General features: G+C 40.9%; 1 protein-coding gene across 1 annotated transcript; it reads left to right on the top strand.

The window, feature by feature from the left end:
* Positions 1 to 43,845: 43,845 nt before the first annotated feature.
* Positions 43,846 to 66,893, top strand: LOC139412396 (rho guanine nucleotide exchange factor 28-like). Its single transcript, XM_071159205.1, has 8 exons — positions 43,846 to 43,878; positions 50,739 to 50,880; positions 52,209 to 52,318; positions 58,856 to 59,042; positions 61,954 to 62,137; positions 64,280 to 64,481; positions 65,830 to 65,905; positions 66,805 to 66,893. Exons 1-8 carry the CDS (start codon positions 43,846 to 43,848, stop codon positions 66,891 to 66,893), a joined length of 1,023 nt encoding a protein of 340 aa, XP_071015306.1.
* Positions 66,894 to 68,260: the final 1,367 nt, after the last annotated feature.

Genomic DNA, 68,260 nt, shown 5'->3' with positions numbered 1-68,260 from the left:
AAAGCCAGACAAAAATATAACTGTTTGGCCATAATGACCATTGTTATGTTTGGAGGGAAAAGGGGAAGGCTTGCAAGCCGAAGACACCATCCCAACCGTGAAGCACGGGGGTGGCAGCATCATGGTGGCAAATTCACCCAACTTATTGTGGGAAGCTTGTGGAAGGCTGTTTGACCCAAGTTAAACAATTTAAAGGCAATGCTACCAAATACTAATTGAGTGTATGTAAACTTCTGATCCAATGGGAATGTGATAAAATAAATTAAAGCTGAAATAAATCATTCTCTACTATTATTCTGACAATTCACATTCTTAAATTAAAGCCTAATTGACCTAAGACAGGGAATTTTGACTAGGATGAAATGTCAGGGATTGTGGAAAAACTGAGTTTAAATCTAGTTGGCTAAGGTGTATGTAAGCGTCCGACTTCAACTGTATCATCTGTGAGTGAACTGTGAGGATTGTCAAGACAGAGAGAGAAAGAGAGGGAGAGAAAGAGATAAAGGGAGAGTTAAATGTTAATTTGTGATTGTTTATTCCACTTGCTTTGGCAATGTTAAGATGTGTTTCCCATGCCAATAAAGCCCCTTTGAATTGAATTGAGAGAGAGAATAATCACAGTTGAGCATTCAATTAGTAAAATACTGTAAAACTGTTCTAGAGTCATATTGTCTCAGCACAGTAGGGTACAGCAGGGTTAGAGAGATATGCAGACTTACAGTCATGGGGCTAGCGTTAATGCTTCTCATCAGGATGTTGTAGGAGGTGGTAGTGTATCATATAGCATTATAGCATCATGTCCACTGGATATGGCTGAGTGACTGAACTGTGTGAATGGTCCTATCTGTGTACATTCGTAAGAGAGAGAAAGAGAGAGGGGAAATCAGTAATGAAGTACACTGAACAAAAATATAAACACATAATTTAAAGAGTTTCATAAACTGAAATGAAAGATCCCAGAAATGTTCCACACGAACAAAAAGCATATTTCTCAAAATTGTTGTGCACAAATTTGCTTACATCCCTGATAGTGAGCATTTATCCTTTGCCAAAATAATCCAACCACCTGACAGGTGTGGCATATCATGAAGCTAAAATGTGCAGTTTGGTCACACAACATAATGCCATAGATTTCTCAAGTTTTGAGGGAGTGTGAAATTTGCATGCTGCCTACAGGAATGTCCACCAGAGCTGTTGCCAGATAATTGAATGTTCCTTGCTCTACCATAAGCTGCCTCCAACGTTGTTTTAGAGAATTTGGCAATACGTCCAACTGACCTCACAACCGCAGACCACGTTTGACCATTCCAGCCCAGAACCACCACATCCGGCTTCTTCACCTGCAGAATTGTCTGAGACCAGCTACAGGGACAGCTGATGAAACTTTGCACAACCGAAAAATTTCTGCACAAACTGTCAGAAACCGTCTCAGGGAAGCTCATCTGCGTGCTCGTCGTCCTAACCACCCCTAACTTGTGACAACACAACACAAATTGCCTCCACCAATCCAATGTGTTTAGATTTGTGGAAAGTACTTACCTGGTGCACACTTCAGGAGAAAGGAGATATTTTTGGGATGCACCCATACTCCACTTACACCTTGATCACGCCGACAGTGTTCTTGCGTTTTGGTACACCAGAAGTACATTAATTTCCAATTGAATGCTGCCTTTGCCTTGCTGCATTGCGTTGCAGAGGCAGTGCTTCTGTTGGATTCATCGAACGTATCTATCAAATTGTATGCGTAGGCTGCTTTACAGAAATGGTATCAGAAAGTGAATGTTGAACTTTTGTTGCACATATATCCAGATGATGCAGTTTACCATTTTGCGTGGTCGAGGCGTTGGTTGTGACATCTACAATATGGAAAGGCTCCAAACGTCCACGAGAGGTCACTAGACCCAAGTATAGACCCTAGGCTACTTAAGGTGAGAGCTCAATCAGGAGCACAGCACAAGTTCACGAACATGAAAGCTCCAAGGTAGCCACCTCACCAAAGCGTCGGACCGGTAAATGTTTATGAATTCTATTATGTTTGTACAGTCAATCTGGAATTACTGCATTGATGATTCACTGGGTACTCAATCAAAAAGTAGTCTTGCGTCACGTTATATTGCCCTCCGTGCGCTGAAGGCTTTTTGCTCACAAAGCTGCACAGCCCCCATACTTCACCGCGCAGATCAAGGAGCAGCATATAGGTCGCCTTGAACGAATGAATTGTCCTGCCTGGTAACTTTTTCTCTTAGGCAAGTACACTGGATGCATAGGATGCTTTTCCATTGTAGCTTTTTCCATTGGGACGTGCGTTCATCAGATCCAAATTTTGTGACATGCAAAATTAGGTAACGTGGTCGTTGGTTGACGTCTCACGAGCGCAATAGTTTACTGTAGTTTCTCTCTCTCGCGCGCTCTCTCTCTCTGTCATTCACACATGTATTTATAACTCTTACCTTACGAAAAAAGGTTGCAGTCAGAGTTTCTGAAACAAAGAAAAAAGCTGTTGGTGAGTAATGCTGCATCACTGTGTTACAAAGTGCAGGAAACTGCTATTCCATAGCTCATACAGCTTTTTACAGTAGTATCTTATACACACTAATAGTTTCCCCATATGGAAAACTCATGTATTATAATGTGTGTGTGTGTGTGTGTATGTATATATATATATATATATATATATATATATATATATATATATATATATATATATATATATATATATATATATATATATATATATATATATATATATATATATATATGCGGGGAATTCGACATGTGTTAACATACATTTCCAGAATGTATTCATTAAATATAGAAGTTGAGCACATAAAATATATATAGAATTGGTATATATGTGGTGCAAAAACATATTTAATTAACATGTATCATGCTGAATTGTTTAATGTTGAGTCTATTGACCTCTGGTAGCTTGGCATGAGGCTCCCAAAGTGTGGTTTGCATGCAAAAGTTTAAAGTTAATTATGCAACTATTGAGGCTACCTGCCATTTATTAAACATACTAATATTAGCTATGTTTATTTCTAAAAGAGATACATGAACCTAGAAATATATTTCTCCTGAGCTGTCAATCACAATTTGAAATGCTTCTAAGCTCTGCCCCCAGCCCACCTCCAACTAACAGAGCAGCTGTTGCAATGTTGAAAGTTCTCCAGATTGAGAAGGGCAGGTGTCAGCGCCAAAAATCAAATTTTATTTGATAATATAATCATAACATTAATTTAAAATGTGTTTTTTACCTGGCGGGTGACAGAGGAAGAATATATTTTCTTAAACAGCCTGCGAGCAAGAGTTTTCACCGAGCTAGCTAACACCTCAAAGCTTTAATATCTAGATTTCATATGTGTTAGATATAATTGTATTGCCAACGTTAGCTAGTTAATGGTAAATGTTGCTTGCAAAGCAATATGCGTCTTGCTAGATAGCTTTTTAGTGAGGGCTGGGTTTCTCTGACCGCAATATAACTAGAACTGGTTAGCTACTGTAGATCTAGCTATAAATAATCATATTTTTCCCTGCAGTGGAGCCTTCTGATATTGAGCTTAACTGCCTATGGACAGACCCCATGCAATGGAAGTTAGTATTTTGTATAATTTAGCTCGCTGATGTGTGAAATTGTTTTTCTGACTCTGTCTCTGCATTATCCACATGGGAACTGTCAACTTGTGAGCCTAAAATTAGACACTAGAGGTAAAGGAATCTGCATTGTATGTATACGTTTGATGTTCATTAACATTTGTGACTGAACAGCGCAATCCAGTCCTATGTAGCAAAATTTGAAATTGTTTTTTTACATTGGATAAAAGAGTAGAGGTTCAGAGCTAGAAAATTGTATATCATACACTGCTTTGAGGAACAATGGGAAAGTAATCCTGCTTTGAAAGTTTATGAGCTTGTAACCCCACTTTTGAGAAAATGGCCCTTGAATATTTTGGTACATCTACTGGAGAGCTCTTCTTTGTCTACACCCATTCAACATCGTTCACAACCTCTTGAAGTTCGGGGGCACTATTTTTATGTTTGGAAAAATAACGTTCCCAAAGTAAACGGCCTATTTCTCATGACCAGATGCTAGAATATGCATATCATTGACAACTGTAAAAATATTGTCTTGGGGTATAACAGAACTGATATTGCAGGCGAAAGCCTGAGGATAATCCAATCAGGAAGAGCCTCTTATTTTGAAACGTCTGTGTTCCTATGCGTGCCTGTCCTCCATTTAAAGGGATATCAACCAGATTCCTTTTTATGTGGCTTCCCTAAGGTGTCAACAGTCTTTAGACATAGTTTCAGGCTATTATTTGGAAAACTGAGCGTGAAGGATCACATTGCGTAAGTGGAGAGGTGGGGGCTCTCAGAGAGTTGATGCGCAATTGTTCCTCCCGCTGTTATGGAAAAAGCTACACACTCGGTTGATATATTATCAAATATATATTTTAAAAACTACCTGAGGAATGATTATAAAACACGTTTGACATGTTTCTGTGGACATTATGAAGACTATTTGGAATTTCCATCTGCGTTGTCATGACCGCTCTTCCCTGTGGATTTCTGAACATAACGTGACAAACGTTGGTATTTTGGGTATAAAAATTATCTTTATGGAACAAAATGAACATTTGCTGTGTAACTGGGAGTCTCGTGAGTGAAAACATCCGAAGATCATCAAAGGTAAACGGTTAATTTGATTGCTTTTGTGATTTTCGTGACCAAGCTTCCTGATGCTAAGTGTACATAATGCTATGCTAGGCTATTGATAAATTTACACAAACGCTTGTATTACTTTCGCTGTAAAGCATCATTTCATAATCTGAGACGACAGGGTGATTAACAAAAGTCTAAGCTGTGTTTCAAAATATTGCACTTGTGATTTCATGAATATGAATATTTTCTAGTAATATTATTTGACTATGCTATTCAGTGGTTGCAGACGGAAATTATCCCGCTACAGGGATTGGTAGCGTCAAGAAGTTAAGCCTTAGCCCCACCTATCTCTTTAAGGATTCACATGTGAGGCCATGTGCTAAACAGAGTGAGTATGGTGTACTCACTAAACAGAGCGAGTAAGTGTAGTTAATAACCAAATATTTCAAGACTAAAAGTGGTGAAAGTAGAAGAAAAATACACTCTCTACTCATTGGCCTATATCCTAATCTGACTTTGGTGTAGGTCATGTTCTTCACATTACCACCTCTGGTAAACACACACTATATGAAATAAAATCTGTTTATTTGTCACATGCACAGGATACAGAAGGTGTAAACGGTACAGTGAAATGGTTAGTTGCATAGTAGCAATATAGAAAGTGTCCAGATAAATATTGTATAAATATTTTATAATTATTAGATGATTTTTTCCCAAGACACACTTGTATGGTTCATGTGAAAGAAAGGCTATAACCACCGCCCAGCCACATCCAGCTAAGTGGATGGGTCACTATTGTCTAAACATGTACACATGTTCATGAAATACAATAGATGCCCGTAATCACCCCCAGACACACTGGGCTAACTTGATCGGTAATGTTATCATCTGGCAAAGTAGAGTCTTTTGTTTAGCCATGTAGCTAGCTAGCTAAACACTGATGGTGCTTTCAAAATAACTGCGAGCTTGAAAAATATGAAGTCAAATCAGGATGTCAGTGATATTCAGATCGGAAAGTCGGGGCTCCAGAAAGAGGCCCGAGATCCTGAGTTGAAATTCCGAGTTGGACGACCGTTCAAAAATATTTTTTCCATTAGGAGCTTCTTTTTATTTTTTTTAATAAAAAAATATTTTGGAGTTCCCCGTTGTCTTGAACAAACTGAAGTTGTAGATTTCCGAGTTCCCAGTTGTTTTGAACTTGGCAATAATCCCAACCCATACTGATTGTCATAGCTAGCCACCATGCATGAATCTCCAGGTAGCTAAAGCTAACCAACTAAGTTCAATGTTAGCTAGCTAGCTAACATTAGGCTATAACTAGCAATGCAAATGGCTTTCTGAGATACAAATAATATTACTACACAAATCATACATGTAACGTTAGCTAGCAAGCCCGCCAGTTGAGGACACGTTCTCATTTACAACTGCGACTTAGCCATGATAAAGCAAAGCCGTGCGGCAAAAACAACAGTTACACATGGGATAGACAAACGTACAGTCAACACAATATAAAAGTGTATATATACAGTGTGTGCAAATGTAGTAAGATTAGGGAGGTAAGGCAATAAATAAGCCATAGTGGCAAAATAATTACAATTTAGCATTAACACTGGAGGGATAGATAGAGTAAGGTACTTAATTGTTACCTAGAAATTATTTGTTTTTGAGATAAATACATCTGAATTGGATCGTTAAAGGGTACCACTACAGCGGCAAGTGTTTGTACACCTTTAGGAACAAATCTAAACCTTTTTCCTAAGTGTAATATAATAGAGCCCCACAGTGGATGTGTCATAATGCCCATAAAACCAAGCGGTCAAACAGGGAAATGGTTCCAATCATTTTTCCACCATACATTTCTCATAGGTGATTTTAGAAACACTTAAAATAAGGGCTGTGTTTCGTGTACGCTAACCCTGGCGTAACGTTTTGATAACCATATAAATCACTTCCGGACACGGTGACTTTTATCAATATATTAAGCTCCATTTACTCTCAGATTAGAAAATGATCATTAACATCAAAGTAGACATCATGCAAGTCTACAAATCCTTGCAAGCTCCTGCACGTTATCTCTAGCTGACACCTTTGCTAACAGGTATTGTGTCAATTTAAAACTTCCGAAGACAGTTCACAGATTATTACTACATTTAGCTGACAATAGATAGTTAATCCAGAGATTCTTATTTAAAAAAAAATAATATTTCACCTTTATTTAACCAGGCAGGCCAGTTGAGAACAAGTTCTCATTTACAACTGCGACCAGGCCAAGATAAAGCAGTGCGACAAAAAACAACACATACACATGGGATAGACAAACGTACAGTCAATAACATAATAGAAAAATCTATGTACAGTGTGCAAATGCAGTAAGGCAATAAATAGGCCATAGTGGTGAAATAATTACAATTTAGCATTAACACTGGAGTGATAGATGTGCAGATGATGATGTGCAAGTAGAGATACTGGGGTGCAAAAGAGCAAAAAAATAACAATATGGGGATGAGGTAGCTGGATGGGCTATTTACAGATGGGCTGTATACAGATGCAGTGATCGGTAAGCTGCTCTGACAGCTGATGCTTAAAGTTAGTGAGGGAGATAAGTCTCCAACTTCAGTGATTTTTGGCAATTCGTTCCAGTCATTGGAAGCAGAACTGGAAGGAAAGGTGGCCAAAGGAAGTGTTGGCTTTGGGGATGACCAGTGAAATATACCTGCTGGAGCACGAGCACGTGTTGCTATGGTGACAAGTGAGCTGAGATAAGGCGGAGCTTTACCTAGCAAAGACTTATAGATGACCTGGAGCCAGTGGGTTTGGTGAACGATATGTAGAGGACCATGGCACCTGACCACATGAATGAACAGTAGTCCAGGTGCGACAGAACTAAACTGTAGGACCTGCCTTGTTGATAGGCCTGTTAAGACGGTAGAGCAGTGCTTTATTATGGACAGACTTCTCATCTTAGCTACTGTTGTATCAATATGTTTTGACCATGACAGTTTACAATCCAGGGTCACTCTCAGCAGTTTAGTCACATCAACTTGCTGAATTTCCACATTATTTATTACAAGATTTAGATGGTTTAGGATTTAGTGAATGATTTGTCCCAAATGCAATGCTTTTAGTTTTTGAAATATTTAGGACTAATTTATTCCTTGCCACACATTCTGAAACTAACTGCAGCTCTTTGTTAAGTGTTTCAGTCATTTCAGTTGCTGTGCTAGCTGATATTTATATTGTTGAGTCATCCGCATACATGGACACACTGGCATTAGTAAAGATTGAAAAAGTAAGGGGCCTAGACAGCTGCCCTGGGGAATTCCTGATTCTACCTGGATTATGTTGGAGAGGCTTCCATTAAAGAACACCCTCTGTGTTCTGTTAAAGAGGTAACTCTTTATCCAGAATATAAAACCATAACATAACATATTCCTGCAGCAGACTATGATCGATAATGTCAAAAGCGGCACTGAACTCTAACAAAACATCCCCCACAATCGTTTCATCATCAATTTCTCTCAGCCAATCATCAGTAATTTGTGTATGTGCTGTGCTTGTTGAATATCCTTCTTTATAAGCGTGCTGAAAGTCTGTTTAATTTGTTTACAGTAAGATAACATTGTATGTGGTCAAACATTTTTTTCCTAATATTTACTAAGGGTTGGTAATAGGCTGACTGTTTGGCTATTTTAAGTTTTTTTTTTTTACTATTCTTAGGTTGTGGATTGACTTTTGCTTCTCTCCGTGCCTGAGGGCACACAGTTTCTAGTAGGCTTAAATTGAAGATATGGGAAATAGGAGTGACAATATCGTCCGTGATTATCCTCAGTAATATTCCATCCAAGTTGTCAGACCCCGGTGGCTTGTCATTGTTGATAGACAACAATTTTTTTCATCTCTTCCACACTGACTTAACAAAATTACAATTCTTGTCTTTCATAATTCGGTCAGATATACTGTACTTGGCTGTGTAGTGTCAGTGTTTGTTGCTGGCATATCATGCCTAAGTTTGCTAATCTTGCCAATGAAAAAAATCATTAAAGTAGTTGGCAATATCAGTCTGGTTTATAATGAATGAGCCATCTGACTCGATGAATGATGGAGCTGAGTTTGCCAATTTTCCCAAAGTGTCCTTGACGGAGTGCCAAAGTTTTTTTTACTATCATTCTTTGTCATTTATCTTTGTTTCATAGTGTAGTTCTTAATGTGTGCATGCTTATTAGTAACTGAGAAAAGTAATTTCATAACTGTGTCAAGTGCAACGTCCGTTTGCTCCTCATTCCACACCACGGATCACCAAATATTCTTTACATCAACTACATAGGAATCACTACAAAACTTATTGTATGACCTCTTATATACTCTATTAGGCCCAGGCTTTGGAATTTTGGTTTTCCTGCCGCATGGTGTTTCCTCCGACACATTGGTGCGGCTGGCTTCCGGGTTGGATGCGCGCTGTGTAAAGAAGCAGAGCGTCTTGGTTGGGTTGTGTATCGGAGGACGCATGACTTTCAACCTTCGTCTCTCCCGAGCCCGTACGGGAGTTGTAGCGATGAGACAAGATAGTAGCTACTAAAAACAATTGGATACCACGAAATTGGGGAGAAAAAGGGGTAAAAAAAGAAAAGTGCAAAAAGTGCTCTTCACTGACGAGTCGCGGTTTTGTCTCACCAGGGGTGATGGTCGTTTATCGTTGAAGGAATGAGCGTTACACCGAGGCCTGTACTCGAGCGGGATCGATTTGGAGGTGGAGGGTCCGTCATGGTCTGGGGCAGTGTGTCACAGCATCATCGGGCTGAGCTTGTTACTGCAGGCAATCTCAACGCTGTGCGTTACATGGAAGACATCCTCCTCCCTCATGTGGTATCCTTCCTGCAGGCTCATCCTGACATGACCTTCCAGCAAGACAATGCCACCAGCCATACTGCTCGTCCTGTGCGTGATTTCCTGCAAGAGAGGAATGTCAGTGTTCTGCTTTGGCCAGCGAAGAGCCCGGATCTCAATCCAATTGAACACATCTGAGACCTGTTGGATCGGAGGGTGAGGGCTAAGGCCATTACCCCCAGAAATGTCCGGGAACTTGCTGGTGCCTTGGTGGAAGAGTGGGTTAACATCTCACAGCAAGAAATTGAACATTTGGTGGAGTCCATGAGAAGGAGATGCACTGCAGTACTTAATGCAGCTGGTGGCCACACCAGATACTGACTGTTACTTTTGACCCCCTTTTGTTCAGGGACATATTACATTTCTGTTAGTCACATGTCTGTGGAACTTGTTCAGTGTATGTCTGTTGTTGAATCTTGTTATGTTCATACAAATATTTACACGTTTAGTTTGCTGAAAATAAACACAGTTCACAGTGAGAGGACAGTTCTTTTTTTGCTTTATATTGTGATGACTACATCCGATGGATGTGGATACTGCTTTCAAGCACATTTCTGCAGCATTAGTAAAGATGTGATCAATACATGTTGCTTTAATTCCTGTGCTGTTTGTAACTACTGTGGTAGGTTTATTAATAATCTGAACCAGGTTGCAGGCACTGGTTACAGTTTGAAGGTTTTTCTTGAGTGGGCAGCTTTTTGAAAGCCAGTCAATATTTAAATCACCCAGAGAATATACCTCTCTGTTATCACATGCATTTCACACGTTATCCAGATTCTGACTGTTAGCACTTGGTTCCCACAAGAATGGGTTTTAAGTGAGGCAGATGAACCTGTAGCAATATTACTTCAACAGTATTTAACATGAGATCCTCTCATCTTCACAGTGGTTCTGAATATAAACAGCAACACCTCCACCACTGACATTTATGTGAATGTTATAACAATGTATTGCTAACACTATCATAAACGGTATTGTCTAAATTAGTTTCAGAGACAGTCAGAATATGAATGTCATCTGTTAATAGCAAGTTATTAATTTCATGAACCTTGTTTGTTAAGCTACATATGTTAGCATGGGTTATTTTGAGCGCTTTTCATGTGTGCTTGCTTGTTTTCATTGCTTTACTGGGAAGCTTAGCAGAAGTAGATATTCTCATGTTATTTATGTCAGTGCAGGGTGAGCTGTGCAGGGTGAGCTGCACACAGTGGACTTCCTACTAGTTCACATCGCCTCAGTGCTAACAGCATAAATCGGGTTCATAGACCCATGATTGCTGCATATAATAGCTGTAGCATCAGCCGAGTCATTCGGGGCAGTTAGAATGAAGTTACATTGTGTTGCTGAGTCATCATAGAAACAATGGTAGGGATTAATTGAGCTGGGCTTGGGTCATTGATAAGTCATTGTCAGAACGCAGCCTTATATTGCTGTGAAAGGATCCAGGAACTCAAATTATTTGTATGGATCCCAACCTCCTTTTAAAACGTGTTTTGTTTCCAAAAGGTATTGAGATTGTCAACAAAAGTTACACCCATTGAGCTGCAATAGTTACATAGGCAGTTGTGTAGAGAAATAATCCCGCTAAAGTGTTAAATGCCACGATTCAGAGGACACAGGGCCAGATATACTGGTTATTTTATTAGTGTCTAGCAGAGAGTCTGTCAGCTCTTTGAAATCCAGTTTCAACTGTTCAGAGCTGCCCTTCATAATGTCATTAAAACCCACATGGACTACGATAGAATTGATGTCCATGTCCTGGCATAGTACATTCGAATGCAGCTTAGTAATGTAATTTACTCAAGCTCCAGGATAGGACATTGTTTCACCAGGAACAGTCACGTTTCTTACCATGGAGCTTCCCAAAATCACGGCTGGCGAGAAGGATGAGGAAATCCACACGCTCCCACGCTTCACAGCATGGTGCAGGCCTGTGTTCTGTTGTACCCCTTTTCCTACTATGTTTCTACTATGTTTGCATGCCCAATGATAATTTGGGGCCATCGGCCACCACTATTTTGTTCAATAGCTGAGGGAGTTTAGCAAACCTAATTGAGAAAAGAACATAGACAGTGCTATGCATACAAGGACTGTGTCACGCCCTGGCCTTAGTTATCTTTGTTTTCTTTATTATTTTGGTTAGGCCAGGGTGTGACATGGGTGATGTATTGTTTTTGTTTCCTCTAGGGTGTTTGTACTGTCTAGGGTTTTTTGTAGTGTTATGGAGTTGTGTTCATTCTAGGTGTTTATGTAAGTCTATGGTTGCCTAGATTGGTTCTCAATCAGAGGCAGGTGTTTATCGTTGTCTCTGATTGGGAACCATATTTAGGCAGCCATGTTCTTTGGGTATTTTGTGGGTGATTATTTCCGTGTCTGTTTCACCACACGGTACTGTTTTCGTTCGTTTCCCGTTTTATTGTTTTTGTAAGTATTTCTTATTAAAAGAACCATGGACACTTACCACGCCGCATATTGGTCCTCTGATCCTTCTCGTGACAGACTGTCCATCCGTGATATCAAATGTATACTTTTAAGCATGTTTTGCTGGGATTTTCTTTTTGTCATCAGCGGTGGCAATGCTAGGGATTAAAAAAAATGTTTTGTAGAATGACCTCTGGTGACTAAGTCATTCTACTCAAATAAAATGTTGACACCATCTGGAATAAAACTGATTTGCGCAACTGCACTGTAGGGAGATAAGGAGTAAGCGGTGGCTAGTGGCTCTCATTTGCGCCACTGCTCACTCTTTTTTTTTCTACAAATATATGTTGTAAACACTCTGAGTGATCGAGTGTGTCAATTTAGTAGGAAAATGGAAGACAGTCCTCCCCTCCTCGATAGCCTCCTTTTGGCTTGGAAGCACAAGGGTTTCCTAAAGCGAAATAGTTTTGATATCTGCCACACCCCCTTTGTATCAGCTGTTGTATTGTCAGAGGAGAAAAGCATGCACACAAATATTTTTTGCACAACTAAATTCATTTGTTTTTATCACTTTTTAAACATTTTATTTTAACATTTACATAATTTGCCTGATGCGCGAGTGGAGAAGGAGCTTCTTATTTTATACAAGCACATTTCCGTCCACGTTCACTCTCCCAGCCGTCTCTCAATTACCTTTGACCTTTTTTTAAAAGGAGGCGAAAAGAGAATTTGGACATCCCCATCTGCATATCATTTGCATCATCACACTTATTGCTCTATACTGCAGTGTTTCTCAATCCTGGTCCAGAGGACCCAAAAGGGTGCACTTTTTAGTTTTCGCTGTATCACACACACACTTAATTCAACTCATTATCAAGCCTTTGAATTTAATAAGTGCTAGAACAACAACAAAAATGTGCATCCCTTTGGGACCAGGATTGGGGAACACAGAATACTTTCAGTACAGCAATCTTGAACTTCACTGCTGGTATTCACATTTTTGGCATTGATTTCCTTACACTGTATACAATATGTACATTTGTGATTTGATAGATTTTTCCCTTTAATCAGATTTCTTGCATTGCATATGATCTGAGCATGTGATATGAATAAACTATTTATTTTATAAAGAAAACTATGATTTTGTCATCTCTTAAAGCTTGTTTGGGCAGCAGCATCTGGGACCTGTATGGAGACAGAACAAACCCAGGTTGGTCCCAGGTGGTCATCCCAATTGAAAATCACATTTACAGCCTACTTATTGCCCATATTCTGTAGGTCTCACTAGACACCCATCCTATACCCAGATGTAACCCATTTGGGTAAACACCTGGGACCCTTGTTTGCAACTTACGAAGCCCAACATTAACCCAAATAAATCCCAACATGGCAACCACGTGGAGCCAACATGGATCATGAGGACCAAACTTTGTGGGTCCTTAACTTGGGGCCCCTGTTAGGGCTGGCAGGTATACCGTATTTTATGATATACCGGTATTGAAGCAGGGACCGGTTTGAGTTTTTCCTTTTATACCGTTATTTGAGTGTTTTGTTTTGCTAAATGTGATACGGTATGTATAATGTCAATTTTTATTGTTTACTTCACTACTTGAATCATCTCCCTCTGCTCTTTCTCGCCGTGCCACTTTCCACACAGACCTAGCCATGCCCCATCACTCAAAGAGAGCATTTGATGTTCCTCAACCGCGAAACAACAATGCTGTTTTCACTTTGCTTCTTTAATATAAATCCACTAGCTTTCTATAATTACACTTAGTTTGTGTTTCTTTATATCAGCAAACAGCTAGTTTGTCTTTTTTTAGCAAGTTGCCCTAAATCTTGTGAGATGCTAATTGTTAGCCACTAATGCTAATATCTAGCTAGCTAATAAATGTACAGAGTAAGAGCAAACATATCTAGCTAATACAGCCTGATAATAACAGTGATTGTGTAGACCTAAATCAGCATGTTTGTGCAAAAGTATCTTCTAAATCAAAGAGGAATATGCAAAGCAAGAATGTTAGCTACATGACGTAGCTAAGAGAGAACATGCAATGTAGCCAATGCTTATAGGGTCCCCTAGGAAAAACGTATCAACACTTTAGTTCTTACCCTGTCACAATAACTCCTCCCTGGCATTTTGATTTGTTGTCATCTCAAACAACACCATATTCAATGTGACCACTATTATATTTGAACTATAGAATTCGAATAGTCGTTCTATTTCCATGATTCCAACAGTTTTGCTCTAATTCGCAAGTCAAATTGCAATTGTAACATTTCTTTAAAAATACATCCTAGATCATTTGCACATATCGTGCAGCCCTACGTGGCAATGTGGAAATTCTCTCAATTGAGCAGTTGTGTAAAAATACTTTCAAGTACTACTTAAGTCTGTTTTTTTTGTTGGTATCTGTACTTTAATACTTTTACTTTTACTCAACTACATTCCTAAAGAAAATACTGTACTTGTTACTCCATATATTTTCCCTTACACCTAAAAGTACTCATTACATTTTGAATGCTTAGCAGGACAGTAAAATGGTCCAATTCACACACTTGTCAAGAGAACATCCCTGGTCATCTACTGCATCTGATCTGGAGGACTCCCTAAACACACAAATGCTTTGTTTGTAAATTATGTCTGAGTGTTGGAGGGTGCCCCTGGCTATCCGTAAATAAATAAAAATTGTGCCATCTGGTTTGCTTAATTTTAATGATTTTTTTTAATATATATACTTTTACTTTTGATACTTAAGTACATTTTATCAATTACATTTACTTTTGATACTTGAGTACATTTAAAACCAAATACTTTTAGAAATGTACTCAAAGTAGTGTTTTACTGGGTGACTTTTTACATTTTCTATTAATGTATCTTTTACTCAAGTATGACAATTGGTTACTTTTTCCACCACTGAAATTGAGTGCAGGAAATGCAGAACTTATAAGTGCTGAAATTAGTTTTGTTTTATACTGTTCAATTCAACCAATCAGAATGGAGAAACATTCGTAGTGATTTCAATGAGTCTGTGTTGCCACCCTAGGATAACCTACTTTTCTTATGAGTAGTAAAACTTTTATTATTCAAAAACATACCATCATACAGTCCATTTTTGTATTTTATTTTTATTTTTTAATACTGTGGTATAATATTTTGACCATATCGCCCAGCCCTAGCCCCTGTTGGCAAGAGCACATTTGCCCCCCAAGAAGCCCAAAATGAACCCACATAAAAGCCAACATAGACAACTTTGTGGGTCCCTGTTGGGGAATACCTAGTCAGTTGTACAACTGAATGCATTCAAATGAAATGTGTATTTTACCTTTAACTCAACCCCCTGAATCAAAGCGGTGTGGGGGCTGCCTTAATCGACAGCTACATCATCAATGCCCAGGGAACAGTGGGTTAACTGCCTTGCTCAGGAGCAGAACGACAGATTTTTACCTTGTCAGCTCGGTGATTCGATCCAGCAAGCTTTCGGTTACTGGCCCAACACTCCTACCTGCCAGGCTACCTTGGGATTCCCTCATGGGCCCTGTGGAACAGCCCTTCATTAAAACATATGGACACCACATAGTGATCAATTGACAGATCTGAAACCCTACCAACTGACTCACAAATATCATGCTCCTGCCCTTACAATCCCACCCACAGTGCTTGATTGACAGGCCAAACTGTTAAGTATGTGGCCAGGATGATGCATGACAATGAGGAAATTAAATAATTGAAAATGGGAGGAATAATACTGTTTTACCCAATAAGGATTAGAATCTTGTACTTGGTGGGTAAATAAATAAATAAAATGCACAAGTTTTCAACTTCTTTTTGTCAGAAATGTAGTGCAATTACAAATGAGAACTATCTTTTAACAATGTTCTTGCCCAATATGGCAGTGCTATTTGGCAGTGCATTGAACAAGAACTGTCAACTTTTGTACAACTTAACTTAATTAAAAATTAAAAGCTGAAATGTCTTGAGTCAGTAAGTATTCAACCCCTTTGGTATGGCAAACCTAAATAAGTTCAGGTGTAAAGCTTTGCTTAACAAGTCACATAATAAGTAGCATGGACTTACTGTGTGCAGTAATAGTGTTTAACATGATTTTTGAATGACTACCTCTACTCCACTATCTGTAAGATCCCTCAGTCGAGCAGTGAATTTCAAACACAGATTTAACCACAAAGACCAGGGAGGTTTTCCAATGCCACGCAAAGAAGGGCACCTATGGATGGATGGATCATTGAATATCCCTTTGAGCTTGGTGAAGTTATTATAACTTTGGATGGTGTATCAATACACCTAATCACTACAAAGATAGTTGTCATTCCTAACTCTGTTGCCGGAGGAGAAGGAAACCGCTCAGGGATATCACCATGAGGCCAATGGTGACTTTAAAACAGAGATTAATGGCTGTGATAGGTGAACTGAGGATGGATCAAAAATATTGTAGTTTCTCCACAATACTAACTTAAAGGACAAAGTGAAAAGAAGGAAGCCTGTATAGAATAAAAATATTCCAAAACATGCATCCTGTTTGCAATAATTCACTAAAGTAAAACTACAACAAATGTGGCAAAGAAATTAACTTTGTCCTGAATACAAAGTGTTATGTTTGGGGCAAACACAACACATCACTGAGTACCACTCTTCATATTTTCAAGCGTGGTGGCAGCATCATGTTATGGGTATGCATGTCATCGGCAAGGACTAGGGTGATTTTTAGGATAAAAATAAACGCAATAGAGCTAAGGACAGTTGACATCCTAGAGGAAAACTTGGTTCGGTCTGTTTTCCAACAGAGACTGGGAGAAAAAAATATCCTTTCAGCAGGACAATGACCTAAAACACAAGGACAAATATACACTGGAGTTGCTTACCAAGACGACATTGAATGTTCGTGAGTGGCCTAGTTACAGTTTTGACTTAAATCGGTTTGAACATATATGACAAGACTTGAAAATGGCTGTCTAAGCAATGATCAGCAACCAACTTGAAGAGCTTGAAGAATGTAAAAAAAAACAAGACTTACGCAGAAAGACTCACACCTGAAATCACTGCCAAAGGTGTGCCGAATACAACCTTACAGCGAAATGCTTACTTACAAGCCCTTAACCAATAATACAGTTTTAAGAAAAATAGTTTAAATTTTTTTTTAATAGTCTGGGCAGCCATTTGATTAGATGTTCAAGAGTCTTATGGCTTTCGGGGGTAGAAGCTGTTTAGAAGCCTCTTGGACCTAGACTTGGCGCTCCGGTACCGCTTGCCGTGCGGTAGCAGAGAGAACAGTCTATGACTAGGGTGGCTGGAGTCTTTGACAATTTTTAGGGCCTTCCTCTGAAACCGCCTGGTATAGAAGTCCTGGATGGCAGGAGCTTGGCCCCAGTGATGTCTGGGCCATCCGCACTTCGCTCAGTAGTGCCTTGCGGTCGGAGGCCCGAGCAGTTGCCATACCAGGCGGTGATGCAACCCGTCAGGATTTTAACAGCGGGGCCTCCCGGGTGGCGCAGTGGTTAAGGGTGCTGTACTGCAGCGCCAGCTGTACCACCAGAGACCCTGGGTTCGTGCCCAGGCTCTGTCGTAACTGGCTGCGACCGGGAGGTCCGTGGGGCAATGCACAATTGGCCTAGCGTCGTCCGGGTTAGGGAGGGCTTGGCCGGTAGGGATATTCTTGTCTTATCATGCACCAGCTACTCCTGTGGTGGGCCGGGCGCAGTGTGCGCTAACCAAGGTTGCCAGGTGCACGGTGTTTCCTCCGACACATTGGTGAAGCTGGCTTCCGGGTTGGATGCGCGCTGTGTTAAGAAGCAGTGCGGCTTGGTTGGGTTGTGTATCGGAGGACGCATGACTTTCAACCTTTGTCTCTCCCGAGCTCGTAGTTGTAACGCTGAGACAAGATAGTAGCTACTAAAACAATTGGATACCATGAAAAAGGGGTAAAAATAAATAAAATATTTTTTAAAAGGATTTTAACAGTACCTTTTTTTATTTTTTTTATTTAAACTTTAACTAGGCAAGTCGGTTAATAACCGCTTAAGGATCAGGCCTTTTTCAATAAAATGACATACCCAAATCTAACTGCATGTAGCTCAGGACTGGAAGCAAGGATGTGCATATTATTTATAGAATTTGAAAGGAAACACTTTCACATTGTGGAAATGGGAAATTAATATCGGAGAACATAACACAATAGATCTGGTAAAAGATAAAAACAAAAAAAACATGTTTTATATTTTTATTTGTGCTGCATCATCTTTGACATAAACAAGAAAAGCCACACATTCAGATAGGATGCTGAAGGTAATATAAATGGTGTCCACAAGTGGACAACAGTATACGTGCAAAGTTTCAGACTGATAACTTCAAGAATCAGCGAGCTACATTACATTTATTATGAAGTCACCCAGGTGTCTCACACGAGTTGCCCAAATGTACCCAAGTTGCTGAATTGGTAAATTGATACATTTTCAAGAAAATAACTATATAGAACATACAAAAATGAAAAACTACAAGTTTCCAAACTCCCAGGAATGTCATAAATGATGGATCATTAGCTTCCCTAAATAAAAGGTACTCCAATCACAGAGGTGAAATATTTAAGATAAAGTTAGCAGCCCACAGTGGCTGCTAATATCAGTGCTGTGAACACACCACAAACAAAGTAAAAAAATAATTAGAATGACTGTATTTGGAAGACCCTTAGTCCTCTACACAATATCGTGCTGCTGATGCCCATAGCAGTCTCTTTCTGCTGTAAAGCGAAGGGTAACAACAAGTAGTGCAGGTGATGGGAGATTTCTTGTGACACAGAGCACATCGATGCCTCCCAGTTGTGCCCTTTTGGCCCTGAGCCACATTCATGTTTGCAGTTATGAATTTGAGTATGTGAACACCACTGGTGGCAGGAGTAGAGGGGACGGAGGTAGAAGGCACAGAAGGTGCTGCAGTGGACTTTGTGCCATAGTCAGCAAGCTTCCGGATGAGCAGCTCTGAGGGCTAGCTGTGTCATGGGGGTCTGTCCACAGCCCTTAGTCATTTCCTCCTGGAGGATGAATGCATTTACCACAGCAATGTCGATGAAGTGATGGAACAATGTCTTGAATCATTTCATTGTCTTGTGGAGGATATTGTAGTAGCCTATCATTGCTTCTGACAGATCCACACCTCCCATGCTCTTGTAATTCTTTACAGCAGCTGGAATAGAGACATTTTTAGTGGTCCATGCCCCATTAGTGTGCTTCACATGCCTGACGACGTGATCGCCACTGTAGGATCTGTGGATAGTGGTGCACATGACCACCTCTGGTATCCATCCATCTGGTATCCATCCACCTTACAAAGAGCAGCTCATCTTTACGAATCCATCGCATGGTACACCTATCAGCCCTCTTTGGCATGTCATTCACTTTTGTTTTGGGAAAACCCACTCTGTTGGGACGAATGGTGCCACAAGCCCACACATTCAGCTTCCTCAGGTCTGTAAACAGGGTAGGGCTTGTGTAAGAGTACCTCCTCCCAGCTGCCCACTGCACTGAGACTAGGAAACACTGTCACCACTGATAAATCAACGATAATCGAATTTCAAGAAGCATTCCTCTATGGCTGGCCATGCTTTCCACCTGGCTACCCCAACCCCGGCCAACAGCTCTGCACCCCCCGCAGCAACTTACCAAAGCTCCCCCCGATTCTCCTTCAACCAAATGCAAACAGCTGAGGTTCTGAAAGAGCTGCAATATCTGGATCCATACAAATCAGCTGGGCTAGACAATTCCTAAAAATATCCGTCGCCATTGTTGCAACCCCTATTACTAAAGAGAGGCTGAACAGTCTAGTATTGTCTGAGATTCCTAAAGATTGGAAAGGGGGAGACACTCTAGACAAACTATGAACAAACAGATCACAGACCATTTCGAATCCCACCGTACCTCTCCGCTAAGCAATCTTCATCAACCTGGCCACGGCTTTCGACTGTCAATTCTTCTCGGCAGACTCAACAGCCTTGGTTTCTCAAATGACTGCCTCTCCTGGTTCACTAACTACTTCTCTGATAGAGTTCAGTGTGTCAAATCAGAAGGCCTGTTGTCCGGACCTGGCAGTCTCTATGGGGGTGCCACAAGGTTCAATTCTCGGGCCAACTCTTTTCTCTGTATATATCAATTATTTTGCTCATGCTGTGTGTGATTCTTTGATCCACATCTATGCAGACAACACCATTCTGTATACATCTGGCCCCTCTGGACACTGTTAACAAATCTCAAAACGAGCTTCAATGCCATACTATACATTCCTTCTGTGGCCTCCAACTGTTATTAAATGCTTGTAAAACTAAATGCATGCTCTTCAACCGATCGCTGCCCGCACCCACCCTCCCGACTAGCATCACTACTCTGGACGATCCTGACTTAGAATATATGTGGACAACTATAAACACCTAGGCGTCTGGCTAGACTGTAAACTCTCCTTCCAGACTCACTTTAAGCATCTCCAATCCACAGTTAAATCTAGATTTGGCTTCCTATTTCACAAACAAAGCATTATTCACTCATGCTGCCAAACACACCCTCGTAAAACGGACTATCCTACCAATCCTTGACTTCGGCGATGTCATTTACAAAATAGCCTTCTACACTCTACTCAGCAAATTGGATGCAGTCTATCACAGTGCCCTCCGTTTTGTCGCCAAAGCCCCATATACTACCCTCCACTGCGACATGTATGCTCTCGTTGGCTGGTCCTTGCTACATATTTGTCGCCAAACCCACTGGCTCCAGGTCATCTATAAGTCTTTGCTAGGTAAAGGACCGCATTATCTCAGCTCACTTGTCACCATAGCAACACCCACCCGTAGCACGTGCTCCAGCAGGTATATTTCACTGGTCATCCCCAAAGCCAACACCTCCTTTGACCGCCTTTCCTTCCAGTTCTGCTTCCAATGACTGGAACGAATTGCCAAAATCACTGAAGTTGGAGACTTATCTCCCTCACTAACTTTAAGCATCAGCTGTCAGAGCAGCTTACCGATCACTGCACATGTACACAGCCCATCTGTAAATAGCCCATCCAGCTACCTCATCCCCATATTGTTATTTTTTGCTCTTTTGCACCCCAGTATCTCTACTTGCACATCATCATCTGCACATCTATCACTCCAGTGTTAATGCTAAATTGTAATTATCTTGCCACTATGGCCTATTTATTTATTTAAATTGACAATTTTGTGAACTGTCTTTGGCAAGGTTTAAATTGACACAATACCTGTTAGCAAAGGTGTCAGCTAGAGATAACGTGCAGGAGCTTGCAAGGATTTGTAGACTTGCATGATGTCTACTTTGATGTTAATGATCATTTTCTAATCTGAGAGTAAATAGAGCTTAATATATTGATAAAAGTCACCGTGTCCGGAAGTGATTTACATGGTTACCAAAACATTACGCCAGGGTTAGCGTACACGAAACACAGCCCTTATTTTAAGTGTTTCTAAAATCACCGATGAGAAAAATGTATGGTGGAAAAATGATTGGAACCATTTCCCCGTTTTGACCGCTTGGTTTTATGGGCATTATGACACATCCACTGTGGAGCTCTATTATATTACACTTTTACGAACAAGGTTTAGATTTGTTCCTAAAGGTGTACAAGGTGTAGTGGTACCCTTTAACGATCCAACTCAGTAGCTTCTTAGCAAAGCGCAATTTGTCAAGCAAGAATTTTGCGACGATTGTCTGAGTGGGGAGGGGAAAGCTGAATGGTTTGGAACTCTTTCTTATTGGTCAATTAACTTATTTCACCAGGCAGACCAACTCCATCCCACCAAAACAGGCAGACATTTCAGGTGGTCTTTTCAAACAGACTACCTCCACCATGACTCGTTGGCCAAAGCCTATGGGAAATTAAGGTTTTTCTTGTAGGAGTTTTTGGAAAATGTGGAAAATAAGGTAAAGCCTGGTTAACACAGGCTTAGGGGATCTTATATGTTTTGTTTCTTTAAGATAATCTTCATCAGCTAACGTCACTTGTGAATTTTTGAAGCATTTTTGTAAAGAAAACAAGCACACAAAACACAAAGGCTTCCTAATTCGTAAAGGTAAATTTAACTGACTGATATTATCTCATAGAACAAAACGTGTAAGATCTCAGACCTTCTGCGTTTTTCCCAAAACCCCATTCTTTCTCCATTATCTTCCCCCATAGGAATGGCTGGACGAACCAGCGGTACAGTTGAAGTCGGAAGTTTACATGCACATAGGTTGGAGTTATTAAAACTCGCTTTTCAACCACTCCACAGATTTCTTGTTTACAAACTATAGTTTTGGCAAGTCGGTTAGGACATCTACTTTGTGTATGACACAAGTAATTTTTCCAACAATTGCTTACAGACAGATTATTTCACTTACAATTCACAGTATCACAATTCCAGTGGGTCAGAAGTTTACACTAAGTTGACTGTGCCTTTTAAACAGCTTGGAAAATTCCAGAAAATGATGTCATGGCTTTAGAATTTTCTGATAGGCTAATTGACATACTTTGAGTCAATTGGAGGTGTATCTGTGGATGTATTTCAAGGCCTACCTTCAAACTCAGTGCTTCTTTGCTTGACATCATGGGAAAATCAAAAGTAATCAGCCAAGATCTCAGAAAAAAATTGTAGACCTCCACAATTCTGGTTCATCCTTGGGAGCAATTTAAAAATACCTGAAGGTACCACGTTCATCTGTACAAACAATAGTACACAAGTATCGGAGGTGTGGACTCGAGTCACATGACTTGGACTTGAGTCACACTCGAGTCACATATGATGACTTGCAACTCGACTTTGACACCAATGACTCATAACTTGACTTGGACTTGAGCCTTATGACTCAACCTAACTTGATACCCTCTCCAAGCCCAAATATTAAAAATGATGTTATTTTTAAAAAGTGTGCAGCGCATAAACTCTTCATTTAACGGATTACAGTTTGAATCGGACAGCAGCCATTCAATTTGTGCCAGCCGAGAAAAACTTGTGCGTGACAGTGCAGAGGAACGTTGGCGGATGAGTTCAGATGGAGTGCTTGGAAAGAGGATACCCCAAATTATTATTTTCGGATATAAAGACGATGCTGTATCACCAATAAACATATTGTAACTTGCAAAACATGTGGGAAGAAAATTACAGACGGAGGCACAACAATTTCCAACTTTGGTCGACATTTGGAGCTGCACAAAGAATGGTCATTGCTAATATAGCCGACAACTATATAGTTAAATCAACGAGCCTCCACACAGTCAGTCAGTGCGGGAACATGATCATTGCACCCAAGATTGAGCTACAACTTGCTAGGCAGTTGGTAGCCTAAATCCTGCCTGATGTTCCTAAAACAAGGTTGGCCGATTGTGGTTGGGTGATTGTGTACAAGTCTTTCTCATGGCTATTTCCATGGAAATGCAACGTTTATTTGGAAAGTAATACATTATATAGATATTTTTAAAAGCATTTATGATTTGCGTAAATGTAATATACAAACTATTACTCTTTGTTAAAAATATGAAATGGTATTACATTTGGTGAAGAGCACATTTATGATTTGTTTAGGACTTGAAATTCAAAGTTAGACTTGAGACTTGACTCGGACTTGCCTTGCTTGACTTGGAACTTGACTTGGGCGCTGAGTGCTAAGACTTGAGACTTACTTGTAAAACAATGACTTGGTCCCACCTCTGGCAAGTATAAACACCATAGGACCACGCAGCCATCATACCGCTCAGGAAGGAAACGCGTTCTGTCTCCTAGATGAACGTACTTTTGTGCGAAAAGTGCAAATCAATCACAGAACAACAGCAAAGGAGCTTGTGAAGATGCTGGAGGAATCAGGTACAAAAGTATCTATATCCACAATAAAACGAGTCCTATATCAACATAACCTGAAAGGCCGCTCGGCAAGGAAGAAGCCACTGCTCCAAATCCGCCATAAGAAAAGCCAGACTACAGTTTGCAACTGCACATGGGGACAAAGATCGTACTTTTTGGAGAAATGGCCTCTGGTCTGATGAAATAAAAATATAACTGTTTGGCCATAATGACCATCGTTATGTTTGGAGGAAAAAGGGGGAGGCTTGCAAGCCGATGAATACCATCCCAACCGTGAAGCACGGGGGTGGCAGCATCATGTTGTGGGGGTGCTTTGCTGCAGGAGGGACTGGTGCACTTCACAAAATAGATGGCATCATGAGGCAGGAAAATGATGTGGATATATTGAAGCAACATCTCATGACATCAGTCAGGAATTTTAAAGCTTGGTCTCAAATGGGTCTTCCAAATGGACATTGACCCCAAGCATGCTTCCAAAGTTGTGGCAAATTGGCTTAAGGACAATAAAGTCAAGGTATTGGAGTGGCCATCACAAAGCCCTGACCTCCATCCTATGGAAGATTTGTGGGCAGAATTGAAAAAGCTTGTGTGAGCAAGGAGGCCTCCAAACCTGACTCAGTTACACCAGCTCTGTCAGGAAGAATGGCCCAAAATTCACCCAACTTATTGTGGGAAGCTTGTGGAAGGCTATCCAAAACGTTTGACCCAAATTAAACAATTTAAAAAGGCAATGCTACCAAATACTAATCAAGTGTTTGTAAACGTCTGACATACTGGGAATGTGATGAAAGAAATAAAAGCTGAAATAAATCATTCTCTCTACTATTATTCTGACATTTCACGTTCTTAAAATAAAGTGGTGTTCCTAACTGACCTAAAGACAGGGAATTTTTACTCTGATTAAATGTCAGGAATTGTGAAAACTGAGTTTTTAAATGTAGTTGGCGAAGGTGTATGTAAACGTCCGACTTCAACTTTACTTATTTCTAGTTTTAGGACTACAAACTTGCGAGCACTATATAAGTGTATTTTTGTACCCTAGTTCATACCTCAGGCCACATCAGGCCTCCAAGTAAGGTTGCAAAAGTCTGACTTTCCTCACATTTTCCAAAAATCCTGGTTGTAGGATTTTGGATTTCCTGCTTCTGTTTCCAGGAATATTCCAAACAGAATTTCTGGACAATTTCCAAGATGTTGCAACCCTACCTGCAAGGGTTGTTACGTTTGATACCGGAGCTCTGAGGAATGCAGCTAACTTTGAAGCAGTGTGCCGATGCGTGCATCTCTTTATCGGAAGTACGCCAATAATGACGTCCGACGCTTCCTTTGATCATAAGCTGTGTGTTGCAAAATGTGAGATCCCACTGATTTCACCTTATTTTCAGTGCTTTCTTCGATTCCAAGCGGCTTTCAAACACCAACCTCTACTGTACACCGTACTTGCAAATATAATTAGGATTTTGTACAAAATGTTTCACCTGACTGGTATTTTAGCAGGTAGAGTAGGTAACTATGGAACATTCAGTTACGTGAGGGTATATGGTTTAATCCGTCTGAAGACGCACTTAATGTTTTGTGAAACCTCACTTTCTGCACTGTTCAAATCATTTGTTTTATTTGGTATAGTATAAGCTTCTGTCTTAAGTATCCTAAATAGTGCCATAGATGACGTTTTAGAAAAAACAGTCAACTTGAAGGCAAAAAAGAGAAGCGTGATGTAAGATGCAAACCTGGTTTTCCAACTGATTATAGGCTCCTGAAGCCAACAATTTATCGCTGCGCCATGGAGTTTTGATAAAAAGTGGGGGGAAAAGCAATATTCACGCGCTGCTATTTGTTGCTGACCAGCAGATGTCACTAATGTGCGTTGTGAAAAGATAATGAAGAACCATTCTTCGGCACAATTTGGTGAATGCACCAAAGCCTTCAGAAAGCCTTTGTTTCCCATCACTAGAACCAGACAGAAGTAGAATATCCAACAGTTGGAATTTGTATTAACCTGCAACCTACAATCAGAATGAATTCCAAGTTTAGAAACATTGTGAGGAGACTACTCAAGGCATTTAAACTGGAACAAACATTTCAGTAACGAGTGCAAAAAATCTAACTGTTTGGAATAGTTTAGAAAAATGTATGTTATTTATCTTTGTGTGGCATACGACTAATCAATTCATGTACATGCACAAACATATATTGAAACAAACAATTCTGGATTTCAACCTGCAATAGAACATGCTGGGAAATATGATAACGATGGGTGTAGTTTTCTGTTCTAGTGTCTTTGGGTCCATAGACTCAACACTTTGTTTTGTTTTTTTGGGGGGTTGCTTTACAATGGAGAATTTGCAGTTTAGTTAAAGGGATATCAAGGTTCAGTGCAGTCAGTGCATGGCTCTGGGGTAGTCTCAGTGATCCCAGTTGCTGCTTAAACCACAGGGCTGGACTTCATAGAGCAGCTCAGACTAGGAGTAATGATCTAGGATCCCCCCCCCCTCCAGGTCCATTCATTATAATCTAAAAGGCAAAAAAAAGATCAGCACTCCTCTTTATGAATATTGGCCCTGATCTCCGAAGTCAATGACTCCAAACAGAGTTGCCGTTGGAACAGCTCAATGTCTGTGGAGCCACAAGGACTGGTAGGCTGGTTCTGATCAGGTTAGTTTCTATCACTGATGTTTGCTGCATCTCAGATTCTATCGATTTTATTTTTGTATACATTTTATTTCCTCATGGCAATGCTGTAACAATAGACAATAATTTTATACATTGACCCAGAGTGGAAGGTAGTTGAGGTGAATGAAGTGGGTTATTAGAGGCATGGTGAGGCACCAGGGAGTCTGCTCTTGCTCTTTCTCTCTCTCTGATGAATATGCTGCTTGTTGTAATGGAGACAGATGCTGTGCCGATGTCTCTGTTCAGGAAGTGACCACTGATCACATCAGATCAGGAACAGGGGTCTGGATGCTCTCAGCAGAAATACATCACATAATTCGCTGTGGGCAATATATTAAACGGTCTCATTCTCTTACTGTAGACACTGGTCTCATGCACTGCAGCCATTCTAAATCTGAAAAAAACTTTATGGATATTCATGGGAATAGTCAACCTGCGCATGCCCAAATAAATAAAGTTTAATTTCGAAATTAAAACATGTTTACACTTATCCTTAAGGTCTATTTGTTGGGATCATGCTTTATTTTAAAAGTTTAAGTAGGAACTCGCATGATTTTTGTCCATTTCAGAGTAGGAGGCCAAGTCTTAAAGGCTTTTCAGCCAATCATATTTCTTGGCTCACAACTGTCCCCCTATTTGAATGATGAAGATGAGATAATAATGAAGCAATACAGACCAAATTTAAGTATTCTAGAATTGTGTTTGCATGTTCTACAGTGTTGTAAAGACTGGGACAGGCAATCTAACGTTCATAATGTTTTTTAAACGTTTTGGTAAAACAACATGCACCTCACATTGGATCATCTTGATCATCTCTGTATAGCTAACTTTCATCAAGGTTATATATGGTATTTTCATTGTCTATTCTTTTTCAGCGTTGTGAAATCAGTAAAATTGCTAACGGTTTTTGATGTGTTGGATATTGATCAATCAAATCTTAGATTCAGAAACTTGTGCATGGTGTGTGTGCTAGCTCATGTAGTATTCAGACTTTTACAGAAGCAATTGTTGATATCTTAAAAAAAACATGATAAGATTATCTTGGAAAATATATGCTGAAATGCATTTCATATAGCAGTACAGTTGTTTGTTTTTTTTTACATTGAAAGGGTATAACTTGTTGGGGGTGGGTGGGTAGATACACCTATACACTACCGTTCAAAAGTTTGGGGTCACTTAGACATGTTCTTGTTTTTGAAAGAAAATTACATTTTCTGTCCTTCAAAACAACATAAAATTGATCAGAAATGCAGAGTAGACATTGTTCATCTTGCAAAATACTATTGTAGCTGGAAATGGCAGATTCTTTATGGAATATCTACATAGGCGTACAGAGGCCCATTATCAGCAACCCTCACTCCTGTGTGCCAATGGCACATTGTGTTAGCTAATCCATATCATTTTAATAGGCTAATTGATCATTAGAAAACCCTTTTGCAATTATGTTAACGTGGCTGAAAACTGTGCTGATTAAATAAGTAATAAAACTAGCCTTTAGACTAGTTGAGTATCTGGCGCATCAGCATTTGTGGGTTCTGAAACTTGTCAGTCTATTCTTGTTCTGAGAAGTTAAGGCTATTCCATGTGAGAAATTGCCAAGAAACTGACGATCTCATACAACGCTGAGTACTACTCCCTTCACAGAACTGCGCAAACTGTCTCTAACCAGAATAGAAAGCGGAGTGGGAAATCCCGGTGTACAACTGAGCAAGTGGACAAGTACATTAGTGTCTAGTTTGAGAAACAGACGCCTCACAAGTCCTCAACAGGCAGCTTCATTAAGTAATACCTGCAAAACACCAGTCTCAACGTCAACAGTGAAAAGACAGCATCCTGGATTTGTACACATAGCTAGTTTCAGCAGTAAATAATACAGCAAGAACCCAATTCAGACTTAGAAAATGTACGCCTTTCTTATGCACTTTTTAGTAGTTAGGTTTCAGACTTACAATATGCAGGTGCGTAACGGGCTGTGCAGACATTGTTCCCTAAATTAAATTTAGCCGCTGAAAACCCTCTCCACTTGCTGGCCAACAGATGTTCTTGTGGAGTTTAAATTCAATAGGGTTTTCAGTACATTTATCTAAAGCCATCACTAAGTACCTTTTTAATTTAGATTTTCTCAACATACACTAGAACATATGGAGAGAACGTTCCAGAATATTAGGGATGAAAGCCATGTACAGTGCATTCGGTAAGTATTCAGACCCCTTCCCTTTTTCCACATTTTGTTATGTTACAGCCTTATTCTAAAATTGATTAAATATTTTTTCCCCTCATTCATCTACACACAATATCCCATAATGACAAGGTGAAAACAGGTTTTTAGCCATTTTTGCAAATGTATATAAAAATAAAAATAACTTTATTTACATAAGTATTCAGACCCTTTTGTTATGAGACTTGAAATTGAGCTCAGGTGCATCCTGTTTCCATTGATCATCCTTGATGTTTCTACAACTTGATTGGAGTCCACCTGTGGCAAATTAAATTGTTTTGACATGATTAGGAAAAGCACACACCTGTCTAAGGTCCCAGTTGACAGTGCATGTCGATGGGGTGCTGACAGACAATCGTTGATGGATCTTTATAGAGCTCTGATCAGGACGATACATGATTACGGGTGTATAGTTTATGAAACAGCGGCGAAGACTTGGCTTCAGAAGCTCGACAGAATCCAGTAAAAAGCTATAAGAATATGTATTGGTGCATTTAAATCAACATCTGTACGTGCCATACTAGTGGATGCAGGTGAGATGCCTTTGGATATATGGCATGAACAATTGTCATTAGTTTATTGGGTTAGGTTGAAACGCTGTGAGATTGAGCATCCCACAGCTACTGATCTAGATGACTGTTGGGAATATACAAGTGGCTTGCAAAAGTATTCACCCCCTTTGGCATTTTTCATATTTTGTTGTGAAACAAACAAGAAATAAGACACACAAAAAAGAACTTGAGTGTGCATAACTATTCACACCCCCAAAGTCAATACTCTGTAGAGCCACCTTTTGCAGCAATTGCAGCTGCAAGACTATTGGGTTATGTCTCTATAAGCTTGGCACATCTAGTCACTGGGATTTTTGTCCATTCGTCAAGACAAAATTGCTCCAGCTCCTTCAAGTTGGATGGGTTCCGCTGGTGTACAGCAGTCTTTAAGTCATATCACAGATTCTCAATTGGATTGAGGTCTAGGCTTTGACTAGGCCACTCCAAGGCATTTAAATTTCCCCTTAAACCACTCGCGTGTTGCTTTAGCAGTATGCTTAGGGTCATTGTCCTGCTGGAAGCTGAACCTCCGTCCCAGGCTCAAATCTCTTGAAGACTGAAACAGGTTACCCTCAAGAATTTCCCTGTATTTTCATTCCTTCAATTTTGACCAGTTTCCCAATCCCTGCCGATGGAAAAACATGGTATTCTCGGGGTGATGAGAGGTGTTGGGTTTGCGCCAGACAGTGTTTTTACTTGATGGCAAAAAAGCTCAATTTTAGACTCATATGACCAGAGTACCTTCTTCTAAATGTTTGGGGAGTCTCCCACATACCTTTTGGCGAACACCAAACATGTTTGCTTATTTTTGTCTTTAAAACTTCTTAAGGTATAGGGGGCAGCATTTTTGCTTTTGGATAAATAGTGTGCCCAATTTCAACTTCCTGCTACTCATGCCAGGAATATAAGATATGCATATTATTAGTATATTTGGATAGAAACACTCTGAAGTTTCTAAAATTGTTTGAATCATGTCTGTGAGTATAACAGAACTTATGTAGCAGGCAAAACCCTGAGGACTAACCTTTCAGAATTTTTTTTTTTGGTGTCTGTCTGTCTCATTGGCAAATTATATTTCTTAGGAACCTGTTTTCAGTTCCTACCGCTTCCATTGGATGACACCAGTCTTTGGAATTTGGTTGAGGTTATTCATTTGTGCAATGAAGAAGTAGGCCATCTAGGAACTGGGTAACACTGTTGAGAGTGCGCAAGACATGAAAAGTAGCGTTGGTTTGTTGTCTTCCTGTATTGAACACAGATAGACCAGTCTACAATTTGATAGATTTATTAACATTTAAAAATACCTAAAGTTGTATTACAAAAGTAGTTTGAAATTTTTTGGCAAAGTTTATAGGCAACTTTTGAAATATTTTGTAGTGACGTTGCGTTTTTTGGAAGCTGTTTTTTTTCTGGGTCAAAGGCGTCAAATAAATGGACATTTGGATATATATGGACGGAATTAATCGAACAAAAGGATCAATTGTGATGTTTATGGGACATATTGGAGTGCCAACAAAAGAAGCTCGTCAAATGTAATGCATGTTTTATATTTCATTTCTGCGTTTTTGTATTTTGTGTATTTTGTGTTTATTTTCATTTATTTGGTCAGGCCAGGGTGTGGCATGGGTTTTTGTATGTGGTGTGTTGGGATTGTAGCTTAGTGGGGTGTTCTAGTGAAGTCTATGGCTGTCTGAAGTGGTTCTCAATCAGAGGCAGGTGTTTATCGTTGTCTCTGATTGGGAACCATATTTAGGCAGCCATATTCTTTGGGTGAGTCGTGGGTGATTGTTCTTAGTGTCCTTGTTTCTGTCGCGGTGTTAGTTTGCGCCAGTTTAGGCTGTTTCGGTTTTCACATTACGTTTATTGTTTTTGTACAGTTCGTGTTTCTTCATTATTAAATAAACATGGATTGCAATAGCCACGCTGCATTTTGGTCCGACTCTACTTCAACCGAAGAAAATCGTTACAGTTTTGTGTAGCGCCTGTAGGATTGAAATATGCTACCCTCTTTGTTTACTATTGTGCCATCATCAGATAATGGCTTCTTATGCTTTCCCTGAAAAGCCTTTTAAAAATCTGACATGTTGGCTGGATTCACAACGAGTGTAGCTTTAATTGAGTATCTTACATGTGTGATTTAATGAAAGTTTGATTTTTATATTATTATTTCTTTTTTAAATGCCGCGCTGCATTTTCCCTGTTTTGCCCAAGTGGGACGTAACCGTCCCCTATACCATAAGAAGTTAAGCAATGGCATTTTCCTGGCCACTCTTCCGTAATCCCAGCTCTGTGGAGAATTTCAATAAGCGTTTTTCTACGGCTGGCCGTGCTTTCCACCTGGCTACCCCTACCACTATCAACAGCTCTCCACCCTCCACAGCAACTTGTCCAAGACTCCCCCATTTCTCCTTCACCCAAATCCAGATAGCTGATGTTCTGAAAGAGCTGCAAAATCTGAATCTGCTACAGACCTATATCTATTCTACCTTTCCTTTCGAAGGTCTTCGAAAGCCAAGTACCATTTTTGAATCCCACCGTACCTTCTCCGCTATGCAATTTGGTTTCAGAGCTGGTCATGGGTGCACCTCAGCCATGCTCAAGGTCCTAAACGATATCATAACTGCCATTGATAAGAGACATTAATGTGCAGCCGGATTCATCGACCTGGCCACAACTTTCGACTCTGTTAATCACCACATTCTTATCGGCAGACTCAACAGACTTCTCTGATAGAGTTCAGTGTGTCAAATCGGAGGGCCTGTTGTCTGGACCTCTGGTAGTCTCTATGGGGGTGCCACAGGGTTCAATTCTCGGGCCGACTCTCTTCTCTGTATACATCATTGATGTTGATCTTGTTGCTTTGGTGACCAAAGCAACACCCACCCACACCCAAAGCCAATTCTTCCTTTGGCTGCCTTTCCTTCAAGTTCTCTGCTGCCAATGACTAGAACGAACTGCAAAAATCACTGAAGCTGGAGACTCATATCTCCCTCACTAACTTTAAGCACCAGCTGTCAGAGCAGCTCACAGACCACTGCACCCGTACATAGCCCTTTGTAAATATCCCCTCCAACTACCTCATCCCCATACTGTTATTTACTTATTTTTCTTGCTCATTTACACCCCAGTATCTCTACTTGCACATTAATCTTCTGCACATCTACCATTCCAGTGTTTTAATTGCTATATTGTAATTACTTCGCCACCATGGCCTATTTATTGCCTTACCTCCATTATCCTACCTCATTTACACATTTGTTTGTTTATTCCATGTGTAACTCTGTTGAATGTGTCAAACTGCTTTGCGGTATCTTGGCCAGGTCGCATTTGCAAATGAGAACTTACTCTTAACTAACCTACCTGGTTAAATAAAGGTGAAATAAAAATAAATAAATAAAAAATGTAAGGGCTTCAAAGAAAAGGGGGTGAATACATATGCACGCACCACTTTACATTTTTTTTTTTAATGTTATTTTTTTAATATCACTTCACCAATTTGGACTATTTTGTATGTCCATTAAATGATATCCAAATAAAAATCAATTGAAATTACAAGTTGTAATGCAACAAAATAGTACTAACATCAAGGGGGATGAATACTTTTGCAAGGCACTGTACTAGTAGACAAGGCAGTGGTTTTGGTAGGACAGTTGGCAAGCTTGCAGATGAGAGCGGTTTGAGTGAGTTGGAAGCTGGCCCTTTTGTGGTGATAGGGGATGTTCCTCCATGGTTACTCCCAGATCCTGTTGTTATCTAACCTAGATAAAGAAAAGGAAATATTGGTCAGAAGTCAGTGATATAGGGAAACTGGTTGACAAATACTGTACATACACTACGGGTCAGAAGTTTTAGACCACCTACTCATTCAAGGATTTTTCTTTATTTGTACTATTTTCTAAATTTTAGAATAATAGTGAAGACATAAACTATTAAATAACACATATGGAATCATGTAGTAAACAAAAAAAGTGTTACACAAATCAAAATATATTTAAGATTCTTCAAATAGCCACTCTTTGCCTTGATGACAGCTTTGCACACGCTTGTCATTCTCTCAACCAGCTTTGACGTATTCACCTGGAATGCATTTCAATTAACAGTTAACAATTAACATACCTTCTTAAAAGTTCATTTGTGGAATTTCTTTCCCCCTTAATGCGTTTGAGCCAATTAGTTGTGTTGTGACAAAGTAGGGGTGGTATACAGAAGATAGCCCTATTTGGTAAAATACCAAGTCCATATTATGGCAAGAAAGCTCAAATAAACAGAGAAACGAAAGCCCATAATTTCTTTACGACATGAAGGTCAGTCAATACGGAAGAACTTTGAAAGTTTCTTCAAGTGCAGTTGCAAAAGACATCAAGCGCTATGATGAAACTGGCTCAGACGCATCTCAACATCAACTGTTCAGAGGAGACTGTGTGAATCAGGCCTTCATGGTCAAATTGCTGCAAAGAAACCACTACTAAAGGACACCAATAATAAGAAGATACTTTCTTTGGCCAAGAAACACAAGCAATAGACATTAGGCTGGTGGAAATTTGTCCATTGGTCTGGAGTCCAAATTGGAGATTTTTGGTTCCAACCGCTGTGTCTTTGTGAGACGCATGTGTATTTCCCACGTAAAGCATGGTGGAGGTGGTGTTATGGTATGTGGGTGCTTTGCTGGTGACACTGTCTGTGGTTCATTTAAAATTCAAGGCATACTGAACCAGCATGGCTACCACAGCATTCTGCAGCGATACTCCATCCCATCTGGTTTGTGCTTTGATTTTTTTAAACTTGGCAAGTCAGTTAAGAACAAATCCTTATTTACATTGACGGCCTACCCCAGCCAAACCTGGGCCAATTGTGCACCACCCTATGGAACATCCAATCACGGCAGGATGTGATTCAGCCTGGATTCGAACCAGTGCCTTAGTCCCACTGGGGCTCCCGAGTGGCGCAGCAGTCTATAATTTTGTTTTTCAACAGAACAATTACCTCCAGGCTGTGTAAGGGCTATTTGAAAAAGAAGAGTTATGGAGTGCTGCACCAGATGACGTGGCCTCCACAATCACGTAACCTCAACGAAATTGAGATGGTTTGGAATGAGTTGGACCGCAGAGTGAAGGAAAAGCGGCCAACAATTGCTGAGCATATGTGGGAACTCCTTCAAGCATTCCAGGTGAAGCTGGTTGAGAGAATGCCAAGAGTGTGCAAAGCTGTCAAGGCAAAGTGTGGCTTTTTGAAGAATCTCAAATATGAAAGATTTTGGTTTGTTTAATACTTTTTGGGTTACTACATGATTCCATGTGTTATTTCTTAGTTTTGTTGTCTTCACTGTTATTCTACAATGTAGAAAATAGTAAAACTAAAGAAAAACCCTTTCATGAGTAGGTGTTCTGAAACTATTGACCCGTAGTGTAGGTAGAAGTTTTTTTAGCTTTTTTTTACAGCTTTTCACAAATTGATGCAAGAACCCAGATAGTGGGCGCACAAGCGTAGGCGTTTACGTTCCTGAATTTGATTTGCAGATATGTAGAAGACTAACAGATGAACTGTCAGTATACTCAGTTGAACTCTTGGCGATAATAGTTTCCCTCCAGTGGGTGGAGGACGTACAACCTGTTAGAATTATAGTATGCTCAGATTATCTGTCTTTATTGAATAGTTTATCATCTGGTAAATCTAATAGGAGTGACTTACTATTGGAGGTATTAATGTTATTATGGAAAATTGAGAGAATAGGTGTGGAAGTGAGATTCTGCTGGTTCCCACATTCGGTTGTGGAAGGGAATGAAATTGTTAGCCAAAAGGGCTTTGAAACTAGATATAATTGATATTCGTTTTTTCTGAATGCTTAAAACACTAACAGTGATTCTTGAAGCACTATCCCTGAAACCATTAACACTTGTTGCCAATTTAATAACACGTTTCTAACAAAACTTTAAACATAGGTCTCTAGATTGCAACACTACTTCGCCAATTGCCTTTCCACATTGGCACATTTAAAAACACTTTTAGATAATGAGTTCACTTACAAATCGGAGCTTGAGCACTATCAATAGGCTGCAGGTAAACATTTGGTTTGGACAACAATGGAGGCCAATAATGGACAGAGTTAGAGGGATGAGAACTAGAGGAAGTGGAGGATGAGGAGGTGAAGAAGTAGGAGGTGGAGGAGAAGGAACAGGTGAAGGAGGACGAGGAAGGGGAGTCAGGAACACAATAACTAAGGGGTGCGTACTGGCGGCAGAGAAGTCAGGCGCAGGAGAGCAAAAACGGTGTTACAATGGTGCAGTTTAAAAATAAAATCACCGTAAACAATCAAATACAATGGGTACAAAACCCTTCGCACACCAGACATGACGTGCACAAGCACTTACAATAAACAATTCCGGACAAGGACATGAGGGGAACAGAGGGTTAAATACACATATGTAATGATGGAATTGAAACCAGGTATGTGGGACAACAAAACAAATGGAAAATGAAAAGTGGATCAATGATGGCTCGAAGACTGGCGACGCTGGACGGCGGTCACCATACTTATGATCTATGGTGCTACATCATATTGACTCATCCCTGTCTTTTTGTACTGTGCTACATGTTTTTTCTTGTCTCTTTCAGAGAGTCATGGAGCTAGAAGCAGATACAGTACATCATCAGCTAATATATGTGGACGAGGCAGGTTTCAACCTGGCAAAAACAAGGTGCTGCGGCAGAAATATCATCGGACACCGTGTCATCATCAACGTCCCGGGACAACATGGTGGCAACATAAGAATGTTTTCGGCTATTCGTCAAAACGGCATCCTTCACCATCATGCAATCATAGGCCCATACAACCCTGTACACATTATCACATTTCTGGACACCCTCCCAACTGACTAATCCCTAATGACCAGGGGCCAGAGCAGCCCAGGTACGGTATCTGGGACAATGTTAGTTTCCACCGGGCTGCTGTGGTCTGCAATTGGTTCACAGGTTACCCACTTTTTATCGCACTCAATCTCCCCCATACTCGCCGTTCTTGAATCCTATTGAATAATTATTCTCTGCATGGCGTTGGAAAGTGTATGATCGCCAGCCCCACCAACGCATACCCCTTCTACAGGCAATGGAGGAGGCTTGTGGAGACATCGATCAGGGGTCATGCCAGGCCTGGATACGGCACTCCAGGCGATACTTTCCACGCTGCCTAGCTCAAGACAACGTTGCATGTGATGTGGATGAAGTCTTATGACCAGACTCACAAAGACTGCGAGATGAAGCCCAATTTTTTTTTTTTTTTTTTTCTAACACAAATGTTGGTTTTCTTCTACTGCGCATTTGTTTTGAGGAGTGTTAGAACCTGTTAAGAAAATGTTTGTATTGATAGTGTGTTATGTTGTGTGTTATGTTCGGAATAAACATCCATACTTTACACATTTGTATACCTGTGTGTATGCGTGTTTACTACATGTATGACAACTTTATTGCAAACTGCTATGCCCTGCACACAGAAAAAGCATAAGCCACAAGAGTTTTTCAATTATATTATCAGTGCATAGTTGGTGCTTCGTGTGCTTATTCAAATTATGGTTTGTGTGTACTGTATTGACACAAATAAACACTTTTTAAGGAGTTTGAAGAGTTTTGCATGAATTGTTTGCTTTTGCAAGAGATGTATAATGTTTTGCTGGTTTGGTGTAAGATTTTGTGGTTAGTGTGTAGAGTTTTGCAAAAAATAGCCTATAGTTTCAAGGAGAGTGCCGAAGCAATCACACAAAACTGTAATGTTCCACTGGGTGGAGGTGAGGACAACGTAATATCAGAGCCATTTTGATAGATGTGTGGCAGAAGAGAGGGGACTCGGAGCACAAAGGCCGGCATTTATGTAGACCAAGATTCAAAGGTCATATTAGGAAGGAAGAGGTGGTGTTTGTTCAATTGCGCTTAGGACAATGAACACGTCATTACATCTGGTTGGCTTTACATCACTCCAGCTGACGCTTGGCATTGCGCATGGTGATCTTAGGCTTGTGTGCGGCTGGTTGGCCATGGAAACCCATTTCATGAAGCTCCCAACGAACAGTTATTCTGCTGAAGATGCTTCTAGAGGCAGTTTGGAACTCGGTAGTGAGTGTTGCAACTGAGTTCAGACCATTTTTATGCGCAACGCACTTCAGCACTCGACGGGCCAGTTCTGTGAGCTTGTATGGCTTACCACTTTGCGGCTGTGCCGTTGTTGCTCATTGACGTTTCCATTTCACAATAACAGAACTTATAGGAAACTTTAGCAGGGCAGAAATTTGAAGAACTGACTGGAAAGGTGGCAATCTATCAAATCCACTAATTTGAAGGGGTATCCACATACTTTTGTATATATAGTGTACCTTATAAAAAGGTAAGGCTGTGTATCAGAAAACCAGTCAGTATCTGGTGTGACCACCATTTGCCTCATGCAGCGCAACACATCTCCTTCACAGGATGTTGATTGTGGACTGAGGAATGTTGTCACACTCCTCTTCAATGGCTGTGCAATGTTGCTGGATATTGGCAGGAATTGGAACATGCTATCGATCCAGAGCATCCCAAACATACTCAATGGGTGACGTGTCTGGTGAGAACTGGGACATTTTCAGCTTCCAGGAATTGTGTAATGCACGACATGGGGCCATGCATTATCATGCTGAAACATGAGGTGATGGCGACAGATGAATGGGCCTCAGGATCTTGTCACGGTATCTCTGTTCATTCAAATTGCCATCGATTAAAATGCAATTGTGTTTATTGTCCGTAGCTTATAACATAACCCCACCGCCACCATGGGGCACTCTGTTCACAACGTTGACATTGGAAAACAGCTCGTCCACACAACCCCAGACACGCTGTCTGTCATCTGCCATGTAAAGTTGAAACAAGGATTCATCTGTGAAGAGTGTGCCAGTGAAGGTGAGCATTTGCCCACTGAAGTTGGTTACGATGCCAAACTGCAGTCTGGTCAAGACCCTGACTGATGGCAGCCCATTCTTGCATAATCAATGCTTGGAGTTTGTCAGAATTTGTGGGGTTTTGTTTGTCCACCTGCGTCTTGAGGATTAACCACAAGTTCTCAATGGGATTAAGGTCCATGGACCCAAAATATAGATTTTTTTGTTTGTTCCCCGAGCCACTTATTTATCACTTTTGCCTTATGGCAAGGTGCTCCATCATGCTGGAAATGGCATTGTTCGTCACCAAACTGTTCCTGGATGGTTGGGAGAAGTTGCTCTCGGAAGATGTGTTGTTACCATTCTTTATTCATGGCTGTGTTCTTAGGCACAATTGTGAGTGAGCCCACTCCCTTGGCTGAGAAGCAACCCCACACATGAATGGTCTCAGGATGCTTTACTGTTGGCATGATACAGGACTGATGGTAGCGCTCACCTTGTCTTCTCCGGACAAGCTTTTTTCCGGATGCCCCAAACAATCGGAAAGGGGATTCGTCAGAGATAATGACTTTACCCCAGTTATCAGCAGTCCAATCCATGTACATTTGCAGAATATCAGTCTGTCCCTAATGTTTTTCCTGGAGAGGTGGCTTCTTTGCTGCCCTTCTTGACACCAGGCCGTCCTCCAAACGTTTTCCCCTCACTGTGCATGCAGATGCACTCACACTTGCCTGCTGCCATTCCTGAGCAAGCTCTGTACTGGTGGTGCCCCGATCCCGCAGCTGAATCAACTTTAGGAGACGGTCTCCTTGAAGTTCTTGATGATCCGATAAATGGTTGATTTAGGTGCAATCTTACTGGCAGCAATATATTTGCCTGTGAAGCCCTTTTTGTACAAAACAATGACGACGGCACGTGTTTCCTTGCAGGTAACCATGTTTGACAGAGGAAGAACAATGATTCCAAGTATCACGTTCCTTTTGAAGCTTCCAGTCTGTTATTCAAATTCAATCAGCATGACAGAGTGATCTCCAGCCTTGTCCTCGTCAACACTCACACCTGTGTTAACGAGAGAATCTCTGACATGATGTCAGCAGGTCCTTTTGTGGCAGGGCTGAAATGCAGTGGACATGTTTTTTGGGATTCAGTTAATTTGCTTGGCAAAGAGGGACTTTGCAATTAAGTGCAATTCATCGGATCACTTTGTAACATTCTGCACTATATGCAAATTGCCATCATACAAACTGAGGCAGCAGACTTTGAAAATGTATATTTGTGTCATTCTCAAAACTTTTGGCCACGACTGCATAGTGGCAAGAAAAAGTATGAAGCCTTTGGAAACACCTGGATACTGCATAAATTGGTAAGACAATTTGATCTGAACTTCATCTAGGTCACAACAATAGACAAAAGCAGTCTGCCTAAACTCATAACACACAATTATACGTTTTACTGAATCCACTGTGTAAACAAGTCTGCGAACCCTTGGATTTAATAACTGGTTGACCCTCCTTTGGCAGCAATAACCTCAAACAAACATTTTCTGTAGTTGTGGATCAGACCTGCATAACGGTCAGGAGGAATATTGGACCATTCCGTTTTACAAAATTGTTTCAGATACTCAATATTCTTGGGATGTCTGGTGTGACCTGCTCTCTTGAGGTCATGCCACAGCATCTCAATTGGGTTGAGGTCAGGACTCTGACTGGGCCACTCCAGAAGGCGTATTTTCTTCTGTTGAAGCCATTCTGTTGTTGATTTACTTCTGTGTTTTGGGTTGTTATCCTGTTGCATCACCCAACTTCTGTTGAGCTTCAATTGACGGACAGATACCCTAACATTCTCCTGCAAAATGGCTTGATAAACTTGGGAATTCATTTTTCCGTTGATGATAGCAGTCGTTGATAGCAAGCTGTCCAGGCACTAAGGCAGCAAAGCAGCCCCAAACCATGATGCTCCCTCCACCATACTTTACAGTTGGGATGCGGTTTTGATGTTGGTGTGCCTTTTTTTTCACACAGTGTTGTGTGTTACTTCGAAACATCTCAACTGTAGTTTCATCTGTCCACATAATATTTTGGCAGTAGCGCTGTGGAACATCCAGGTGCACTTTTGCAAACTTCAGACGAGCAGCAATGTTTTTTGGGGGCAGCAGTGTCTTCTTCTGTGGTGTCCTTCCATGAACTCCATTCTTATTTAGTGTTTTATGTATGGTAGACTCGTCAACAGAGGTGTTAGCATGTTCCAGAGATTTCTGTAAGTCTTTAGCTGACACTCTAGGATTATTCTTAACCTCAATGAGAATTCTGCACTGTGCTCTTGCAGTCATCTTTGCAGGACGGCCACTCCTAGGGAGAGTAGCAACAGTGCTAAACATTCTCAATTTTTATAGATAATTTGTCTTGTAATGGACTTATGAACATCAAGGCTTTTAGAGATACTTTTGTAACCCTTTCCAGCATTATGCAAGTAAACACTTCTTAATCTTAGGTCTTCTGAGATCTCTTTTGTTCCAAGCATGGTTCACATCAGGCAATGCTTCTTCTGAATAGCAAACTCAAATTTTGTGAGTGTTTTTTATAGGGCAAGGCTAATGTTGTTCACTCTGGAAGACTCACTCACAAGCTTCCTCCTCGTGTTGGTATTCAGGATTCAGACCACGATGGACATGAGCTGCAGCTCTTCATCTCTCTGGTCTAAAGGAAGGTGAGTTTGTTTCTTCACCTCGTGTTGAGGTTCAGAGTTAGACCAATTTAAAACATGTAGCTCTACGCCTCACATTTCCTGGTCTAAAAGTTGATTCCTCTTCCAAGACTTTATACACTCTGGGTAAAAAAGGGCCATTCCGTCATGCTGACAAGCTCTCTGACCTCACTCTGAGCGTGGCTAGTTAGTTACTGGGCAATGGATATCAAAAACTATTATATCATTACAAAACTAAAATCCCATTCCTATCTTAACACAAATACCTTAATCACTTTTCTTATTGTATTCACAGCATATTGGATGAAAACTTGACAGATAAAGGGGTATCCTTTCCAAGTTACAATATTTGGTCCATACAGTTTTTAATAACATTACAAAATGAAAAACAATATGACATTCGTTTTCCATAGTCCTCCACTGATCATTTCCCACATTCCCCATGTTATAATTCGTGTTCCATTTTCTACTTTTAGAGTTTTGGGCGGTCAACAGTCTCTGGAGACAAATGCATTCCTTTGGTTGAAACGGGTAGAGGGAAAAGTTCTCTACTGCTTAAATTTATGACCGGGGTGGAGGTGTCAACCCCCCCCCCCCCCCCCCCTTTTGCGGGTGAGAGAGGGTCTGGTTATTGTCAGTCATTGCCAAGCTGATCTGACCCACTCTGATCCTCACAGGACAGTCATGAAACTTGGCAAAGGAGAAATGCTCTCTAACTGCGATGTTAGAGCTTGTGCTTATGGAACATTTCTTGGATCTTTTATTTCAGCTCATGAAACATGGGAACAATCACTTTACAGGTTGAGTTATATATTTTATATGCAATGCCCACTGGACAAAAAGTGTGGATACGGCATACACCTGTGTATAGAACCCACTATATCACTGAGTACACCCTTCTGTAGTCTTTTTTAAATGAAATCATACCAAATATTCCGAATTCAGAAAAGTGGATTGGCCGTGTAAGCACAAGCATATCGTCTCATTTGCATATTTTGTTACAGTATTTCAGAAAGATTGTAATATTTTTTTATATATATGTATTTGTGTCTACATTCAACTGATACAGCTTAATTTTGATATACAGTACCAGTCAAAAGTTTGGACACACCTACCATTCAAGGGTTTTTCTTTATTTTTTACTATTTTCTACATTGTAGAATAATAGTGAAGACATCAAAACTATGAAATTACACATATGGAACAATGTAGTATCAAAAAAGTGTTATAAAATATTTGTTTATCTGAGTTTCTTCAACGTAGCCACCTTCGGCCTTGATGACAGCTTTGCACACGCTTGGCATTCTCTCAACCAGCCTCACCTGGAATTATTTTCAAATATTCTTGAAGGAATTCCCACATATGCTGAGTACTTGTTGGCTGCTTTTCCTTCACTCTGCGGTTCAACTCATCCCAAACCATCTCAATTGAGTTTAGGTCGGGTGATTGTGGAGTCCAAGTCCTCTGATGCAGCACTCCATCACTCTCCTTCTTGTTCAAATAGCCCTTACACAGCCTGGAGGTCTTGTCCTGTCTTGTCCTGTTGAAAACAAATGATAGTCCCACTGTTGAATGCTGTGGTAGCCATGCTGGTTAAGTGTGCCTTGAATTCTAAATAAAGCACAGACCGTGTCACCAGCAAAGCACCCCAACACCATCACACCTCCTCCTCCATAATTCACGATGGGAACCATACATATGGAGAGCATCCGTTCACCTACTCTGAGTCTCACAAAGACATGGTGGTTGGAACCAAAAATCTCAAATTTGGACTCCTCAGACCAAAGGAAAGATTTCCACCAGTTGCTCATGTTTCTTGGCCCAAGCAAGTCTCTTCTAATTATTGGTGTCCTTTAGTAGTGGTTTCTTTGCAGCAATTCGAACACGAAGGCCTGATTCATGCAGTCTCCTCTGAACAGTTGATGTTGAGATGTGTCTGTTACTTGAACTCTGAAGCATTTATTTGGGCTGCAATTTGAGGTGCAGTTAACTCTAACTCCGGGTCTTCCTTTCCTGTGGCGATCCTCATTAGAGCCAGTTTCATCATAGCCCTAGTTGTTTTTTTCAACTGCACTTGAAGAAACGTTCAAAGTTCTTGACATTTTCCGGATTGACTGAGCTTCATTTCATTAAGTAATGATGGATTGTCATTTTTCTTTGCTTATTTGAGCTGTTCTTACCATAATATGGACATGGTCTTTTACCAAATAGGGCTATCATCTGTATACCATCCCTACCTTGTCACAACACAACTGATTGGCTCAAACGCATTAAGAAGGAAATAAATTCCACAAATGAACTTTTAACTAGGCACACCTGTTAATTTAAATGCATTCCAGGTGATTACTTCAATAAGCTGGTTGAGAGAATGCCAAGAGTGTGCAAAGCTGTCATCAAGGCAAAGGGTGGCTACTTTGAAGAATCTCAAGTATAAAATATATTTTGATTTGTTCAACACTTTATTTGTTACTACATTATTCCACGTGTTATTTTACAATGTGGAAAAAAAAAATTTTAATTAAGAAAAACCATTGAATGAGTAGGTTGTCCAAACCTTTGACAGGAACTGCATATAAAGCGGAAAAAATTACATGTTAGAGTGTGGTGCCTGACCTTGTATACTATATTCAGCCTAACTATTCAGTAATGTCCATAATACTGAAATTGCCCTCATATTTTAACAGAAATTTATATTGATGTTGTACGTCAACAATTCCACGTCTATTTTCTGTATGATATAGTGGGATGTGTTTCTAATTGTCTGTGTGTTGTTCCACATGAAATCAATCCCCTTTTTGACCTCACTCATGTTGATTTGAACAAGTGATGGGATGGGCTATGCAAAACGTATCAACTTTGACAACCTATATCTCCCGAATGGTTGGACATTTAGGTCTAAAATTCACATTCCGACTATTTCTACTATATGCAAACGTATGTAAAGTGTGTGTGTGTTTCTCTCTCTCTCGTCAGATTCTGTGGGGATGGAGTTGAGCAGAAGAGAGGTGCCTCTGTATGTGAGTATGTCCCATTATTGAGTTGTGTTCTACCACCATCATTTTTTTAAAAATATTCAGAGCTGGTTCCAGCTAAAATTGCAGACGGCCGGGACATGGATTCGAACTAGAATTCCCGTCTAAATGGTTTGTGTTGGAGTGAACAATGAGAGAAGGGAGAGTGGGTATCCTCTCCTCCCTCTGTGATTTTGGCAGGTTTTGAGAAGGTCTGAGGCTGGGATGATGTTTATCACCATACACAAGTTTATGTTTTCGTCCCAAATGGCTTCCTAAATAATGCACTACTTTTGAGCTGGGCCCATATAGCTCTGGTCAAAAGTAGTGCTTTATGTGGAGATGTATTATTTTGGAATCCATTTAGTAAAACTGATATGTTTAAAGTTTTGTCTCAAGCGTTTAACCCTTCGTGAGAGGGAAGTGATCACTGCCGCTACCTTGTTATCCACGAATTGAGGAGCAAACTGAAAAGGAAATTCAGAAAGTCTTTGAGGCTAGTGGAAGTTCATAAAACAATGCTTCTATAGCGATAAAAAAACTATGTTTTTCGGCCATTAGCCGTCTTCAAGAAAAACCGTGATGAAGGCTTGCCTTGTTAAATAAAGGTTAAAAAAAAGTCTATGGGTCGAAACGTGTTGGTTTTTATGAATAAAGAAGCGCTTTTATTAACATCCACTGCCCTTCAAGATCTGCTGAATTCATTTTCATTGCAACCCTTCATGAGAGCAAAGATATGGGTATGTTGAGGAAATAGTCAAGGAATATTGATAGAAAGGTAAGGGTATATTGATTGAATGCAGACCTCTCGTAGCTCCCTGAGTAAGGTCAAAGAAAGGTGAGGGGTTGAGGACTTCACTGCATACGGTATAACTACTGTCAGACTCAGACTTCTTATTTCCAAACTTGCATTTGCAAGTTCTAGCTTTCAACTCATTGATAAGCTAAAATTTAATAGATTTTTATTGCAATCCTCAGCGCTGGAGATATTTTATGTATTGTTTCTTAGCTCAAGAATTATTTTTAACATCCCTTGTAAACATTACATTCTATTGCACAGAATATTTCCAGTCTATCAACGCACTGACTTTAATGTAACTATGCATTAGTCAATTTGAAAAGATAATTTAAAAAAGTTAATCATTTATTTACTAAGGTGTGTTTTATTTGCTAGTAAACTTACATGACGAAGAAAATAACTTTATTCTGGTAATGATTTGAAAAGTAGTATTTTGTTTTTGGTCACTTTGAACAAATTTATCAAATTTGTCTATTAGCTTAGCTTAAGCCTCAGCAGTCTCCCAAAAGGCACCCTATTCCCTACACAGTGCACTACTTTTGACCAAATCCCTATGGTAGTGCCCTATATAGGGAATAGAGTGCCATTGGGTGCAACATCAGTCTAATCATGATCGTTTTGGTTCTAGAGCCTTTTGTAGATTTCTGAGACTGAGTCAAGTGAATGAACCAACAATGTATGGTCATCTGAAGATGAAAGTTATATTTTGGAGCCTACAGTGGTTCGTCCTTTAAAAGTTGCAGCAAACTGCAACGCAGTTTGAATGGTGCTACAGAATTCTATAGCACGTTATTTAAGTTTGAACCACTGGTACCATTAATGAAAGTTAGTGCTAGTTTGACCACCAGAGGGCATCTTTGAGAAGCATTTGATAGCCTTCAATAGTGGCTGTACTAGAGAATGCAGGCATGTGGGAGACCGGGGTTCAATTTCCCGACGGGGAGGAAGGAGTTGGCTGTCCTTGTAAATAAGAATTTGTTCTTAACTGACTTGCATAGTTAAATAAAGGTTACACTAAGAGGATATCATTTCTACACCTTAATTTTCTAATTATAGTCTAACCAATACCCAAACAGAGATTCAGTGAAAGTAAAAATCTCATTGATTTATCAAGACCAGTCCCCATGCTTGTCTCAGAGCAGCGCAAATCAGTGCTAAAATGGTTGTAGGCTATTGCTTCAAATCCAATTGCTTCTAACTTCAATATGCTCTTTAAATAAATAAGACATACAGCACATTACTCAACACTAGTGAGACTCATGTCGCCTACGGTTGGTCTACAGCACATATGTCAGAGTCAAGGCCCGCGGGCCACATCCGGCCCGCAAGAAGGTTTTTTACGGCCCCTGGGATGATCTTGATTTATTATTAGAACCGGCCCGCAGCAAGCCGGCAGCCCGCAGATCTTTTACACGCACCAATACTACATTTCCCACAATGCAAAGGTGACGCACCGAGCAGTAGGCTGCTTCATTTCAATATTTATTGGCACAGCAGTCGTCAGCATCACAGTAAAATTAACTTTCAGATACCCATCAAAAATGGCAAAACGGAAGGTGGATACTGAGAACCGGGGGTTTCAAACAAGGTGGGAGTCGGAGTATATGTTCACGAAGGTAGCTGGAAAACCTGTGTGTCTTCTGTGTGGAGAAAGTGTGGCGGTACTGAAAGAGTATAATCTGAGACGACATTATGAAACGAAACACGCGGACAAAAACAAGAATATGGACATGGAACAAAGGCTACAAAAGGCAGAGGAATTAAAACGAGGCCTCAAATCTCGACAGGCTCTGTTCAAAAAAGCCAAATCACAAGACCAGGCTGCTGTCAAGGCCAGTTTTATTTTGGCAGAAGAGATCGCTAAATCAGCCCGGCCATTTACGGAGGGGGATTTCATCAAAAACTGCATGATTAAAGTTTGTGACGAAGTTTGCCCAGAAAAAAGGCAACTCTTTTTAAATGTGAGTCTGAGCAGAAACACCATTGCCGAGAGAGTAGACCAGTTGTCCATCAATCTAAAAGAGCAGCTTGTGAAAAAGGGAAAAGATTTTATTGCATATTCCTTGGCTGTGGATGAGAGCACCGACATTTCTGACATTGCCCAGTTGTCAATTTTCATCCGCGGAGTGGACTCCAACCTAAGCGTGACAGAGGAGTTTTTGGCTTTACGTCCTATGCATGGCACAACTACGGGGCATGATTTGTATGAAGAGGTGTCAAGATGTGTAAATGAGATGGAGCTGCCTTGGGAAAAACTCGTGGGTTTGACAACCGACGGAGCACCTGCGATGTGTGGACACAGGAGCGGACTGGTGGCGAAGATACGGGAAAAGATGCAAGAGGAAAACGCGACAGGTGAGCTGACAGCTTATCATTGTATCATACACCAGGAAGCGTTGTGCGGTAAAGCCTTGAAAATGGAGCATGTAATGAGCATCATCACGCGCACAGTTAACTTTATCAGAGCCAAAGGTTTGAATCACCGCCAGTTCAAGGCATTTCTGACGGAGTTAGAAACGGAGCATGGTGATTTGCCTTATCACACAGAGGTGCGATGGCTAAGCCAGGGAAAGGTGCTTCAAAGATGTTTCGAGCTTCGTGAGGAGATTTGTCTGTTCTTGGACAGCAAAGGGAAAGACACAACACAACTCCGAGACGAAATGTTTCTGTGTGAAATGGCTTTTCTGTGTGACATTACGAGTCATCTGAATGCAATAAACTTGCAGCTGCAGGGTCGGGATCGTGTCATCTCTGATATGTACAGTACAGTGAAGGCATTTAAAACCAAACTGACTCTGTGGGAGACGCAGATGCGGAAAGAAAATTTGAGCCACTTTCCCAGCTGCCAGACCATGAAAGAGAAGCTCTCTACCAGTGCGTTCCCGAGCACACAGTTGGCTGATAAAATAGGTATGCTTGCCGCTGACTTTCGACGCCGATTTGCTGACTTTGAAGCACAAAAAAGCAGGTTGGAACTGCTCGGTAACCCATTTGCTGTTGACGTGGAAAGCTCACCACCAAACCTCCAAATGGAGTTGATTGACCTCCAATGCAATGATGCACTGAGGGCAAAATATGCGGCAGTGGGTGCTGCGGAGTTCGCCCGTTTCCTCCCCGGCACAATGCCCCAGCTGCGCATCCAGGCTGCTCAAACGTTGTCTATGTTTGGCAGCACATACCTGTGTGAACAACTGTTTTCTTTGATGAACCTGAACAAAACATCACACAGAAGTCGACTTACTGCTGAACACCTCCACTCAATTCTGAGGATTTCTTCAGCTCAGAGCCTTACCCCGAACATTGATGAACTTGTGGAAAAGATGGGACACCACCAAGTATCACCCTCAACCTCAAACAAGTGAACATTACTGTGCAATCACATATTTAGAGTTTTTACTCAGTTCAAGTTTAAAAGTTAAAATTTAATATTTGTTTTCACTGCATGTTACTTCTCCTTAAACAAAGTGTTGTTTTTGATTAATAGATTTTTGCACTTTATTTTTTTGTATTTCAATCCAATTATATTTTAAAAATATTTCAGTTGAGTGGATGATAGAAAATTGCTATTATTGTTTTTTCTTTGAAGTAAATTTAGCCCACTTTTGCTAAAATAGAAAATATAGTCTACTGATGGTGCCTTGAATACCGGTTTCTTTCATTTAATGTTCATGTTATGGGGATATTTATATAAAGGAAATTTGTCTTTTGTGTCTGTTGAAAATTAAAGATTACTGACAGAGCCATAAGAAAATATTGCTTTATTTATCTGATCATATTGTAATATATTTGTTAGGTTTTCAGTAGGTTCAATTAGGTTCACTAGACTATATGCGTCATTTAAAAAATTTTCAATGAACATTCGAACAGTCCGGCCCTCGTCTTGTAGCTGATTTTTTTATTTGGCCCTCCGTCCATTTGACTTTGACACCCCTGGTCTACAGTATATCGAAAAATATAATGTGACTCTCCACCAATAATTACATATAGCGGGTTGGAGGAATCTAAATTAAAACCAAAAGCTGCCTCATGGGTCTCCCAGTGGCGGCCAGCATGGGTATCTGTAGCAACGCATTTTGCATTGCGATGCAGTGACTTAGACAGCTGCGCCACTGGGGAGGCCCCATCCACAAATTATCAAAATACAGAGAGGTGTTGGTAAAGGTTTATTGTCCTGCTAATAGCTCATAATGGTCAATTATGATGCTGTACATGGTGTCCAGATCAGGATAACCAAAACATTTATTTATTAAAGAATATCAGAAAGAATGTTGGTACTTATTTATTTTGATCCAAAGCTATGAATGAGTGAGTCACTCAGCTTTATGTAGGTTCCGGCTATATGACTGTGTCATCAACTTGATAATATATAATGATATTTTGGAGGTTATTTTGTTTAAAAAAAAAAAAAAAGAGAGCAACTGTAATCTGAATAAAGGCAAGAATAATATTTGCAAAGGTCAAAATATTTAGTTCTGTTTTTAGGGGCAGAGAAACGCTGGGCCAATTGTGTGCCGCCCATAAAGGCCAAAATATAGCCCTGCTAATAGCCATAGTGGCACTGTACAACGTGACCTTGTGCGTTTGAAAGAGTATTTTTAGCATTATTTTATTAACGAAAGCAAAAAGATCCTGAAGAAATACAGTACTGTATATGCTTTTACATTTGGATAATACAGCAGTTAAAGCATTTTGAAGATACTGTACATGGGTTTTGGTTGCTATCATGTTACAGCCTAAGCCCTCTATGTGATTTGAATTATGCAAAACTGTCATTAAGAGTGGCTACTTTGAAGAATCTTGTTTAACACTTTTTTGGTTACTACATGATTTCATATGTGTTATTTCATAGTGTTGAAGTCTTCACTGTTATTCTACAATGTAGAAAATAGTAAAAATAAAGAGAAACTCTTGAATGAGTAGGTGTGTCCAAACTTTTGACTGGTTCTGTATATGTATATACAGTTGAAGTCGGAAGTTTACATACACTTAGGTTGGAGTCGTTGAAACTCGTTTTTCAACTACTCCACGAATGTCTTGTTAACAAACTATAGCTTTGGGCATTTACTTTGTGCATGACACAAGTAATGCATGACACAAGTAAGAAAAACGGAGTTTAAATGTATTTGGCTAAAGTGTATGTAAACTTCCTACTTCAACTTTATATGTTATTTTGTGGGATTTTTCAGGGGTTGCTGCAGCACCCTCAGCACGCTTACTTCCCGATCTATGGTTTCACACCCCCAGAGTTCCACCTTTGAGACTTCCGCACCTGGTGTCCTATAGGTTAGGCTGGGTTTATGTTGAGGGCACAAATGAGATTGTTTGACGCAAAAATTGGGTTTATCTCAATAGTTTGGTTTTTATGATAGACAGACAGTGTTGGACAGGATAGTGTGTGAGAGAGTTTGGTGGAGGGAAGGACAGCTGTGAGTGCCTGTGTTACGATGGTGGGAGACCAGGTCAGCTGGAGTGGAACAGAAACAGATACGGTGATTCCCCAGTGAGAGAGATACAGGGACAAGAGGTAGACAAAAGTGGCCCCTTTTTGTCTACCTCTTCAATTTACCATTATACTGTATCTCATGCACCTTTAAATCCAGGAGCTATCCTGACAAGAATGGAAGACAACCAAGCCCAAAACAGTTGCTCTCCATTTGTCTTATAGGTCTCAAAGAATGACTCGAAACTTGAGAGACATGGAGATAATATACCATTCACATCATATACCATTCACATCAATCTAAGGTTTAATGTGAAAGTGTACACATCTCTAGTTATTTGGCGCACAGCTCCCAGATCAGTGGTCTTATGTGTTTTGGCCTGTGAAGATCAGGGTAGATCAGAGACTGGAACATTCCTCTTTTTATTGAGTTGGGAGGGGGGGGGGGATGTCTTCATAAAGTATGCTGAGGTAGGATTTAGTGTATATCTTTACTAGATTATCCTAACTGTAATTTGATCATATCAAATACCTGTCTCTCTGTCTCTATCTTTCCCCCTTCTTTCTCTTCAACCTCTCCTCTCACCACCTCCAACCCCCCTTTGTCTCCCTTACCTCTCCCCTCAGGGGCAGGCCAAGGTGTTTGCATTGCTGCAGGCCCCAGACCCCTTGCCAAAGGAGGCAGAGATTTTCATCGTTCTAGAAGGTTCTACGCTTGCCCATGTGATCAGAGCCCAGAACGATGTCATGCTCTGCTTCATCGTGCCTGGTGAGAGAAACGGTGTAGAGTAAAGTTGTCCCTAGACACTGATCTGTGTTCAGTTTAGCATTTCCCTACTAATGGTTAAGGTTAGGATTGGGGAGGAAAAACAAGAAACTTCACCCCAAAGTGAGAGGGAGGGAGAGGTGGGTGGGGGTGTGAGTGTTTTGTGTGTAACTGCCATCGTAAAGATGCCTATGACCTATGACCATCTCTATGACCTGTGTGTGAGTGAACCCTATGACACGTGGGGATCAACCACAATAAGTGCTTCCCAAATGGCACCCTATTCCCTACATAGTGCACTACTTTTGCCCAGAGTCCTATGGGTCCTGGTCAAAAGTACTGCACTATTTAAGGAATAGGGAGCCATTTGTGACACATCAGTATGTTGCATGTGAGACTGGGCTATGGAAGGATGCACCATCTTATCAGCTTTCTCTCAGGAGGGAAACAGTCAGACTCAGCACCCCAAAAACAACACCAACAATGGAGAGACCCCTGGAGAACTGTAAACTCTCCCCTGGCTGGCTACAATACACATTACTACACTACCACCCCTGGGTTTTTGCTCCATCTCAGCACTAGCAAACCTGACATTATTTCTTCAATCTAGCCTAATTAGTTGAATCAGGTGTGTTGGTGCTGGGCTTGAACAAAGGCCTGCACCTTGTGTGGCCTCCTGTTGTAAATGCTTTTTCTCAACAAAGTTTCCCCCAGGGACAGATCTAGGATCAACTTCCCCTCTGCTGATCCTAAACTTAACCATTAGTGAGGAAAGTTCTAAACCGACCGAAGATCCACGTCTAGGGTCAACTTAGCAGGTTGACGTTTATTGGGATGAGTGTTGTCCTTGAAGCAGAACTGAGCAATTTACTCTAGATGGACAAGCTACAAAGTCAAAATTGGCTATATTGTAAAAATGAATGATATTCATTTAAGGTTAAGGTTAAGCATTAGGGTTAGCAGTATGGTTAAGGTTATGTTTAAAATCTGATTTTATTACTTAGTTACTGTGCCAGCTAGTGACCACTCTGCAAAGTTGCCTCCAGAACAAGATTCATGATGAAAAGCGCTAACCTGCTGCAACTTCACCCTACACCAGTGTTTCTCAACTACAGTCGTCGAGTACCCCCAACAATACACATTTTTGTTGTAGCCCCGGACAAGCACAACTGATTAAATTTGTCAACTAATCATCAAACCCTCAAGCTGAATCAGGTGAGTTTGTCTGGGGCAACAACAAAAATATGTGCTCGAGGATTGGAGTTGGGAAACACTACTCTACACCATTGTAAACACACTTTGGTGTGACATCCTTTCCCATTGTTTTGTAGGTCATAACCTGGCTGAGACTGTCTCAGTCTGTGCTTACATCTACTCAGAGACCACACCTTTTACCTGTGTGGGAGGGTCCAGGCTCAAGTACGTCCAGGACGATGCCCAGGTAGGGTTGGCACACACACACTCGAGCATGTGCACAAATCAAATCAAATCAAATTTTATTTGTCACATACACATGGTTAGCAGATGTTAATGCGAGTGTAGCGAAATGCTTGTGCTTCTAGTTCCGACAATGCAGTAATAACAAGTAATCTAACTAACAATTCCAAAACTACTGTCTTGTACACAGTGTAAGGGGATAAAGAATATGTACATAAGGATATATGAATGAGTGATGGTACAGAGCAGCATAGGCAAGATACAGTAGATGGTATCGGGGACAGTATGTACAAATGAGATGAGTATGTAAACAAAGTGGCATAGTATAGTATAAAGTGGCTAGTGATACATGTATTACATAAGGATACCGTCGATGATATAGAGTACAGTATATACGTATGCGTATGAGATGAATAATGTAGGGTAAGTAACATTTATATAAGGTAGCATTGTTTAAAGTGGCTAGTGATATATTTACATAATTTCCCATCAATTCCCATTATTAAAGTGGCTGGAGTTGAGTCAGTGTCAGTGTGTTGGCAGCAGCCACTCAGTGTTAGTGGTGGCTGTTTAACAGACTGATGGCCTTGAGATAGAAGCTGTTTTTCAGTCTCTCGGTCCCAGCTTTGATGCACCTGTACTGACCTCGCCTTCTGGATGATAGCGGGGTGAACAGGCAGTGGCTCGGGTGGTTGATGTCCTTGATGATCTTTATGGCCTTCCTGTGACATCGGGTGGTGTAGGTGTCCTGGAGGGCAGGTAGTTTGCCCCCGGTGATGCGTTGTGCAGACCTCACTACCCTCTGGAGAGCCTTACGGTTGAGGGCGGTGCAGTTGCCATACCAGGCGGTGATACAGCCCGCCAGGATGCTCTCGATTGTGCATCTGTAGAAGTTTGTGAGTGCTTTTGGTGACAAGCCGAATTTCTTCAGCCTCCTGAGGTTGAAGAGGCGCTGCTGCGCCTTCTTCACGATGCTGTCTGTGTGAGTGGACCAATTCAGTTTGTCTGTGATGTGTATGCCGAGGAACTTAAAACTTGCTACCCTCTCCACTACTGTTCCATCGATGTGGATAGGGGGGTGTTCCCTCTGCTGTTTCCTGAAGTCCACAATCATCTCCTTAGTTTTGTTGACGTTGAGTGTGAGGTTGTTTTCCTGACACCACACTCCGAGGGCCCTCACCTCCTCCCTGTAGGCCGTCTCATCGTTGTTGGTAATCAAGCCTACCACTGTTGTGTCGTCCGCAAACTTGATGATTGAGTTGGAGGCGTGCGTGGCCACGCAGTCGTGGGTGAACAGGGAGTACAGGAGAGGGCTCAGAACGCAACCTTGTGGGGCCCCAGTGTTGAGGATCAGCGGGGAGGAGATGTTGTTGCCTACCCTCACCACCTGGGGGCGGCCCGTCAGGAAGTCCAGTACCCAGTTGCACAGGGCGGGGTCGAGACCCAGGGTCTCGAGCTTGATGACGAGCTTGGAGGGTACTATGGTGTTGAATGCCGAGCTGTAGTCGATGAACAGCATTCTCACATAGGTATTCCTCTTGTCCAGATGGGTTAGGGCAGTGTGCAGTGTGGTTGAGATTGCATCGTCTGTGGACCTATTTGGGCGGTAAGCAAATTGGAGTGGGTCTAGGGTGTCAGGTAGGGTGGAGGTGATATGGTCCTTGACTAGTCTCTCAAAGCACTTCATGATGACGGATGTGAGTGCTACGGGGCGGTAGTCATTTAGCTCAGTTACCTTAGCTTTCTTGGGAACAGGAACAATGGTGGCCCTCTTGAAGCATGTGGGAACAGCAGACTGGTATAGGGATTGATTGAATATGTCCGTAAACACACCGGCCAGCTGGTCTGCGCATGCTCTGAGGGCGCGGCTGGGGATGCCATCTGGGCCTGCAGCCTTGCGAGGGTTAACACGTTTAAATGTCTTACTCACCTCGGCTGCAGTGAAGGAGAGACCGCATGTTTTCGTTGCAGGCCGTGTCAGTGGCACTGTATTGTCCTCAAAGCGGGCAAAAAAGTTATTTAGTCTGCCTGGGAGCAAGACATCCTGGTCCGTGACATACACAGTTACACAAACACACACTAGCAACAGTCATTGAAATTGTTAAAAGGTTTTAAAAACAACGGTTGGAACATTTGGATGAAGAAAATGATCAACTTTTATTATCCAGCAGATATTGACTGAATTGAAGCACATAAAACATTTTACTGGCTCTGAGAAATAATGAATGAAGTTCAGGGATTTTGGTGGGAATTCAGGTATTAGATTTCTTGTAAAATGTCACTATTGTTTTTTGTAGAATGTACTCATACTGTATATACATTTTCTTATTGTACCAGGTATGTTTGTGTGTGTGTAAAAATATAGACAATTATATGTGCATAATTTGCATAAACATACGGTGTGTATTTGCATAGATGCATAGATGATGCATAGATGAATCCATTAACATAGAGGGGCGGAACAAAACACCAAACACTGAAGCCTGTCACATGCTTCCCAGTCGCTTATATTATGATTACATTTTGTGACGTATTTGTTTGTTTTGGTGTTCGGCAGGTTTTTTTTCCGGCTGGTCGCGCACACAACATTTTTTCTTGAGGCAAGTCGAAGTTCGGCAGCTTAAGTCTGTGCACCTTCACCGGTGATTGGTCAACAGTACTACTCCTAGTACAAGCATTTCGCTACATAACATTTGCAAACACATGTATGTGACAAATTAAATTTGATTTGATTTTGTAGTGGTGGGAACACTGGACAGGATTCTTCAATGAAGTGTTTGTCAACGAGAGATCAATCAACGAGAGACTAGTTTTCATGCACATTTTTTTACTTGAGAAATACTTCACAAAAAACCTCAGTTTTCATAATTTCATAATTAATCATAGACTGCACCATTAATTTCTGTTGTTGTCGATTTCTCTTGCGTATTTCTCTTGCGTATTTCATCAAGTGTGTCAATGGCAGGATACCATCAGATAAAAAAATCATCACGCTTGGCTCTCGATTATATCTATCTAAACACACCTTACATTGTTTGCGAGATCAGGCATAATATCACTATAATCCGAGTGTTCCTTTTTGGAAGTTGCTTTCATTTAAATTTGTAAACATTTCAACTGTATTAAATTATTTGTTTTTTTTTCAATTCCACAAAAAAATGAACACTCATCAAAATAACTTTATCTTTCTTCTCTTTCTTGTGATGTAATTGTCGAGACAGTGCGTTAAATCCCAACAAAACTTTAGCATTCATATCCAGCATCAGGCAAAAGTTTTGACACACCTACTCATTCAAGGGTTTTTATTTATTTATACATTGTAGAATAATAGTGAAGACACCCAAATTATGAAATAACACATATGGAATAATGTAGTAACCAAAAAGTGTTAAACAATCTAAATATATTTGAGATTCTTCAAATAGCCACCCTTTGCCTTGATGACAGCTTTGCACACTCTTGGCATTCTCTCAACCAGCTTCATGAGGTAGTCACCTGGAATGCATTTCAATTAACAGTTGTGCTTTGTTAAAAGTAGATTTTGGTAATTTATTTCCTTAATGCGTTTGAATCAATCAGTTGTGTTGTGACAAGGTAGGAATGGTATACAGAATATAGCCCTATTTCCTAAAATACCCAGTCTATATAATGTCAAGAACAGCTCAAATAAGCAAAGATAAATGACAGTCCATCATTACTTGAAGACATGAAGGTCAGTCAATCTGGAAAATGTCAAGAACTCAAAAGTTTATTCAATAGCAGTCGCAAAAACCATCAAGTGCTATGATGAAACTGGCTCTAATGAGGACTACCACAGGAAAGGAAGACCCAGAGTTACCCACTGACGCAGAGAATAAGTTCATTAGAGTTACCATCCTCCGAAATTGTAGCCCAAATAAATATTTCAGAGTTCAAGTAACAGACACATCTCAACATGAACTGTTCAGAGAAGACTGCGTGAATCAGGCTTTCATGGACGAATTCCTGCAAAGAAACCACAACTAACGGACACCAATAAGAAGAAGACACTTGCTTGAGCCAAGAAAAAGGAACAATGGACATTAGACCAGTGGAAATCTGTCCTTTGGACTGATGTGTCGAACTGCTTTGCTTTATCTTGGCCAGGTCGCAGTTGTAAATGAGAACTTGTTCTCAACTTGCCTACCTGGTTAAATAAAAGTGAAAAAATAAAAATAAATGTGTGCAAATATTCGATTTTTGGTTCCAACTGCCGTGTCTTTGTGAGATGTGGATGATCTCCACATATAAGTTCCCACCATGGAAGACGAGGTGCGGTGGTGTGGGGGTGCTTTGCTGGTGATACTGTCAGTGATGTATTTAGAATTCAAGGCACACTTAACCAGCATGGCTACCACAGCATTCAGCTGCAATAAGCCATCCCATCTGGTTTGCGCTTAGCGGGACTATCATTTGTTTTTCAACGAGACAATGACCAAACACACCTCCAGGCTGTGTAAGGTCTATTTGACCAAGAAGGAGAATGGAGTGCTGCATCAGATGACCTGGCCTCCAAAATCACCCGACCTCAACCCAACAGAGAGTTTGGGACGAGCTGGACCGCAGGGTGATGGAAAATCAGCCAACAAGTGCTCAGCATATGTAGGAACTCCTTCAAGACTGTTGGAAAATAATTCCAGGTGAAGCTGGTTGAGAGAATCTCTGTCCAAACTTTTGACTGGTACTGTAGATTCAACAGAAAGACACTACATTCAATTGAGCCCATTTCAGCCATTACCGGTTTGTGTTGACAGGTCGTTACAAACATTTAGACGGTCGTAATGTAAATAGGTAAAAACGACCAGCACAAGCAAGAGTGTGAAGGAGTCGCAATCAATCAATCAAAACAGTCAACTTTGCGAGATACAGTGACAAGTGTATTTTGCACCCCTGAAACACAGGAAATAGATTGCTGAACAAAATGTATCCTCAGGTGGGACATTGCTACACGCACATTGCTACACACACAAACACAAAACCTGTATGGTGATAAAAGCAGCTATGGTGGAATAATATGATCATTTTATAATATTGTATGTGAAGCACTTTGCACTGCTACTATTTTATGAAATGTGCTATTTAGCAAAAATATAAACGCAACATGTGAAGAAATAAAATATACCAGAAATGTTCCATATGCACCAAAAGTTTATTTCTCAAAAATGTTGTGCACAAACTTGTTTATATTCCTGTTAGTGAGTATTTCTTATTTGCCAAGATAATCCATCCACCTGACATGTGTGGCATTTCAAGAAAAGGATTAAACAGCATGATCATTACACATGTGCACCTTGTGCTGGGGAAAATAAAAGGCCACTCTAAAATGTGCAGTTTTGTCATACAACACAATGCCACAGATGTCTGACATTTGCATGCTGACTGCAGGAATGTCCACCAGAGCTGTTGCCAGAGAATTGAATGTTAATTTCTCTACCATAAAACACCCCCAATGTCATTTTAGACAATTTGGCAGTATGTCCAACCGGCCTCACAACTGCAGACCACATGTAACCACGCCAGCCCAGGACTTCCACATCCGGCTTCTTCACCTGTGGTATCATCTGAAACAAGCCACATGAAAAGCTGATGAAACTGTGGGTTTGTACAGGCAAAGAATCTCTGAACAAACTGTCAGAAACCATCTCGAGAAGCTTACCTGTCTCCTCACCAGGGTCTTGACCGGACCGCAGATGGCACCGTAACCAACTTCAGTGTCAAATGACCTTCGATGGCCACTGGCACCCTGGAGAAGTGTGCTCTTCAAGGATTAATCCAAGTTTCAACTGTGCCGGGCAGATGGCAGAAAGCATGTATGGCGTCGTGTGGGCGAGCATATTCAATGTTGTGAACAGAGTGCCTGATGGTGGTGGTGGTGGGGTTATGGTATGGGTAGGCAAAAGCTAGGGACAACGAACACAATGGCATTTTATCAGTGGCAATATGAATGCACAGAGATACCGTGACAAGCTCTTGAGGCTCATTGTCGTGCCATTCATCCGCTGCCATCAACTCATGTTTCAGCATGATAATGCATGGACACAATTCCTAGAAGCTGAAAATGTCCCAGTTCTTCCATGGCCAGCATTCTCACCAGACGTGCCACCCATTGAGTATGTTTAGGATGATCTGGATTTACTTGTACAACAGGGTGTTCCAGTTCTCGCCAGTATCCAGCAACTTCGCACAGCAATTGAGGAGGAGTGGGGCAATATTCCACAGGCCACAATCAACAGCCTGATCAACTCAATACGAAGGAGATGTGTCATGCTGCAGGAGGCAAATGGTGGTCACACTAGATACTGACTAGTTTTCTGATCCACGCCCCCACCTTTTGTTAAGGTATCTGTGACCCAGTCATGTAGAAATCATAGATTAGGATCTAATGAATTCATTTCAAATGACTGATTTCCTTATATAAAATGTAACTCAGTTAAATATTTGAAATTGTTGCATGTTACGTTTATATTTTTGTTCAGTGTAAATAAAGATTGATGTGATGTTGTTGTCCCAACCCTACCCACAGGATCTGGCTGAGCACCTAGTAACCCACGGTCACCGCCTGAGCTCCAGCGACCACAGGGAGCTGAGCAGCCGCTTCTGCCTGAGCGAGGAGAGCTCTCGCTGGGCAATGGACCGCCGTGTGGCCCTGGCCATGGCCAACTTGGATATCCCCCACAGCTGGAATGTACTGGCTAGTCCATCTGGAGAGGGTGAGAGTGGGTTTCTTTACATGATACAACTGCTAGGTCTAAGTTTCATGAGACATTTTTATTGTTGTCGTACAATACAAGCATCAACATAGAGAGCTGACTGCTAGGTCTAAGTTAAAGCATACAATAAAGAAAATAATTTACAAGTATGGCGATTCGGATGTATCCACACATGCTACAGAAGAATTCTTGTGTGGGATTATTTTGCATGAGTGAAAAGTTGGACAGAATTCTTAGTAGTTCTTCTCATTGTTTTGTCTCAACCGTGTCCAAGACTCCAAAGAAGGTGAACTCTTTCTCTTTCTTTCCTCCTTCCATCCCTTTTCTTTATCTCCTTCCATTCCTTCTCTCTTTCCTCTGTCATTCAGTTCATTTTTGCATGCTTGCTGTCCAGCAGTCGGAAGTGGCCATGGCTACATGACATGTGGAGCTCTGTTAAATTCATCAATGCCAATTAACCAGCGTGTTATTTGATTAGGAGAGCTTCACGGACTGGAAGTAGCTCTAGGGTATAGGCAGGGTTAAATAAACATGTGCGTGTGCGCCTGCGTGTGTATTTGTCTCTGTGTGTGTGTGTGTATTTCACGTGGGTGTGTATAGACCTCTAATGTAAATGACAAATCTCATTAAGGCGATAATGTAGTTATGGCAGTCTGTTTCATAGCAAAACGACACAAATGTCTTTCCATGAATTTCCACAGTTAAGTGATCTAATTGGGTAACATGGCCTATGACATCAGCCTATTACCACTGTGAGCAGAATATGAAAACCCCACTTACCCTCTGTTTGAATATTTAGGGTATATTAGGCATAAGTGAATATAGAATCAGTGGTAGAGGTTCGCCGCTAAATCATAGTTTGTCTGTTGTTTCCAAACATAAAAAGTGGATATTGTAAAGTTATCCCCTCGACTTGAGACCACCTTTGAGGTACCAGCTTCATGCATACAACCGGTGGTGATACCAGGGAGAGTAACAGTTGTAGGGTTATGGGACCATATCAAATCACATTTTATTTGTCACATGTGCCGAATACAACAGGTACAACTTACAGTGAAATGCTTACTTGCAAGCCTTTAACCAACAATGAAGTTTTTAGAAAATCCCGATAAGAATAACATATAATTAAAGAGCAGCAGTAAATAACAATAGCAGGGGCTATATATGGGGGGTACCGGTACAGAGTCAATGTGTCAATGTGCTGGGGGCACCGGTGTCGAGGTAATTGAGGAAACGCCTAAAAATATTCCAAATTAGATCCATAATATCGACAGAAACATGGCAAACGTTTTTTATAATCAATCCTCAAGGTGTTTTTCAAATATCTATTCGATAATATATCAACCAGAACAGTTGGCTTCTTAGTAGGAAAGAGAGAAACAATGGCCGCATTTGTCTCTTACGCACAAATCACTCTGAGACCACCAGCTGACCACTGACGCAATGTTGTCGTTCAGGCTCATTTTTCAAAATAAAAGCCTGAAACTATGTATTGTGACACTAGACACATTAGAGAAGCCATAGAAAAAGGAATCTGGTTGATATCCCAATCACTGCTCAATAGGGACGCATAGGAACGCAGAGCTTTCTAAATAAGAGTCCCTTCCTGATTGAATTTTTCTCAGGCTTTCGCCTGCAATATCAGTTCTGTTATACTCACAGACAATATTTTTACAGTTTTGGAAACTTTAGAGTGTTTTCCATCCTAAGCTGTCAATTATATGCATATTCTAGCATCTTGTCCTGGCAAAATATCCCGTTTACTTTGGGAACGTTATTTATCCAAAAATGAAAAGTTTCAAGAGGTTAATGTCCCATTGGTAGGATATATGTGCTTTTAGTTCGTCCCATTCATTTTCTAGCGATTGAACATTAGCCATCAGCACGGAAGGCAAGGGCAGATTAGCCACTCGTCGCCTGATCCTCACAAGGCATCCTTATCTCTTTCCGCGAAACCTACGTTTAATTTTTCAGTGAATCACAGGGATCTGGGCCTGGTCGGTTGTCTGTAGTATATCCCTCACGTCTGACTAATTGAAAAATAACTCCTCATCCAGTTTGAGGTGAGTAATCGCAGTTCTGATGTCCAGAATATTTTTTCGGTGATAAGACGGTAGCAGCAACATTATGTACAAAACAAGTTACAAACAGCGCGAAAAAACAAACAAAATAGCATGGTTGGTTAAAAGCCGATGAGACGGCAGCCCTACCCTCCGGCGCCATCTTGTTTGGTGCCAGTCAGGCAGTATGTTAGTGGGCCTTCATTAGGGTAAACTGTAAATTGCGTTAACTAGGTTAGTAGAGCAGAGATGTACAGTTTAGCAGAGGAGATCATTGGGACAAACAGCAGTGTTGGAAGTGGGTCTCTAATAAATCCCTCCTGGTCTTATCACTGGATGTTGGTTATTGAGGCTAATTGAAGTTACAAAGCTCTCTCTCTCTCCCTTACACCCTCTATCCATCTCTTTGCCTCTCGCTCGCTCGCTCTCTCTCTCTCTCGCGCTCTCTCTCTCTCTCTCTCTCTCCCCCTCTCACTTACACCCTCTCCCTTACACCCTCCCTCCATCTCTTTACCCCTCTCTCTCTCCCTTGCATGCTCCTTCCCTCTCTCCACCCCCTCTCTCTCACTTACACCTTCTCCCTTACACCCTTCCCTCTCTCTCTCTCTCTCTCTCTCTCAATTAAATGTAATTCAAGGGCTTTATTGGCATGGGAAACATATGTTTACATTGCCAACGAAAGTGAAGTATATAATAAACAAAAGTGAAATAAACAATTCAAATTAATAGTAAATATTACACTCACAAATGTTCCAAAAGAATAAAGACATTTCAAATGTCATATTATGGGCATATTATCTCTCTCTCTCCCCTCCGCCTCACACCTCTTCCATCTCTACCTTTTTCCACAGAGTTGCGTCCCAGAGAATCCCCTCTTCACTTGGCTGTGCGCTGGGGTCTGTGTTGTCTGGCTGAGCTGCTGCTGTGCCAGCCGGGAGGACTGATGGCAGTGACTCTGCCCAACGAGGAGGGGGTCACCCCACTGCAGCTAGCACACAACAGAGGGCACACACAGCTTCTGGAGCTACTCACACAGTAAGATGTATACCATGACATTATATCTGACTATTACTCTTATATACTGTATCATCTGTATACTACGAAAAAGGGGTAAGAAAGCACGCAGAGCCTCTGGGGTCGCTCACACAGTCATGCCCAATTCCAAATCAACCCCTAGCTCCATATCCTTTTGGAGAAATGTGAGGATTGAGTAGGTGGAAGCAACATAGCAAAAAGGTGTAGGTATTAGATAGAAACTCCCTGAAACCTCCAAATCAGATAAGCATGCAAAAAAATATGTGAAAGTAAAAAATGGGGATTTCTAAAGCGGTATGCCCTACCAATCTGGCCCACTCATAAAAATAAATAATGATTAAGCCAGTCTTTCCAACCCTTGTCAGAATATTATTAGAATATGGAACGATAGGGACTAGATCTTCTCTTTAAGGGTTAATTATAACCCTCATGTCTCTATTCCCAAGATGTGACAGGATAATCAATGGCACACTCCGACACTGAACACTGTCACATTCAGTCACACATTTGGCACTGTATTGGCCTGTGTATATGTATTGTGTTGGTCTCTTAAGTCACATATTAAACTGAGGGGATCGCATGCGATCACCCTTTCAGCTGCTGGTCTAGTACATGTCCAAAAGTATGTGATTTGGCTATTTCAGCCAATCGAGCACACAGCCATGCAATCCCCATAGACAAACATTGGCAGTAGAATGGCCCATACTGAAGAGCTCAGTTACTTTCAACATGGCACCACCAAGACAGTTTGTAAATGTCCTGTTGTGCTAGAGCTGCCCCGATCGACGGAAAGTGCTGTTTTTGTGAAATGGAAACTGCTAGGAGCAACAACAGCTCAGTCTTGAAGTGGTAGGCCAAAAAGCTCACTACAGAGTTCCAAACTGTTAATCGGGAGCTTCATGAAATGGGTTTCCATGGCCCAGCAGCCACACACAAGCAAAAGATCACCATGCGAAATGCCAAGCGTTGGCTGGAGTGGTGTAAAGCTCACCACCATTGGACTCTGGAGCAGTGGAAACGCGTTCTCTGGAGTGATGAATCACGCTTCACCATCTGGCAGTCCGACGGATTAATCTGGATTTGGCAGATGCCAGGAAACACTATCTGCCCCAATGCATAGTGCCAACTGCAAAGTTTTGTGGAGGAGGAATAATGGTCTGGGGCTATTTTTCATGGTTCAGGCTAGGCCCCTTAGTTGAAGTGAAGGGAAATCATAACACTACTGCATAAAATGACATTCTAAACGATTCTGTGCGTCCAACTTTGTGGCAACAGTTTGGGAAGGCCCTTTCCTGTATCAGCATGACAATGCCCCCATGCACAAAGCAAGGTCCATACAGAAAAGGTTTGTCAAGCTCGGGGTGAAAGAACTTGACTGACCCCCAACTCCATCAAAAACCTTTGCAATGAATTGGAATGCCAACTGCGAGCCAGGCCTAATCGCCCAACATCAGTGCCTGACCTCACTAATGCTCTTGTGGCTGAATGGAAGCAAGTCCACACAGCAATGTTCCAACATCTAGTGGAAAGCCTTCCCAGAAGAGTGGAGGCTGTTTTTATTTAACCTTTATTTAACTAGGCAAGTCAGTTAAGAACAAATTCTTATTTACATTGACGGCCTAGGAACAGTGGGTTAACTTCCTTGTTCAGGGGCAGAACAACAAATGTTTTACCTTGTCAAGCTTTCAGTTACTGGCCCAACGCTCTAACCACTAGGCTACCTGCCTGGAGCGGCACAGGGGGGACTAACATGATTTTGTAATGAGATGTTCATTGAGCAGGTGTCAAAGAGCATACTTTTGGTCATGTAGTGTACTTGTCTCTCTGCCCTAACAATGAGAGTCATTGTCCACAAAGCATTACGGCAGGCTGTCAAACTCCCGCCTATTCCTCTTTTTGGATTGGTGGACACATCTCATTATTTGAAAACATTTTTGAATATTCGATAAGGGTTGTTAAGGTCAACCACCTGTGTTCAAGTTGACCATGTGGTGTATATCACAACATGTTCGCTGTCCATTTAAATTAATTGAGTGTAAATTGTATGTATTTTTTTTGTTTTTGTGTGATTACTGCTTGACAACCAAATTTCCCTTTGGCATAATAGATTGATTGAATGATTGATTGCCTGTCTTTCATCAGCCCCCCCAACCCCCTGGCCACACCGCCGGCCGGTCTGTCCCAGGTGTGGGCTGTCCACTCTCATCTGCTGAGGTTCTGTCACGACTCAGAGAACCTGACCCTGACTGTCAGACAGAACCCACAGTGGAACCACCAGCAGAACCGACAGGCTGATATTCTCCTCCTGAGAGACAGACTGAGAGATCACAACTTCCTCCGACAGGTCAGTAAAATTCCAATTGAAATGTCACATATACTGTTTATCTCCCAATAGGAGACCAGGGTTCAATCCCTGCGTCCACCCTTCCCATTGTTTCTCACTCTTGCCTGCTTCCCCATCTCATTTAAATACTGACTAAATAAAGTGTTAAACACCTAAACATATATATTTTAAAAGACTTGATAAAACATTTTTAGTTGAGAGCAGCAATGAACGGGGTTCACAGGATGACACAACTTAGAGTAAGTAAGGGGTCCAATCTCTAAAAATGAATTTACAAAATGGGACAAACATTCAATCGAAATACTGCATGCAGAGTTTTGCAAGACTGTATTGCAAGTGCAAAGAAAAACTCAAAATAACGCATGTAGAGAAGAATTGGGCCAATACCCCCTTCTCATTCGAATAGAAAAAAGAGCCATCAAATTTTTACAACCATCTAAAAACAAGTGACCCCAAAACATTCCATCACACAGCTCTACAATGTCAAGAGATGAAACAAGAGAAGAGTCCCCTCAGCCAGCTGGTTCTGAGGCTCAGTTCACCAACCCAAACCAACCCCGTAGAGCCTCAGGACAGCACTCAGAAAATCTGGCCCAACCAAATCATCACAAAACAAAAATAAAAATATATCACCTATTGGAAAGACACCACAAAAAATCAATTTGGCTCTAAACAGACAGTACATGGTGGCAGACTATCTGACCACTGTGATAGAAAACTGAGGAAAACATTGACTAGGTACAGACTCAGTGAGCACAGTCTGGCTATAGAGACCGGTCATCACAGACAAACCTGGCTGCCCAGAGAGGACAGGCTGTGCTCACTCTGCTCCAGGGGAGAAGTAGAGACAGAGCTGCATTTCCTATTACACAGTGACAAATACTCAGACCTAAGAGAATATTTCTTTCCCAAAATTATAATTCAATACAGAGAATTTGAAACTATCAAATATGAGGAAAAAATCAAATATTTATTGGGTGAATTGCCAAAATGTGCAGTTTTAATGTGTCCTCCTGCCACAACCTGAGGGACAGACAGTTTTGTTTTGTCTTTCATGTCATGTGTCTTCTCAGTCATGTTGACACTGGTCTACTACCATTGCTTTAATGTATTGATGTCTACTACCATTTATTTATATATAAATATATATTTTTCGATATGTATACTTTGACAATGTAAATAATAATGTGTGAGAGAGAGAGAGAGAGACCAAATTAGAAAAAAGGTACCAATCTATGCATGAAATATTTGACACAAGCGTCGCTGTGAACCCCTAATAATTGACTGATGGAATAGATGCCAATCTGATGATAACATGATTGAACTGTTCTCATCTATTTGCTCTTAGATCAAGGCCCTGAGAAGAGAGCAGTCAGAGACCATACTGGAGAAAGAGGAACTAGTGGATGAACCAGGAGAGAATGGTACTTTAGTTTTTGAGTGTATCCCAAATGGCACCCTATTCCCTATATACTGCACTAAGGATGCATCATTAGTCTTTGTCTGTGTGATTTGATCAATCCATGCAGTCCAAAGCGCTTATTCAAGCTAACACAGCCTGTTCCACTCTTAGTACACTCCCCAAATCCTAAACTTTGGGCAACCTACTCTGACTTTGCCAGAACAGAAGGGCCCAGTCGAAAATCGACCCCTATATCCTATACATTTGTGGAGATCTGACTAGATTTGACAGGTGTAAACCGTATGGTAATAGCTCTATCGTGCCCTCTGATAGACAAGGTGGAAGTCTCACCAATTTGATTTGATTAGGTGGCCTGAGAAGAGGGCAGTCAGAGACCATACTGGAGAAAGAAGAACATGTGGTTGGGATTGAGCCAAGCTCTCGTTGGCTCAGATTGTTTGAATCACTGAACTGTATTGCCCTCCAATGGGATATAGGAGTACTACCAGTCTAAGTAAACCAAGCCCAAACTTATTTATATAAACTGAAACTATCTAGGGCACAGTGAGGCAACTTTATCTTTATGCTCATGACCTTTATGTAAATTATACATTGCACAATAGCTCGAGTTTAGTGCCCAAGATGGGATTCATTCTAAAGTAGGCAATTGGGTGTGTTAGTTTAAACCCATTCTGCACTCATCATTACAGCTTGTAAATAGTATGCATTAAACCAGAGTGACTATTCCTCTCAAAGTTGGATGCAGAATATTCAAAAATATTGGATCAGGCCTGGTAGGCAGGCAGACAGACAGGGCAGGCCAAGTGTGAGTTACAAATGGTACCTTATTCTCTATGTAGTGCACTTCGTTGTCAAGGGTCCATAGGGTCTCTAAATGTTCTCCAAACCTCTATATAACAGGATCAGGCCTGGCAGGCGTACAGACAGGGAAGGCCAAGATTGAGTTCCAAATTCTCTTTGTAGTGTGCTACTTTGACAAGGCTCAATAGGGTGTCTAAATGTTCTCCAAACATCTATATGTTGTGTCTTTGGCATCATTAAATTGAAGACTTATTTTATCAAATCAATTATCTGTAATTATTATTACATGATTAAACTAATCATGTAAATGTAATTAACTAGGAAGTTGGGGCAACAAGGAAAATCTTCAGATTACAAAGTTATAATCTTCCTAATATAACACTTCAGATATTTTAATATCTGATCAATTAGTCTTCTTATTAATTCATTATTCTTTACCTCACGTTAGTCTCATTCTGAACGTTGTAAATCGCTGGTTATCTGCACGAACCCAGCCTTTACTATGAATCATCCATACATCAATTGTCTTAATCATTTATTTACTAACTAAATAATCACAGAAATGCATAAACAAACACATAGTAGATATGGTTACAAGGAAATGATAGGGGAGGTTCCCTAGTGGGCTAAGCTGATATGACAGCTTGGTGGACAAAGGGAAGTGGGTGTGGACTGAGAAGGGCGGGAAAGACAAGTCACTACACAGTTGGTAATTGTATTGAAATGATAAATCCTTTGCACATGAACGCTCACTCATTCGGGAATAATTGCAATCAATATATACTTACGCCTAGTGTGTCGTCGGGATCTTTGTTGGAATCGTCCATCTTTCTGTTGGAAAATTCATCCATGCTTCTCTCTGCTTCCCTGGAGTCTTTTGTGGTTAGAATGGATACTTCAGAGTCCCATTCAGAAATGTTCTTATAGGATAGATGTTTCGACGGTTGTCGGTCTTCGCATTCCAGGTCGACATAATTCCTAGCTGCAGACTAGTAATTAGTATAGAAGATTTGCTCTTATTCTGTCGGTATTTATAGTCTCAGAGTTTAACCATTTCCACCCGTGTAGCCAATGCTCCACGTGGTTTGGTTAGGAATTCAACAAGCCACTACAACCTTAGCTTATACTGAGGTGTTTGTGGTCTCTATTCAAACCTTCGCCCCCCCTCTGTGATCGAGGTTCGCATGGTCTGAAGTGGGTTTCTCCAGGTGGGGGTTTTATTCGGAACTGTAGAAAATGGCTCTCCCTTGAGCCAGATCATGTCTGTGTTCATGGGGGCAGGCCAATGACTTAGCTAAACTTCAAAGGGAATACAATTCTCTCACATTAACTGTTTAAAATCACATTACATAATTTCACAAATAGTTTAATCTTTACTCATTCATTTTATATAATAATTAGACAAAAACCTGATAACGGAGGCTTCTTTATAAACAGAGTTATGGTAATGTGGCTGTATTGTCTTTCATGAGGTCACAGCCTGAAACAAAACGGACCGGGTCGTAGCTGGCTACTCCACCGACCGTTTACACATTCTCCAAAACATGGATATTGT

The sequence above is a fragment of the Oncorhynchus clarkii genome, chromosome 6 (genome assembly GCF_045791955.1).
Source record: "Oncorhynchus clarkii lewisi isolate Uvic-CL-2024 chromosome 6, UVic_Ocla_1.0, whole genome shotgun sequence".
NCBI classification, from domain to species: Eukaryota; Metazoa; Chordata; class Actinopteri; order Salmoniformes; family Salmonidae; genus Oncorhynchus; species Oncorhynchus clarkii.
Note: the sequence above shows the minus strand (reverse complement) of the source record. Positions and strands in the feature narration are given on the sequence as shown.

Coding starts and splice junctions, on each gene's coding strand:
- LOC139412396 (XM_071159205.1), top strand. CDS start 43,846: ATGGAGTTGAGCAGAAGAGAGGTGCCTCTGTAT. Junction 43,879..50,738: donor GAAGAGAGGTGCCTCTGTAT/GTGAGTATGTCC, acceptor CTCTCCCCTCAG/GGGCAGGCCAAGGTGTTTGC. Junction 62,138..64,279: donor CTTCTGGAGCTACTCACACA/GTAAGATGTATA, acceptor GTCTTTCATCAG/CCCCCCCAACCCCCTGGCCA.